Here is a 72,089-nt window from a genome sequence, read left to right as displayed (position 1 = left end):
ATCACTTCGGTATTTGTAGAAAAGAGCATTTTTACGGTTAATAGACCTCAGGAGAGATTTCGTAATCCATGGTTTCTTTGGAACCTTTTTACGGTTTGAACGAGTAAATGGCTTAACGGGTATAATGGAATTGAATGCGGATGATAATATTTGTGAAAAGTGTTCAAAAGCTAAATTTGCATCACTTTGGTTATTAACAATTGACCAATTAACGGATCCTAGTCTCTCCCTAAGTCTATTAAGATTAGTTTCTGACATTTCTCGAAAACCAGAATTGGGCGAATAAAAAGAGGCATTACTTATGTAAACATTGGGCAGAACAGCGAAAATCGGAAAATGATCGGATACATCAGACACTATTACACCAAACGTGATATTGGAAAGAGAACTATTAACAAAGATGTTGTCAATTAGAGTTGCTGTGACATCTGAAATTCGAGTGGGCTTCTTTATAAGAGGTGAAAAGGACTCGGATAACATCACATTGAGGAAATCTTGGCATGCGGAGTTGGTATGACAGTCTAAAAGGTTGAAATTGAAGTCACCCATGATGAAACAACTTTTATTCTCCAAATATTTATCAGCTAAAAGTACGGATAAAGATTCAATAAATTCAGTGGGGCTTGTATTTGGAGGTCTGTATATTTCACCGACAACAATACTTTTTCTATTTGGAACCCTAATTTCAATGAAAATACTCTCAATAACTTCAGACATTAAACTGAATTCGTCTAAGAGTTCATAATTCAAATTCTGAGTGACGTAAAGCCCAACTCCGCCGCCTTTTTTACCTGCCCTGTTTTTTGTCAAAAGTGTGAAGCCATCAATGGTAAATAGCGAAGAAGGTGATGTTTCATTTAACCAGGTTTCACTGATTCCGATAACCTGACTATCAAATTTAACTTGATTCACGAACATATTGAATTGATCAAAGTTTTTGTTTATACTCCTTATGTTAAAGTGCGAAATAAAAAATTGGTTTGGATTAGAATGAGATAATGAAATTATGTCGTCTTCAATGTGGTATTCTGTAGGTGGTGTTTGAGGACTGGTGTCGTTTACATCAGAATCAAGTATCAGTTCGTGAGCTTGTGAGTTCAAAAAACTAGTTATATCAGGGTTATTACCCTCTTCGCTATTTGTGGCATGTACGGGTACATCCTCTTTGTCTTGTGCATAAGCAGACATAACAACAATTCCATTATTCATATCATTCACTTTGTGCATGCACATTTTCTTTTCTCGCCAAAACTGATGGCGCGATGTGACCCTTGTCCGATAGTTGTACGTTTACGTTTATGAATAAATATGCAATTTATGATACTTTGTGAAAATGAATTAATGAGTGGTCTTCAGGTTTGGTTATAATTTTGCTCTTTTTAACGGTATGGTCAATACGAACAAATGCAATAAGCATATATAAATACGTAGGTAAGCCTATATCCCATTCAATTCAATTCAATTCAATTCAATTCAATTCAATTCATTTATTTTCATGCTCATTTTTCTTCCAACAAAACATAACACATATTGTATTATACATTTACATAGTAAGTTGAAGATAATCAAGCCAAAAAACAACAACCAAATAATAATGATTATATTACTTGTATGAACGCATGACCAACAGGTAATAGTAAGGGCAATAATAGGTATTACGCACTCTCGCTAGATAGTCATTATTTTATGTAATGATTTTCCGAGTGGAGTATACCGCCAAACTTACGCTTTAAATTGGTCGCAGGCATATACGAGAAGACTGCTTCGCCTATATCTCACCAGAGACTGATCTTATTCTTTTGTTAATCTTTAAATCACAAGTGATACATTTCTTTCTTTTCATTTTGATTATAGAATACTTCGCGAGTTTCTCCCCTCAGACATCAGATACGCTTTAGATTTACAGTTCATAGTGGACACATCCAAGAAAAAAGAAACGTAGTTTACTTCATTATACCTGAGGCGTATTGATATTTACACAGTGACAGAACGAACCCAGTCAGATTGCCGAAAACTGACCAGCCGGAAAGAGTAACTGACAGCCTGTATATGCCCCTTGCGAGCAATGGAGAGTTTCCGGTCCCACAAACCTATTACTCTGTACACTGTTTTAGGTAAATGTATGTGGTAAATTCAAAACAGGTGAAAACGTGCTTATTATCATCACCGGTTAAAAAAAAGGTCACTTATTTGAGAGGCGTGGCAAGCCGTAGAAGGAATTTGATAATCAATCGTCATTAATAAACGGATGAAATGGTATTGGTTGAGGTGATAGTTCCGCTTTTAACGTTTTACGAGATACTTAGAAACCACTCTATGAAATGTTAAAAGAGTACACGATTCCGAGAGTAATTGAAAGTTTATTTGATGAAAATTGGTTTTGAAATGAATGTGATATCCAAAAACAAGGTAAGACAAAGCCATCCAAGTGAAAGGTGGGTCTCACTTTTTTTTTCATAGGATCGCTTTGTTTCCGATTATTCGGCCATTTCAAATCTAATTTTAATCACATAAACTTTGAATTCCTCTTTGAACCACATGCTCCTTCGTATTTCATGAGAAGTTTCTCACTATGTCACAAAATAAGTTGGAAACTCGAAACTCCATCTCAACCAAGACTAGATTATTATTCCTTCAAAGAGGATATCACATCTAAAAAGTAATTAACTTCAAAAGAAAGAGAAAAATATTCAATACTGAACGATACAGAAATGATACAAAATGAATGAGAAATAAGGATAATATGACATGTTGAAATTTCATTTTTTTTTTGGAAAACATTGTGACGAGTCCTTTTTGATATTCAAAGAGCGAGTTGATGATGTCATACCATCAAAATTTTTCATGTATGTTATATATGAAATTCGGAAAATTGTTATTAAGTGAAAGCATGCAAATTATAATTTATAAGAGTTAACATTTGTTCTCTTTTGTTTTGCTTGGTTTTAAGGCATGTGTTATATTAACGTAGCTGAAATAATGAGATTTTTGTTATATCTGTATAGAAATGAATTAGAAATTTTGAGAGCATTATATCGTCAACTTGCTGATTTTATATTATTCATAAGTACTGGTCAAGAAATGATATCTTTTTCATATCTTTCTTATTTCTTATCCGATTTTTTTTCCTTTTTTGTGTCGTCCTATAGGAAATATTTTCTTCTTTCTTTCGAAGTTCATCTAATTTTGGGGTTGGATTTCCTCTTTCAGTGAAACCATCCTATTTGATAACCACTTGTGAAAAAAAAACCACATACGCACACAAAACACAAAACAATTAACAGATTGGGGGAATCGTTTCCGTATCGTAACTCGTTACGGGGTATGTGGTGCCATCATCAGATTTCCGACGATTAAAGTTGATTTTCGCATTCGTTATGGCGTTTGCAACTTTACTCTGATCCAGGGTGGGGAAAGATCGCTTGAACGCATCGAGCAGTTCATCGGGGGATGAAAATACGTGGTGCTCAATGACGCCTTCACCATTGCGCACAAAGTAGGAGTTGCTGCGCATAAAAGACACATAATTTTGACTCCCGCAGATGAGTGCAAACAAGCTGTTGGGAAGTATCCTCAGCGTCGGGCGTGGCAGAGCTCCAAACACGTACGACATTTGCTCGGCGAAGTAGTCCACATCGCGCGGGTTACATACGTCCAAATTTGTGTTCACCCGCCATGTCCCATGCCAGCTACAGTCCTTATACATTTCCTCATCCAGGCAATCTTTGACTGGAGCATGAAGACGGATGATTTTACCGTCCCGTGCTCTTTTGAATTTGTACGTCAGGTGTAAATCCGTGTAGATGGGACTCTCGTCGTCGAAGTCGAGGGGGATGACGTCGGGTCGCAAGCTCTCACTTCCACTAGGTACATTCTAGCTCTGGACGAGGCGTCGTACACGACGTTGCTCAGGTGATAACGATCGAAGCCCAAACACTGCCCGGCAATAAGAGTCACTCGGTAACCCAATGCATGTATCAGCCTGTATATACATGAAATGAATGATTTAGGTGGATGTAAACATGATGGTTAAACACCCCCGCCCCCCCCCCCCCCAAAAAAAAAAAAAAAACACCCAACAACAACAACAACAACAGACAAACAAAAACAAAAACAAAAACAAAAAACAAAAACAAACAAACAAACAGAAAAAAAACCACCTAAATTTGAGATTGGATTATGACTAGCACCCGGCTCTCACACATCGTCATCAGGGTATCGATGCTCGCTTCTTACCATCGAAAGCACCTCCCCCATCCCCATCTCCGGACTGTCAAAATTTCTGAGCCTCCCCCCCCCCCCCCCACCCCTTTGCAGTCTTTTCGCAGGCTATTTTTGCCTTGGATATTCCCCTAAAATGCGAAACACTGCTCAACGCACCCCTCCACCCTATTTCAAGGTAGACTACCCCACTTCATGTCAGGTATGAGGTAAATGACGAAAAAGTTTACCGAGAGATCCAACAAATCGTGATATACGTTATATTACGTTATATCCGAAGAAAAGGAAGATACAAAAGGCGTTATTTAAAAAGCCTATGGCAACATAATGCTCAAAAGAAATGTGGTATAGTATTAATCTTAATAATCGAGGAAGAACTGGGGTCACTATTCTTACTTTTCAACATATAATGATAATCCGGAATTAAGAGTGCGCTTTCAGAACTTGCATTAATTTCAGGAACTTGACTTGAGTCTTTATCAATGTTATCCGGTGTTTTATACCCCCTATTCCAATTTGTCGGGATGAAAAAGCAAATAATATACCCCTTCGGAAGCATTTGTTTGTTTTTATGTTTTTATTTCTTTTTGACTTAATCATCATTATCATCATTAGTGACCAGACAGAGTACATGTGCCTGTAAAAGATAATAAATCGGATCTGCACATTAATACTCTGAAGAACTTGCAGATTGAAATAAACCAACTGTCAGTAATCATCAACATAACCATCATATTTCAAAATTTGGAGGCACCATTCTCTTACCCATACTTTAATACAAGATATTTTTTCAACATGAAGTTGTCGATTCCCATAGGGCAATAAACTAAAAAAAAAAATACTTACAATGATTTACGGGGAAAACTCACCTGTTTACAAAAACGTTAAGTTCATAGCACACTCCCCCCTGCCTCGAGAACATTGATAGCTTTATCTCATCAAATGTCGGAATGTGTCTTTCGGATGGATGGATGCTATGGTAATTTGTGATAACCTGAAAAGGCTGGACGTAGTGGGTCTTTTCGACGATCTCCTGAAGTAAGCCGAGCCTATCGCGGCGTGTTCGAGAACGAGCCGAAGCGATGCCGAGAACATGGCCGAGGTAGTCCATGGCTTCATTGTAAGAAAGTTCAAACGAGTCCAAAATAGGGGTGACGGAGGTACAGAAGGTAGCCAAGTTCGGCAATGATTTTACGGTGAGCCTTGTTGTGCGTAGATTTGCCCTCAATTGAACGGCGAGGTCGTTATTGGGGCGGGAAGGAAGCCTCAAATTTGCAAGTATTCCACGAAACATGGCTGAACCAAGCTTAGTTGATCACCAATTAATGCTATGCTGACTTTATAAGACTTGTTAGTTATACTTCAAGCCCATGGTAGGTGTTACAAAAAAGAATAAGGAAACACATTAATTGCTTTCACTTTTTATAAAATGAGTTCAAGATTGTAGCCAATCACAAACTCTGAAATGAGTCACTTGTGCGCTCTTTTCGCTATTAAAGCATGCACCGTACGTAGTACAACGCACGGGAAAACTGCACTGCGTGTTACCTGTGACAGATTATCGGTAGCTTTGTACAGTTGTGGATGCGACGCGAACCCAAGCACGGCCTATTGAAGAGCGCCGAATTTTATAAAAGTTTACCACCCGATATTGATATCATAGTTCATGATATTTTACTAAATAAAAGATAATGCACAGGTTTACGTTCGTGATGTTAGTGGAGAGCCTACACAATCTCGGGTGGTTTCTTTTCAATTCAATGTAATCTCAGTTTCAATTGAGAGTTGAGTCTGCCACTTAGGGCCTATCTTTTTTTTAACAAAATGCAGTTTACCATCGAAAATACAAAATTTCAGTGAATTCAGTTGAATCAGAATTTATTCAACTTAAAGAAACTATTTCACCTTTTATGCGTAAAATTTACCAACATGAAATGTATGTTAAAGAACATTTGAGCGTATTCAGGGATTGTAAAAACTTTACGATCAAAGCACATATAGGACAATTGTTGTTTACTTTTTTTCTAACGAGAGGGGCTTTCCACGTAATATCCCCCAATTCTGAAGACCAAAATGCATTATTCCAAAGGATTTCCTTTTTGATATGTTTTCAACTTTCACCAGCAATGATCCCATTCTGTCGTTCTGCGTTTTGTCAGCCACACTAAAATCTATTAAAGAATTTTATTGGCCCCGAGATATTGGGTTTGACTATGAAGATGACCTTAATCGGGAAATGACAACTTATTTGCCTTGAGAACATAGCAATATAAACACCCAGAAGGATGTGGTATGTTCCTGTTCAGCAAGGTGCAACAACGAACCCCTCTTTAAAAATTGACCTTTCCTCGTTTTGTTTTCATTATGCATCATGCGTTGATGCTGTTTTCATTCAAGAATGCATCCACCTTGGCGCCTCCTCTTTGTACTGACTTGTAGTCTGAGAAAGCTCAGAGGAGGGCGATGGGAATGATTTGCGCCAGAGGCGGCAAGAAATGTCATAATGAGGAGAGGTTGCAAGTGCTAAAATGATACACTCTTGAATCGAGGAGGTCTTTTGATGTCATTTTTGGTAAAGACGCTGTGTAATTTCATTCACTGTAAATCTATGCAATGTAACATGTTACTTCGTGAAAGATGTAGAGAGCGAACAAAACATACAAAACAAACGAACTTACGACGAGCCGTCCATAACTTTGCCTCCGTGAATCGATGCGGCATGACTGTGAGTCAAGTCTTGCTCTGACAGCAATCAAAGCATACGCCCTCTCTCGGAAGTAGTTGGAGAGCGGAGAGAGACTGACTCGGGCTGGCTGAACAAAATAATGAATTCGGATGAATCGACTGGAAATTGATGTGAAATGCGATTCGAATATAGACAGAGTTCACCGTTGAAGGAAGTGACAAGAAAACGTGTACACAGCGGGAAGACACTTACGAGGATGACTACGGCACCCTAGAGAAGTTGATTTCCATAAACCTGTTCATATTTGAAGTCTTTTTAGTCATAAGCAGCAAATACCTGCTGTAAAAATGATAAGAATAACTGATTTTTTTTTTTTTTTTTTTTTTTTTTTTTGGTTGGGAAGGGAGGGGTCTATATTGCAGATTAATTTCATATCTATCACGATGAATCGAGATTCAACGACTGGAAATAACAATTATAGCTACATTAAAACAAGAATAATGAATAATGATGACCACCAAGGCAATGGTGGCAATAACAACTGTAATGGATTAATAATATGTTTTGCTGACAGTTACACTACCATAATACGACAGATAATGTCTGATTTATCATTACACTTTATCTCAAATAGACATCAAAGATGTTGATGCTTTGTTTGCAAACCGTGCATGTCTTCATGGTTGTCTTTCATTTATATCTGTCAGGCAAAATGCCAAAATAAATACAAACAAACCACTAGAAAAGTAACGATAACTTAACAGTTGACCCTTGCTCATGTTTACGAAGATGTCAAAGATTAATACTATGCCACATTTCTTCGGAGCATTTGTTGCCATAGGCTTTTTAAATGACGCCTTTTATATGTTGTTGTATTTTTTATTTATTTTTCTATTTTTTTTTACCGAGGCATCCTAACAACAGTGGGACTGGCTAATATTTGACATTCAATTCGTGTCTTATTCTGCCATGACAGAACTAAATGAAACGATCTGAATTGAATTCAGTTAATCATGACAAACAGTGCAGAAGCTCTAGTTTGAGTGACCTTTGTGGCTCTGATAATTATCTTTCAGTAGTCTGTGGGGCACTTCTCGATTCGCCTTTTACATCTTTATTACGGAGGCATTTTTAAAAATCAGTTTAACCATTTCTCTACCAATGAGTCAAATGTGCACAAATTACACAAACACGTGTCACCTCTGAACAGGAAATGAACGCAACATAAATTAGATGGTTAAATATTGCCCGTTGAAGATTAGATAAAATCATGCCACTCTGCTGTACCACCTGTTTTCAATCTTGCATGATAGAGTTATAGCCGTGCAAAAACAAAAAGAAACAAAACAAAATAAAGCAAAAGAAAAATAGCAAATGCCTTTGATAATATGGATAGTGAAATCAAATCAGTATTGGAGTGGCTTTTTAATTAAAACTAAACCGAAATGATAATTGTAATGTCATGGAATTTTGATATTTGAAAGTTTATGCGAAGCACAGATATTAGTAACAATGATGTTGCAAAATGCTAATTGCATAAAGCGATGATTATCATGACCATTTAAACAGTTCTTCAGTCTGAACTTATTATTTGTTCTTTTTGTTTTGTCATTATGGAGCTGTAACTCTGTCTAGACCCAATTAGTCAAGGGAAATATTCAGCTGAAAGAAATCAATATTCTTGGATGAATACTCTCAAATCTGACAAGACTCATACTACAATTTTTGTATGACACAATGTTAAAAAAAACCCACCGGTCCAACGTTGTACCTTTTTTTTCCACTCTGAAAGCACGCTTAAAGTTGCATCTTTGCACCTTTCAGCTTTAAAAAGGTCCAAATTTGCACCTATTAATGCACTAAGTTGTCTGCATGGTTCAAAGTTACACCCGTTAAGGTGCTTCCAGTGTGATGCTGGTAAAGGTGCAAAGTTAAGTATTTTTTTCTTGGAGTGTACCTGGCAGACGTACCATAGGTCACTTTATCTACTTGCTTTCAACTCGAACGAAGAAGAAATACTGTTTTGACTGCTTGAAGTTAAAGAGATGGTATGGTTTTGGTTGAACAGGAAATTCAGATTTTAACTTTTTTGCAGGATAATTAGAACGACTTTCAATGCATAAAATTTGAAAGAGCATACAATTGCAAGAGGTATTGAGGGGTTTATTTGATAAAGATTGATTTTGAAATGGGTTAGATATCCTAAAACTAAGAAAGATATGAGAGGTTGGGTCCAAACTTTTATCAGGACAACTTTGTTTTGGGGATATCTCAGCAATTTCAAAACCGATTTTCATCAAATAAATTCTGACTGCGATCCTTTTAAAGCTCTATGTGTTTTCTGTTTAATACTAGAATATTATATCAACTTTGATATTTGACAATATCTAAGTGGATTCTGATTAAATCGCAAAAAAAAAAAACCACGAAAACCTAAATCTCCCTTAATTAGAAATATATCGTCCATTTAACCTTATCAATCAAAAGTGACACGAATGTTGATCCTTGATATGAACTTCGGTTTGAAAAAATGGGGCTGTGTTGTTGGTGTATCATGCTGGTTGAAAACTAGGACTACCTAAGGTCTGACGAAGGGCATCAGCAATGATTAAAGTCTCGATGCAAGGTCAATATGTTACCTGAGATTGATACACACGAGGGAAGAGAGAAAGAGAAAAAGATCACATCACACGGTTCCTCGTGACATCGTCCTGCATGGTGCAGACATCTGACTTAGATCAAAGTCCAAGAAGTCGTTAAACAAGGCTTAAAGATAACGTGATTTCAGTCTGAATCCTTTTTTTTTCTGTCACAGAGAGATCAATCGATCGATCGATCGATCAATCAATCAATCAATCAATCAATCAATCAATCAATCAATCATAGTTTATTTCCAATCAACAAAATCAAGACACAATACAAAGTATGCATGTCATTATGTAGTATAGGAAATAAATTGTATACAACAGCATAATGTACAATAATTACGAGGAACAATGCATGTATACTTCGTGAGCGTTCGGAAAATAACCTCAATTATGGAAAATAGCGATCCACTAAAAAGCAAAGCTTGTGGGACGTGGATCGCTAGATAAATAATAAGTAAACAATATATCATTCAAGGTGGTTTTTTTCTACAGCTGTTGTATTAAATGTAAATTACTTAAGTCATTTGTAAAAATATAGTTATTTTGAGATACGCTGGCTTCGGCAGTAATAAGAAATAAGAATAGAGTATCAATATAGTTATGACCTTAAAAAGATAAACAAAACAAAGTACAAAAACAAACAAAGAAAAAAATATTCCCCCTCCCACAAAAGAGAAGAAAACGCTATAGCGTCTAGATGGCTTCACAGCCATACACAGATCTATGATATCTAACAGTACACATCGAAGCAACACCGAACACCATGATCAATACTAATCGAATTTAAGCATTTGATTTTATAAAAGACAGCTGAATTCGACGATTCACTTTAATCAATAAAATTGCAAATCGTTGCTGTTGAGTTGGTAACGTACATGTATGCCTGAGGATCTAGTACACACCAGCATTTGCTCACTAATTGATATGCACGATGCCGTCTACCGCTTCTTGCTAAAGCGCGTTCGGAAAGATCAAACAAGGACAACCTGACTTATTATCAATCTCTTCTTTATCTCCTCATCATTTCGGTTAATCAGTAGTGAGCCTAATGAACTAACTTTACCAAAGTACAAGATGTTTGATCCCCAAACGCGTTGAGATTATCACAATGAACGAGTATCACACATCACCGTGAAGTTGCTAGTTGATGGGCGTTGATTCTGCTTCTCTCGGACTATACAGGGGCGATTCTAGCAGACGCGTAGTGGCTCTTCTTTTCAGGTTCGTTTCCAATATGAGTATCATCCTTCTTATTTTTTTTTTTTATTTTCATGACATACCATGACCTAGAGTAACAGTTATTGACTCCACCAGCTTGGTTTGTTAAACATTCTACGGTGGTCAAATTGTCTTCTATTTATATGAGACAAGATGCCTGTGCCTCGCAGGTTAGCCGTATGTACCACAAAGTGATTGCATTCGTCATTGTTCATGCTGCGATCCTGCGAAATAGGTTTATGTCTCACTGTACTTATGTGTCTCAAGGGGGTGGTACTGGAGAAGGTATGGAAGTTGGTTGTGTGATGTCGACCCGCGAGAGAATGATGCGATCCATAATTATTATCCCTGTATTCCTCCTGAGTGTTTATTTCCAAATCCTTCTGCTTGTCTAAGAAACTAACTTGTCTGCATCCATTCAATGCATCCATTCGTGGAAAATCCACGAAATAATAGCATTAAATGCACTGTCATGCATGCAACATCAATGCTTCTCATGCTTATGTCTGTTTGTGTCTCTCTGTCTTTCTTCCTTTACCGTCTATTCTTTCCTCTTGAAATAAAATGAATTGAATTGAATTGAATTGAATTGAATTGAATTGAACTGAATTGAATTGAATTGTATGCCTGTATGTGTCTGTGTGTGTGTGTGTGGGGGGGGGGGTGTGGTGGCATGAACCTATAGAGATATCCATCTGACAGTGATTACGTATTGAGGCAATACATTCATTTCTTTTTTATTCTTTCGTATCAAGCAAATCACACAACATGAATTGAAATCTTACTACCAAACCACTCTTTACCCAGATTATTTCACGGACAAAACCCTCGAAGTCAGCTCAATTTAATAACATTTGTTTTCATAAAGCGTGCATAATATAATCATTTATCAACAGATTGTAAATACTTGGAGTTCTAATGGTAATTTTCATTCAGTTTCCATTTATTCAAAATCAAACAATTATGTGTTTTTATGGTCATTTGAATTTGCAGTTTTCTTTCATATACATTTGCAGTGCTGAGACACCTTGCCCGATTTCCAGCACAATACGCTAAAATACGCCCTTGACGTCCGCCGGTGACCATGGGATCGTTAAAGGATATTGGGACTCACGCCATAGAGTGCTACAACGTCAGCAAACACTATGGACGGGGGAATTCCAAGTTACAGGTCTTGCAGAACCTTGAAATGACTGTACCTAAGGGCAAAATGTGAGCAAGAACGAATACTAAAAACACGACAAACTGGCAGAAAGTCAGCTGTACCCTCGAAAGCTTTAAATGAATTGTATAGTATTGGTGGAGATGATAATTGGTCTTTTATCTTTGTGTGAGATACCAAGGAACAACTTATGAAATAAATATTGAGCATACCATTTTAAGAGGAATTGAAAGTTTATTAGATGAAAATCGGTTCTGGAATTGCTGAGACATCCAAGAACAAAGTAAAACAAAGCGGTCCTAATAAAAGGTGGGTCCCGCTTTTCATTAGGAATGCTTTTTTTTAATATCTCAGCCATTCTAAAGCCGAATTTCATCAAATAAAAGTGGAATCCCTCTCGGAATTACATGCTCTCTCATATTCAATGATGTTTCTTATTATCTTACCAATATAATTAGAAACCTGGAGTTAGGTCTCAACCATAACTATACCCTCGCTTTAACCTCCCTACAGGAAAAGAAAATAGGTCTGTTGAAATTATGATATACGCTTTAAAACATTAGTGGTAATAGTTAGTACGTGTTGTACTGTGATGTCATGCATTATTTTTCAACATAATATGATATGGACTTTACAATGGTAACAGCAATAACATCGATAATGCTGTTATTGTCGTCATGACGGCAATGATTGCTATTGTTATTTCTAATACTGTCTCCATCATAATCATCATAATGAGAATTATATTATCTATTGAGAAAACGGATGCATAATGCATTCTAGTATGCCTTCTTATGTAAAAATGACACAATAATGAAAAGAACCATACCTACAGACCTACATAACGAAGAAGAGGAAAAGTATAAAAGCATTGTAGTTATAGCCCACAGAATAGTTTGTAAACGCATCGGATGATGATATCATAGAATCATTCATGCACTATCATGGCGCACTGAAGGAAAGCTTGCCCTCATTATTCTCTGCCTATCCAGCTATGGACTCCTCGGCCCCAGTGGCTGTGGGAAGACAACACTACTACGATGCTGCTTGGGCCAGCTCAATCTAGACGAAGGGCTGGTTCTGACATGCGGGAGGCCCCCGCTCACTAGGGGACACGGGATCCCGGGCAGTCGTGTCGGCTATATGCCCCAGGTTCGATTCAAATCTGTTACTCTGTTTTCATTATCGCAATATTCAGTTTCCCCAAAAGACATCAGGCACGAGAAACGTGACACTCCACCCATGCCATTGATTCCTACATAAACATTGATGTTATTCAATTGTAAATGACACAATTCCTATGCACCATCTTTCCCCCCGAACGAGGCCTCCTATTTGTTGTGTCAGCTATAAAATTCTGTAACTGAAGAGTTTGTTTGCAAAAACCGATAAGTCCATTTTTGAAGATTTTGAAGTACGGTCTCTGTCATAAAGTACAAAATAATACCTTTTAAATGACATATTGGTCACTTCATATAAAGGTACATTTTTGAAGTTATGGTCAAAAGAAGCAACAATTTTCTTATTATTCTCTTTATTTTTCTCGACCTTTAATCGCGAATATCTCTATTTGACAATTTTGGACGATTTTTGCGAACAAACTCTTCAACTATTCTCAGATTTGAATACAAACTCTTGCATTGATTACAATAATATCTACAAAAATGACATAGTCGTTGTTCGAAAACAATAACACATGCATTTAAACTTAGCTAGAAATGACTTGTAGAACATACTGATAACAAAACAAAAAGACATTCTGATTTGGAGCTATTCAGGATAGAGGAATACACATTGGTCTGACTGAATTATGATAGAATGTATTGGTGGGATTGGAAGGCAGAATGTAGTCGTTTGAGAAGCAAAATGATTAGGATAACAGCCCGAAGAAAAGATGAAAATAAGAAAATATTTCAAGCGTTCATCGCATGCTGAATCTTAAGTGTATTTCTTACCCTGTTAAAGTTTATAATGTGTGTAATTCATTGCATAATATTCGCTCTGCCTTTAAGATTACATATCCAATATTATTTGTATAATACCAGGCGCATTTTCTTTGCACTCTGTTTTAGCACGCAAAACGGTATTACTAATATTCCTACGAACTGCAAATCTATCTACTGATATGTACAGATAGCTGAAAGCACACAGGCCTGAAGTAAAAAAAAAAGAGGTAGCAATGAACAATGAACTCCCTTCTTGATCTTGTCACTATTGCAGAGACGACTGCAAAGGGAAAACTTCCGTCTTACGAAAACTCCCGTATTATCAATTATTAATTTAAACAAATGCACTGCCGTCAGACAAACTGATAAGATGAGTGCGATACAGTGACCTTTGGTATAGTGTTTGTTTTAAGGGTCTGATTTTCACCGAAGGTAAAAATATCTGGGTCACAGCAATAAACAAGTGTATCGGCCTTTCTTTCGGCAGGATATCGCCCTCTACGGTGAGTTTACAATCAAGGAAATGCTGATCTACTTCGCCACGTTTCATAAGATGAGCAGACGACAGGCAAACGACCGGATTGACTTTCTTCTCGACTTGCTAAACCTCCCCTTTCGGAATCGCATGGTCGCCCATCTCAGGTACGCAAGATGGCATTCATTTGCATCATGGAAAACAAAATGTCATTGTATTATAACAATCCTTGTATAATCAAGTTATATCTGTGTCCCTGTCTTTGTGGACATAAAGTCGAAATATACTCATATAAAATCAAATGAAATCAGATTCACATCACATCAACTCACAATTATATATTTTTGTTGGAGGACAATTTAACAAGTGCATAACGGCCAAAAGTGTGTATGTGTGTTTTTTCTAATTGTTCCTTTGACAATGTTGCCTTTCGTTTTCTTTAGATTCATCCTCATCATTAGCATCAATATTTGCGTTTGTTCCCATTAAATTCAAACTTTGTTCTTCATTTTCTTTCTGTCTTTTTTAATCCTGTCTCTTAAACTTGACATCACGGTCAGTTGACTAAGATCAAACTTTGTTTGATTTATCAAGTTTTATTGAATTATTCAGGAAATTCTCCACTGTGCATTATTTTGTTTGTTTCTTAACACGCTCACTACTTAGCAACTGAAAAACGAATTTCAAAAATAAGTCACATTATATTTCTGGTACGGTTTTTCAATTCATATATTTTCATTCATTTTCCCCTTAACAAAACATACCACAAAATAAATCAAGGATTAAGCATATGCATATGCATTCGACTGTGCAAAGGATAAATGATACAAAAAAAAAAAAGATATTATATGCATACCGGCAAAAAAAAACAGAGTTATGCTTCAGCTGAGAAAAAAAAAAACCAAAAAAAAAAAAATCCATCCACCTATTTACCTAACCTACCTATCTATCTATCTACTTATCTATCTGTCTATCTATCTATCTATTTATCTATCTATCTATCTAATTATATGTACATGTAGTAATGATGTTTATATATATGTTTGTCTATTTATTGATTTATTAGCTTTCTATACAGCACAGCAGAAATGCAATCAATATAAAATCTGACAAACTGTCTTTGTTTGTAGCGGAGGTCAGAAAAGAAGAGTTTCCTTTGCGGTAGCTCTTATCCAGTCACCAGAGCTTCTTATCCTGGACGAGCCTACTGTAGGAGTAGATCCTCTGCTCAGAGAAAAGTAAGGTACCACACTTTGTAATAAGATATTAAAGCATTTTGATTATCTACAGGAAGATACATGACCGTAAAGTCAATTCAATTGTTATGTTTTTTGACAGAAAAAAAGAATAAAACATAATCACCTGCTTCATGTATAGGTGTAACAAAATAATGAAGTTTGGTTTATTGTAGGAGTACAGAGGTATTCTTGAATAAAGCATTCAATGCAAGTAATATTGTAACAAAGTCTGCAAATAGTATATACTATTTATTCAATATTTTAAACTAGCTACTTGCAATTTTTTTTTTTTATCAGGCAAATGCAAGAAGTAATCTAGTAACATTACAGTCAGTTCCAAATCTTGTGTGACGTTAGAATTAATTTACCGTCGGCCTATCTGAAATCTGTAGTGCACTAATGAGGTGACAAGAATTTCGGAGCACATTATAAATGCCTTAAAACAAACGTAAACCTTTTTCACTTAATTCAATTCGATTCAATTCAATTCATTTATTTTCATTCTTCTTTTCCAACAAAACATAACGCTGAATAAATCAAGAATTACATCAGAAACATAAACATTCGACTCTGCAAAAAATAAATGATACAGATAAAGATAAGAATGCATAGTGGCAAAAAAAAGTCCACGAAAAAGCAAGCTTGTATAAATTGTGAACCACTCAAACAGCCAATTTAGAGGTATATTGTCCAAATTTAAACCAAAAAAAAAAAAAAATCATACTGTGTGGTAAGTAACATACAGCAACAACTGAGAGGTATGACACTACAGTGTACGTATAATCTCCAATAGAGAAATATCTTCTGACTCCACTGTCAATTCATCTATAAAAAACGGCTTTAATATGTATAATCATGGCGTACATGTAGACGTTTGTTTGCATTGAAGAAGGGATCCACCCCACAAATGAATAACCTTTAAAATAAAGAGAAAACATTCCATACAGACAATACAAATATGAAAAAAAAAATCGGATGAGAAACAAGGAAAATATGACATTTTTTTAATCCTTCTGTAGGGAATATCTTCCTCTTTCTTTTGAAGTTTATCTGTTTTTATGGTGAACGATAGGAGTGAACGATAAAGTTTTGTCTAGTATAATCCTACAGTCACGGTAAACCTGGTAAACGAGGATGATATGTTAGAAGATTCATTCAATTCAATTCAATTCAATTTAATTTAATTCAATTCAATTCAAACTATATTTTTACTTTTTTTAAAAAACAATGTACAAAAAATTTGTGAAATTTGGCATGCGTTTTGTGGAATGGTACACAGCCGGGTAGCAAAGAATAACGTGTTCATGTCAGTAGTCATTACGGAATGAGGCATACTTCATGCAGGAATATTTCAAAATGCTGTGAAAATTGTATATATTCCATGGGGAAGTAAGCTTTTCTATTTCCTACCATACTTCTTTAGAATATGGGAGTACCTCCTGCAGTTTGCCCAAACTGGCAACACGACCATCATCTTGACTACACACTACATCGAAGAGGCGCGAAACGCAGACATAGTGAGGCTACATTACATTATGATATACTTGCCTATGTTTGAATAGTGCTACTGCTGCTGCTGCTGCTGCTGTTGTTGTTGTTGTTGTTGTTGTTGTTTTGCTTCTCCTTCTCGTTCCATTTTGTCTAGTTTTCTATTTGGAAGATCAAGTAATGGAACTCAAGGAAAAAAATGAAGATTTTGATCGAATAACGGGTTAAGTGCTATTTTCAAACATTTCAAAATTAGTTCAATATCAAACGCAGCAAAAAAAAAATAAAAAAAATTGCACCAATGATGCCACACTAATCATTGCATAAGAAAAAATATTCTTGTTGTAATCAAAATAGAAAAAAAAATCTGTATTATATTTTTATTTTGTTAGTTTTAGCAGCTTTCACGACATGGCAAGAATAGAACTAAATCAATTTGTGATCAAACGCCTCAAATGGTGAAGTGGTTAGACAAAAAGGAGCAGTGAATCGCTATTTTATTCAGTATGCTTTCTCTCATCCACCTTTTCTCTACTTGTGTATGTTGATTGTGAATATATTATTGAAAAGCCCCCTTTTTCTGCAGTTTTTCATTTCCTGATCATACATAATTATAGGCATCAAAGGTTTAGGCTATAACTCTAGTATTTTCACTTTTCTGTGCATATAAAAAGAGGCAATGCAAGCTTGGGGGATGTGTGGTTGGTAAAGAGTTCATTGAAATTCATCGCTGTGGTCCTCTTCATAAAGGATTGAATGAATAAGCAGAGTATCATGAAAAGAGAAAATGAAAAAAAAAATCATCAACCCATCAGTTAAATTTTGAATTCTCTCTAAAAGAATATCCCTCATTGATTTTGTGCCTTTTGTTCGTCATGAATTACGTCATGGTTATTAGCCTTCTCACTTTGTATTTTGTTGTCACTATGCGCACGATTCAACAGTATGAGACGCTTACAAATCTGAATAGGCAAATAACTCAAACTCAGGAGCAGTTGTGCGTGTTTGTGTGTTTTCGCTGCTTCTTACGAAACCAAGTATTCTTGCATTATGGTAACTGCTCATTCCTAGGTGGGGCTGATGAGGAACGGCAAGCTTCTGGCCGAGGAGAAACCTCTCACTCTCATGGCAGCTCACAATTTTCCGGTAAGATAACTCGCTTGTGTTCAGATCGAACATTCTTTACTTTTGCAAACTCGATATCTCTTGATAATTCCTCCACAGAAAATTTCTTCAGCATAACACAGTAATACGTTGTTTTATCTCGCAATGATTTCCTTATCTCGCATGTGCAAAGTTAGCCATGATTAGCGTCTAACGATAAATCCATGTGTATGTTTTCAAAAGTGATTTGTTGATTATTGTACAACGCAGATGCAATAAATGAAACAATGACTAGTTAAAAAGAACCCATTAACCATTCGTGTTTCATGTGTTTGGAGAACGTCGGATTATGACCTTCCTACGAATCATCAGAGGTCAGTTTAAATGATACTGAAAGGTTGTACGTGTATGTACGCACGCGTGTGTGCGCGCATATATTTGATTTTTAGTTTCTCAGTGAGGGAATTAACATCTTTACTGGCATATCTTATTCTTTTATTTCCTCAGACCCTTGAGCAGGTGTTCCTGAAGCTCTGTATGGCAGACAGGATAGAAAATGACGACAAGGTTAGAACAGTAACAATTATATCTGAAATATAATCATATCTGTAATCATAATTATGAGATATACGATACATATGTATTTCATTTACGTTTGTAGATTTCTTCCTACTCCCCATACTCTCTCGTGTAGATGTAATTCATAGCATAATATTCTTTACGTCTATTTACCCGTGTAGATAAGCCTTTTAATACTCACATTTCCATTCTATTATGAAACGTGCAATGCATGGTATAATTGTCTAAAGAGACCTGTTTCCAATATTCAGATCCAAATCGCATATAAAAAGGATCTTTCATTTGAAGACTCATCACTGATGCATTTAAGACGCCAAGAGACTGCAAGTTTAGACTATAGAAAGCTAATACATCTTTATTTGCAGTATAGACGTGAACAAAACTAGCGATTTTCCTTGTGAAACATACCTCTAGGAAGAAGCTTCCGTTGAGGTCCAGATGATTACAACAGCGCTAGATGCGGAGGAGGCATCTGAAAAGACTCACTTGTTATCTGGCTCTGAAGGGCGCAAGGTTTCCTACACCGACACCACGGAACCGCCTCCCCAGGCCTCCCCGGATGCCATTGCACAGAACGGAGGTACTTCGTCCAACGGGAGCGCCAAACCGAAACCTGTCCGGCAAAAGTCCTACACGCCGAATTACCAATACGGTAAATTTATCATCTCTCAAAGCCGGGAAGAGGAATAAGATTATCTCATTTGCTGTTAGAGTTACATATTTTGCCAATCGATTTCTCAGTATATATTTTAAGGCGTAGTTGTCGTCTTTATGATTGCGATTGTGTGACCAAAACTAGATGATAGCAATGTTTGATTTTTTTTTGAAATACGATGTAATCTCATCTAGTTGTTTTGTTATGACAATTAGAGGTTCTACCAATATCATTATTATCACCATTATTACCAAAGCGTAGAATAAATCAGCAGTTTTAAACTTCCAGGTAATTCTTAATGTAATAGGCGACCGACATGCATCTTTCTGGATCGACTGTAACAAGTCATACTGCACACATAGATAATTATGGAACATCCCATTTCCACCTAGTATGGCTACCATCAAATAAATTACCGCATTTCTCTTTGATCAATATCAGATATGCCTCCGCTCAAGTGCTCAAGCCTCTTTCCAAGTGTGATGAACATGTGGGCACTGCTCGTGAAAGACATCTTAAAACTCGTTAGAAATCCCGGGTAAGTCATGTCGAGCTTGCGGAGTGTAATTCATGTAAATGGACTTGTCACCCACCCCGTATTTTGGCGAAGGTTAGTGCAGGCATGCATTTTATCGCGCGAACATTGCTGAAATGTTTCAAAAGTTCTTTCAGCGAATTACGTTGGTACAGATCTTGAGATGGTCATTATTTTATGATTTGTTTTCCTCGAGAAGTGATCATCTACTCATTGAAAGGGATGTACTGTTCATTTTATTATTACTCGAGGAATGTAAACATGGGCATCTGGTACATCGAACTCTTTCGCATAAAACGCTTCATATAACTCCGCATTTCACTGAAAAAGCACAAACCAAAGAAAACGGACACTACAAGAGTAACCTGAAGCAATACCAAGTAAACATTGACGCACGCAGTCTATAGTGTGAAAACATTCTTAACGAATGAAAAAGAAACAAAAATAAGAATGACAATAGTCTGCATTGCATCCTTAATGACCCAGAGATAAATCTATCCCTATTCCTGTCTCGGATTTTATCCTAAAAAGCAAACTTCACTCTCCAAGGTAATATGAATCTTTCAATCCCTTATATGAGGTTCTCACCCATTAAACTATCACGGAACTGACGAATTTTGATCTTGATGCAATGCATTGCCTTCATGGTATCAGCACCGCCGCCAGCAAAGGATAGACATTTTTTGTAAGTAATATTTCACGTCGCCACACTGATGGTCACCTCGAAATTGAGACTTATTGTTCCATAACATTAGCCACTTTTGCACAATACCATGATATGTAAATACCGTGTCTGACCCTTGTACAAGCAGAAACACCTATCATGAATGAAATGATTTTACATCATCCTTCAAAAATGCCAACATTTTTGTGTGGCGGTTCTGAATTTCGATGGCAAATTTATCGAAAATATGAAACCTCAGGTGTGAGTTTGTTCAATTTGTCTCCCTCTACAAAGGAAATTTGTTAAGGTCGCAACTGCTGATCTGGAAATTAACTAACATGTCGGAAAAATGAGCCAGTGGGACTCGAACCTGTCATCTACTGCTTTCCGGGCAGCGACACTACTACCAGGCTATCCCTATATAGCTGCCGGCAGTGACACAATGAACTTGGAACAAATACCCAAGCTCCGAAGTTCCGACATTGTTACATTAAGTAACGTAAGGCGGACAAGGCATACCTTTTCCGACATGTGTGTAAATTCACAGATCAGCTGTTGAGATCTTATCAAATTTAATTTGTAGAGGGAGACAAATTCAATAAACTCACACCTCAATCTTTACCTCTCTGAATAAGATCTTGCTTCCATAAATATGAAACCTGTCGTTCTGTTCCAGCCTGACACTGTTCCAGTTCCTCTTGCCATTGCTAGAAGTCTGTCTCTTCTATCTGGCCATCGGTGGCACGCCGCAGAATCTGGACGTGGCCGTCGTGAACAACGAGGTCCCTCCTTATCTCAGCACATGGTTCCTTGACAATATCGATGACTCCATGATAACGCAGGTGAGCTGTCGTTACTCCACATTAACTATGTATAGCGTGACACTCTTCTAGAAGTTCCATATGAGAATGCTAGCGTGAACGTAGTACTGCAATAATGCATGTCCATTTTATCATTACAAATTTGTGTCGTCCTCGGCGTGATGTAGATGGTGTTCTTAGCAGTGTCTTACTGCCAACATCAATTCAAATCATTAAAGTAACATCAATTAAAGTCTTAAAAAGAAATCAAACTCTTCTCAATTTTGCGATATCTCACTATGCGAGGAAACATTATCCTCCGAATAAATGAATGACTTTACTGTACATTTAATACAAATGTGAGCAAAGGAAACGGTGATGGATAAGCTGCCTAATACCACGGACAGCGAAAAAGACGATCCATGTGTCTTCATTCTTCTGGAATAATAAAAGAACACTTTATAATCCTGGTGGTATTACATGTATTTCATCCCTGGCATTATCTCAGTAAGAATAAAAGCGAATCGATTTCATGGAGCTGTGGCTATATTTTCGCTATGTTGTTTCACTATACTGTGAAATCGACGTCATTAACAATGAATAAAGGTACAAGGATTTCACCGAACCATACAATGTCTTAACTATTTAGCGGACCGTTCAATTTTCCTCAAACTGATTTAATTATCCCGACATTCAGTAAGTCTATATCTTATCCAACCTGATCTAAGATGCATTCATTTCTTTATGTGTACTTCATAACATAAAAACCCTGTTTAGATAGGGAAGGCACAGCATTTTTAAAAAAATCAAAATCAATCATATATTTCAACGCAGCATCCTGTTGAAAATTTCACCACGGCCATAGACAAACTGGAACATGGCGAATATTGGGGTGTGATCAACATACCAAGTGACTATTCGAAGAACCTTGTGAAAAGGTAAATTGACAATTTCTGTTGTGCAGTAAATTTCAGGAATGTTAATTTTTCTATTCATACATAAAGCATGGTTAAGAAACATTTTATTCCCCTTCTTCATCCAATGAAAGTTCTAAGGCAGGAATGTACTTAGCATTTCTTTGGTGTTGCATCCAGCAAGCTTTGTGGTTGTTAACGTATTTATCTGTTAACAAATCATAAACTGAATTTGAATGCAATGCAAAAACGGTCAATGGCGCATTAGTATTCATCGCAGCTTTGCAAATCCACAGAACAAATTTTCATGTTACGCCAGATTTTATCAAGACCTCTGCTTTCATTATTGACATTTCAATTCACAAGTTTCAATGAGATCACGTCGTCTTCATTGACATTTAACTTGCAATAAAACGGCTCTACAGGAAGGACTAAAGCTTATCACAAAATAATGTGAATAACCTATATTATCTCGTTATTTCATTGTGTGGTAACACAACATGTACGTACTTCTGATTTTTTTTTTCAAGTGTTGTCGTCATTACACAGAAACTGGTGTGTGTGTGTGTGTGTGTGTGTGTGTGTGTGTGTGTGTGTGTGATGGTGTGCAAATGTATGCATGCATTATATGCGGTGATAAAATCCATTACATTCGTCCTTTTTGTTTTGTAGAGTCCAGATGGGTGCTGGCGTGGACAACGCAACACTAATCGGCAGCACAATCAACGTGACTTTAGATGCGACAAGTAGGCCTACTCTCACAGACTTGATATATCATTGACGATAGAAAAAAATATAAAAAGAAATATAATGGTATCAAACAAATCTCTGTCACTATTAAACGTTAATCTAATAGCATAACAAGAAGATCGGTGCACTTTTTTATCAGACTTTTGTTTTCTCTCACTAAATGGGAGTCCCATATTCTGCATGAATATAGAGCTTGCCTGTATGGCTGTAGATAATTACTGCTACGTTATAAATTTATCTAACTATTCTTTCGTCTAGTTTAAGTCTGAGAAAAAATGAAATAGTTGAGAATGTGACAAAAATAAACAGTGTTTAAATGTGACCCTGTACCTCAAAACAAACAAAAAGTCGCCAAACATGAATTTTCAGTTAAGACCCTATTCTGAAAGAGCAGACTTTAAGCTTTAAAATGATGTATAACTCAAATCAAATGGACTCTCCTAACCTATCTAAATATTGGAAAGAAAGCACAAACTCAGGAAAATTGTGAACTGAGAAAAGAGGCTCTGAAGTACAGTGTCTATTTAAGCGCTTAATCTTTACCAAACCGTGCTGGCTGTGCGAGGAATAGGACAAAAACAGGAAGTAAACCACCAGAGTAACAACAATGAAGGGATTATAAGATTAAACTGAAATTAAGCATGCCTCATTAACACATTCTGTCCATAATTAATGCTAACCTTCAAAGCAGTAGCAATATCCTTTCAAAAGTTTATATTAGAGTTGAAAGTGAAGAGTGTGGACAAGGTTTTTTCAGAAATGAAAAAGGGATTCTAAAGACACACCTAATCACACTATTCTACCAAAAATGTTCGAGATAAATTGCTAAAAAAAAAAACACACTTTCCTGCCCGTGTATGATACCAAATTTTAGCATAATGTAAAAGAAGACCCGCTCTTTCAAAAAATATGAAAACGTCAAGTTCGGCTAGGTTGACCCATTTACTTATTTTCAGTCCTCACGCAAAATCAGTGTGTGCGACTTTATGTTCGTTTTGAGGTGCACGGTCACAAATATAAAACCTGTTAAAAAACCCCGATATATTTGAAATGTATTACATCCGTCGAACAAGAGTTGTATATGATGCACACTATGAGTATGATGTCATACATTTTATTTTGCAGATCAGCAGATAGCTGTGAGCCTGCAGACCAGTCTTCTGGGTGCTTATCAGGTATTGAACGACAATGTCTTAATATTTCACTTTAACTTACCGATGAAGGGAGAAATAGTACACAATGAACATTAAAAAAAAAAGAACAGAAAAAACAAATCAGATACCCCTCCAAACTCTCCTTCTCCGGCCGAAACAAAAAGGGGTGTGAATAAATACATTTATACATGTAATAATTGTGAAAATACTTACTTTGAATAACTTTTACGAGATTAGCGTCAGAATTTATCAATTCTATTGTTCATATACGTATGGCGGTGTTTGCTATGCGTATAATATCAACGGTAAAAAAGTACGTCATGAAAATCAATCCATTCAAAACATTCTTGAAGTTGTGATATCATATTAACCAGAAAATATGAATGTGAAGAAATTCGATTAACTTTCATGTATCTGGTTGTGTCAGTGACATGCCATAAAGAAGGGCTTATTTGCAATGTATGTCAATCTCACTTTGTTAATGCTTTTTCATGTCCTGTTTTGCAGCTTTTCGTCACCGATATTCTTATCAACATATCCGTCAACCCGGCTATAGGACAGATCCCTCTCTCAGTACGTATACTTTCGCCATCAAATATTTTTCTTGTACTCGTAATGACATTATAAGAAAAGAAGAGTGTAATACAATAATCTCCTGTTTGAAAATAAAATGTGACGTAAGATAACAGGAGATATATGACATGTGCAGCTGACAATTTATTAACGTTTGCAGCATCTATTATCAATCAGACTTTAGTATTAAGAAAAAGAAGATAAAATAATGAATCAAGCTGGAGGTAGAACATACCGGGAAATGGCATTTGAATGAGAGAAGTTTAATTCATCCACAGCATGCGTTTCAAATCTATTGTTTGTGCTAATTTGTGCTTTACATCACAATAAACAGAGGGAAAGGAAGATCGATCTAATGATTACTTTTCATCAATTCCTGCGAAAAGTCTTTGAATATCATAGACAAAAAATATTAATTAAATTCTTATGCTACACAAAAGTGGATGACGCGATTTTCAAAGAATATTACTTGCGCGTGAACATTCTCAAATATCACTGCATTGAAATAATATACATTGAATTCTGTTACAGTTTGTTGAACCTGTTTATGGGGAACTGGATGCACCGTTCACTCACTTCATGGCTCCTGGTGTCATGATTACGTAAGCAAAGCATCTTTCAATTTTCTGTTGTTCTATATTCGTCTCTGAAAATGGCTACAACGATACGAACATTATTGTATTTTGTGTGTCTGTTCGTGGAAAGAGCTGTTTATTATTTCAGAGATGAGAATATCGTTTTTCACCGTTCACCATTGGCTGATGGCTGAACGTCATGTTATTGTGATTTTCTGATACGACTTCACAATTCAAAATATAGCAAACAAAAGTAGATGATTTTTTTGCTCTTCAATCAACTTTGCAAACTCTGTTTAACCGTCAATGCCATTGCATTCTTTCTAAATTGGACGGACATTTCAGAGTTGCTACGGTACTATCAATATGGAGCTTGCTATAATTATCATAAATGAAATCGGCTGGAAAATATATTTTGCATACCAATCTGTACCGGACATTTTTCATGCAATAGGCTTATCATGTCTTTGCACAACACCCTACTACTTTTTCAGCGTTGAACACTTTCTTTTAGTATTTTCATGCAATTTGAAATCAGCTTATATCAAATCGATGCTATTTATTGATAAAGCGAAAGAAAAGAATTGTTTCCCTCTTTCATTTGTGGGAATAGCGTCTCATAACTTCAGAAGCTGCATTAAAACCGTTAGCGTTGGTTAGAATATGAAATTTCAATTTGACGTCATTTTCTGTTTCATTATCTCCCGCAGTGTAATCTTCTTTCATGCCGTGGCTTTAACATCTATGTCCTTTGTTGTTGAGCGAAAAGACGGTCTCCTAGACAGGATATGGGTTTCAGGTAACAATACAGAGGGCCCTCTGATTCAGTAGCGGCAACAAGATGAAGAAGATGCCGTTGACAAAAACGATCATAATCATTGCCTTGTTATTATTATTATTATTATTATTATTATTATTATCATTTTAATTGTTATTGCTATTCTTATTATCATTATTATTATCATCATCATCATTATCATTATCTCCATCATCATTATATTTGTCAGAGAGATTGGCAACAATGATGTCTGAGCAAAGAGAGAGAGACATAAACAATCTTTTTAAAACATTCTACTTTCAAAAAATATTTTGTAGAATTAGTGAAAGGGGAATTAACACCAAATGTTGATTTGGATTCTCAGTGAAAGTTTGAGGAAAATTGGACAATCCGTTGAAATAGTAATGATAGTTATTTGGTTACTAGTATCGCTGGATCAAAAGACTACTACAGATCATGTCGACACATATGTACCACGATCTAAAGAAAAAAAATACAAGAAAAATTCCACAAAATATCATTTCATTTGAAACGTACACATTGCCTAGACTTGTCATTGACATGATATCTCAAAACTACTAAAAGAAGTACTATAGTCCTCTTTCATTATTATAGTAGAAAGGTTATCTTTTTATGCTAAGCCAAATGTGATGTCTCTTCCTTCAAGGTGTTTTCTGTAGGCACTCTAATACTCCAATATCTTCTTTTTCCTTTTGCTGACAGGAGTGAGCTCAGGCGAGGTGAGCATTGCCCACATCCTGACTCAGCTTCTGGTCATCTCGGTACAGATTACCATGGTGCTCGTCTTCTTATTTGCTGTCTTCAAGGTTAGTACGGATTCTAGCCAGGCCTCAAGGGCTATTCTGTGATAGGAAACTCGATAGGTTGAAGACATTATCTAACAAGCTAAAAGTAATAGAGGAATTGTCCTCAAGAAACTAATTTGGAAATGCAATGGATAATACGTATAGACAAATAGAACAGAAGGGAGATGAATAAACACATGATTGGATACATAAGCGGAGTAATGATTGACTTATGTTTTGATAGATGATTACAAGATAAATAGACAGGTGAGAAAATAACCGCATCATTGCCTATTTAATTAAACTAGGTGAAACTATTTATTTCCACCGAATTCTTTTCATTCTCTATAACTTTCAACATTGCTGCAATGAGTCAGTTTAACATAACACAGTGTCTGAATATGCATGTTTAATTCGTATTACAAACATATTCATACACTATATAAACCTTATATTTTGTAAATTCCATTTTTTGTGTTTTTCTTTTGGCAGTTGAAAATTGGAGTAATGTAATATGGCGAAAATATTGTTAATGAAAGTTAATATTTTCAGGCTAATCTGCTAATTTCTGTTTGTGTTTGTCAACAGTTTTTCATCAAATATGCAGTTAAGTTTGTATCGTATATGGAAAATTTCTAATAATTATCACCTCTCATTCCCTTGACTCCATTAGCTACCAAACGAAGGAAGTCTGTTCCTGATCATTCTTATGATGCTGATACAAGGTCTATGTGGCATGGCCCTCGGCCTTCTCATTTCGGCAGTCTGTGACTCGGAAACCGAGGCTATCCAACTCGCCCTCGGGTCTTTCTATCCACTCTTGCTGCTCAGCGGTATGGGAAAATTTGAAATCAATTTAAGATTGTTTATTTATATCTTATTTTCCGTTTAATTGGACTTGTAATATATGTATTCCGTTATAAAATGCGAAAGGTGGATGTCCCTGATGTAGGGCATGCATGTATTTCTGTCTCATTTCCTGATGGGAACTTTACTCTACCAAAGTTAACACTATCAAAAAGAAAAGAAAATGGATTCTTCAAATTTCTAATAGAACTTTACTCTACCAAAGTTAACACTATCAAAAAGAAAAGAAAAAGTATTCATCAAATTTCTAATAGAATGGGTATTTTATTGTTTTAATCAGGCATAAACGTGCGCGAAGATATCAAAATGTATGTTGGTGTACCTGATATCCAAAAGTATATTTAATTGTTGCATCTGTTAATTTTAATAATCCGTTATGATTCGACTGTATGGAGCCGATGTGAGAAGACTATTTACCCAATGAAAGATATCTCGAAACTAGTTTATTTAAAAACAAGTACTTGTCACCGGGTTGACAATGTTTCTAATTGTGAAAAAAAAAGCGAGCTGCATGTGCCTACACTTAATTTATCTTCGATATCATGCAATTAGTATGGAGTTGTTCTAAATACGAACCCCAAATGCTTCAAAACATTGAACATCTGAATATAATGAGGTTTCACATTCTGAATATAGTTGCCACAGATAACAGTGCCTGAAGACACTATCAGTAAACGGTTTATTAGCTTGATGATATCTATTGAAAGGTCCCTTCATGTTGTCAGCATACTGATTGTTTTTTTTTTAATCGCAAGGCTTTTGAATCAAGAAATGAGTCAGGAGTCACCAGGATATGAAATTGTGGCTTAAAATGTCCTCTGTGATTATATTTTCATGCAGGCGTTGTATGGCCAATCGAAGCGATGCCGATCCCTCTGTACTACATCGCCTTATGCCTGCCCCAGACCCTGCCCGCAGAGAGTCTAAGGGCCATACTTGGTCGAGGTAAGGTCTTTGTCACCCAGTAGGTAATGTACTATCAATATTTGAGAGATAAAACCGATTCACCTCCTCGAATGAGGTGGATGTGCTGGTAGTGAGCTGGTGCGGCTGTGAAATCAACATCTTTTTAAGAGCTTTAATCCTCTCACTGCCAGGGACTTTTGGACAGAGGGTAACAAGAGAACTGGTTTTTCTTTGTGAATCTACTTGTAGCCGAATATCTGCTAAGACGTGTTTGAGGTCGCCTGCTTCTTTCTTAAAAGGCTGATGGCCATTCTATAAAATAGTTTGGTTTGATGTCGATTTTCGTTGGTTCCTATTTATTCTGCTTCTCAATTCAAATTCAAATAAATAACATGGTTGTGAAAAAAATGAATAAATATATTAAAGCAAGTGACAAAGAAGCAACGCAAAAATATAATATATTCTACACGTATAACAAAATCATTCTAAAACATTCATGGTTGCATATGAATGCAAAAAAGCAGTATATTTGATTCATTTTCTTTTTTTTTCAACAAGGAAGCACGAGACCGTCATTGTTTGACTAGGCTGATGGCCTCATTGGGAATGTAGTTCATTTGATTCATTCAACGATTTGAGTTTTCTCTTTAATGGAAACCTTTATCAATTACATCAATTTTTCATCGTTGACATTGTATTTACAATACGTCGGGCGGCCAGTTTGGAAAAGGAAAAGGTCCGCCTCCTTCATTTTTCTGTAGAGAAAATTTTTCCTTTTAACCACAAAAAATAGTTGCAGATATGGGTGAAAACCGAATGATGTCATTTTCGTCAAGGAAAGAAGTAATGTAATTTTCATTGCGAATGCGGTTGCTGTTATCTTCACTTTTACTCGCTCCATCATTATTGTCATTTTTTTTTAACTTCAACTTTTAAAGTCATTGGAACATTTTTTGTTGATTTTTTAGACGATTTTTTTTTCAAGAGAATCATATACCTTATGAATTATCTATAATCTATAAACACTGCTGTATTGTTCACCTCACATGGAACACTATGTCCAAAGCATTTCATTGCGTCTTCTTACGTCCCATCACATCTTATCACTTCACAATAAGTAATGTAGTCGCCGATTCTCCTGATTTCAGGTAGCTAGTAATGCCATTGACTGTAACTTTATATATATATTTTTTCGTATGTTAAAGGATGGAATATGGCATACTTTGATGTATGGATTGGCTACGTGACTGTGACGGGATGGTGGATCGTTCTTCTTGTCTCGGCCACTATCGTCCTTCGAGTCAGACGATAGACATTTGATTTCGCGTGACCACAACCCTTGCTTCTTCGAACTGGTTGAATTACCTATAGCAACAAGTGGCGTCCTTCACAGCTCCATCATATTGTTTTTATATCCCCTTTCAGTCCTCCCTTACTTACTGATATCATGATTGACGCTTTAATACGTAATACACAATGCATATGGCGAGAGAAAACGGATCGAAGAAGCAATGCAATCTCAGTTTTAACGCAGGACTTTGATGTCATTAATTTTTCTCTTAGTATCCCTTATAGAAATTTCATGTTTGCACATTAAACTATTCTGACGTGGAGTCCCCTATCATGATGCAATTTCTTAAAGGCTTTTCCTGGCAATGGGATTACGAAGTAAGAAAAAAATCTAATATTAGTGACAATAGAGGTGCTTAGTATTATGCTTGCTTTTTTTTTAATTTACGTTCATTCTGTTGTTCAATCTTATCAAACTTGCTGTACAATGTCCCTTTCTGTCACATGAAAGAGGAAAAAAAGCAAGAAAATTTAATCATTAAAGAAATTGACTTAATTGACGATTAAACTTCAAGGTGCTCTATATGTAATTGCTTGTCATGTATTCTTAACGCTATAGATGGAATTCATAATGCCCTAGTAACCAATGACCATATTCACTCATACCCTACCCGTCGTTAACATGATTTTCATTTAAGTAATCCAAGCTTTTAGTTGCTCAAAAGTCGATCAGACATCACGGTCCGGATACATGGAACACTCTTCCTGACGAGTTAAAACAGTGTGCCTCCTTGTTTTCATTCAAAGCACACTTAAAGAAGCACATTTTATTACAGTATACTTCAAATGCGAACTAAAAACAAATAATTTATATGATTAATGTTGGTCTCCCGATAGCAACATCGCATATCGTTCCCTCTTCCAGCAAACCAATTCTATTATTCTAAATTCAAGCCTATCTGCCCTTGTGCACTTTCACGTACTTGCACGCACATTCACTACCATCGCACGTCAGACTTTATTTTCCCCTGCTATCTTCGCAGCAGAATTTATATTGTTACGAATCTAGTACGTCCCTACCTTTTCCTCGGGCCAGCCATCTTTTTAAGCGATGCTTACAATGGCGGCCCTCTGCATAATCGTTTCTCAACTACAATTGTTATTGTAATCCCTGCTGCATAGACATGCGTACTGTATATTATATATTATTGATTTCCTATTATATTGTTGTTTATGCAAGTCAAACGACTCTGTTTTAAATTTACTTTGTATATTTCCCACATGTTCATGATTATGTAACTTATGTATATTGATTTGCAGATCTATCAAAAAAAAATCATTCCAACATGTCCAAGATGGAGCAAAATAAGTCGTAGTAATCCATTTCTCTGTTTATATTTATTTCTATCGAGATATCATTGTCTATCATGAAAATTATGTAATTAGCTGAAGCATATTCCCTGTTTGTCACTGTACTCCTAACTGTACATAATTCAATTCAGATTCAATTGCGTCCACGAAACGTTTTAGTTAGACCCATAAATTATCTTATAAAAGCTCTGATGTTGCCACACTGTGGTTCATGGGACTTTCTCATTTCGTACTTTTGTAAAAAGTTATTTGCTTTATAATTTGTATGACATTATGACATCGTACTTTAAAGTCTACTTTCGCGTCTTAATTTGTATGTTTTTTAAGGTTTTATAAGGTACAACCTCCAGTTGGACAGTAATTACAGTGTTTGTCTGTAGAAAAACAAAACGAAACAAAACAAGACCCACTGAATGGCTACTTTTCAGACATGAGAGATGATAATTTTTATTGACCAGGAACGTGGAAATGACAATGTAGATTCACACTCATTCACTATCACAACGATTTCTGTCTTTTGCTGTCCAAAAAGTTATTCACGGTTAGAAAAGGATATGATATGCTACACTTTTGTGGAATTCCATGTAAAATCATTAATAACTTGTGTACTGTATATGCCTTCGATCGTAAATATGGAGAAAACTCATGAATAACTAAAACCAGTGAGAGTAATTCAAGTATTTTTTGTGTCTTTCCTTGATCTCAAATGCGTTCAACTGCAATTGAAAAGCAAAAAGGCAACTACCCTGCTATTGGTCTACTTTCAGTAAAAAAAAAGATATATATATATATATATATATATACACACATATATCGAGTTGGTTACAAAGAATATTCTTATTTTAACTTTTCTCTCTCAGAAGAGTTTTTTTTTTCTAGTTTCATCACACCCAATTTTAAAAAGAAGGCCTCTCAGCAGTTTACTAGTATTTAAAATAATAAACATGTTTCCTTTTATCTTTCAAAATGCCAATGCACAGCACACTGAGCTTTGTGACGGATAATTTGTATGGTTTTGTTTTCCTTGAATAGGACAATTTGTATGAAATTTGAGAAGAAGAAAAAAGAAGAATATCAGTAAATTGTAAAAATGAGAATTCTACTTATCCAATATTGTATAAAAGACAAGCCTTTACCTGATACAAAAGGACACTGAATTTAAGAACACCCTATCACTTGAATTTTGGGATCACAGAAGAATCTAAGGGACAGCATAGATTGCCTTGATTTCCCTGTTATCGATTAAAATGAATATTTTTTTTTGTCATTCCCCTTTTCAATAACATATTTTACCACTTTATATGTTGATGAAAGGTGCAATAAATTTTTTGAAATTACACCTGCGTCTGTGCTATGACTATTATTTTTCATTTCTGACTCCATCAATTAACAATGTTATTTGATTATGAAACGTGCTTGTATCTTACAGACCCAGCAAGACATAAAGGAAGCCCTGCATTCGAAATATAGCTTTAGGTCATGATGAACCTGATGTATCCGTTGTGTACAATCGATATCGGTGCATGTGAAGAGTTTGTTCGCAAAAACCGATAAGTCCACATTTACTAAATGGAGATATTAAAGATTAAAGATTAAAGGCCAAGAAAAATAAAGAGAATGATAAGAAAAAGTTTGCTTCTTTTTACCATAACTTCAAAAATGTACCTTTATATGTAATGACCAACATATCATTTAAAATGTATTATTTTTTACTTTATGACAGAGACCGTACTTCAAAATCTTCAAAAAATGGACTTATCGGTTTTTGCGAACAAACTCTTCATGTGGTCATAGGAAATTAAGAAGTGATGATAACATATAACCTGATTGTGAGGAAAGTAGAACAAGTAAACCAGATTATGTACAGACGCCCCCCCCCCCCCGCCCCCCCCCCCCGTGGGCCTAGCCATGTGCCCACAACGTGCCTGTGAATGAATAGTGAATGGTTCATAAGTAATAAATGGCAAATACATGTATAATGTTGATGGTTATGATTATTTTGATATCCCTCTATTCCCTAAATTGAAAATTTGACTGGTAGCCAGTGGCCCTTATACAAACATTGTAGCATAGTTTGCTGCTGAACATTAATTAGTGCAATACATATTTAGGTCCTACATCTTGTTTCACAAGTATTATTTGAAATAACCACTGATGTACAAATTTCACCAAGTTTTTCTCCAAAACCCGAATATTATGATACGAACATGTTATTCACCTTGCATTCAACTTATATATTGTATTTAATTCATGAATTCAAGGGTCTCCTAGAAATCTGTACTTTGAAATAAAATGCCAATGAAATATACCAGCCAAAACGTATACATAAGCAGTGACTCTCTTGGCCTATGCCTCAGTCGGTAGCGCACCTGCCTCTAGATTCAATGGACTTGGGTTCGACTCCCAAGTCTACCTGAGCAACGTTCTGTGTAATCATACAGTCCTCTCCTGTAAAAAGCAATACACTCTGTAACTCGGATAGAATACTAAACAGAGGTTCCGTGTGTGAGAGAGCCACAGTTCATGCACGTAAAAGATCCCATATCATAATGCACCCATTTGTAACAGGCACGATTTTGTGAAAAAGTGGGAACTAAACTGTTTTAAAAATGGAAAGTCCTATAACCTTCCTTTTGCCAGTACGATTTGTATGAAAGTTTGCATTCAAACAGAATTTTGATACCAAAAGTGGAACTGACCTTTAAGCTCCATCCCTTCCACTTCCTACCTTGCGCAAACTTCCCTCCGGCCACCAACGTCATGACTTGTTTTCAGGTTAGTTTTTTATTTTTATTTTTTTGGTACAAGTTTATGTGTATTTTTGCAGGAATAATGATCAGCACAACATCCGTTTCTAGGTACCTGTGTCAGCACGTTGTCATAACATGCATGATTTAACTGTTAACGTTGAGGATATTGGGGTTCTTTTCTGCTTTGCTGCTTTATTGCTTTTTTATTGCTTCTCTTGTTGTAGATGTATTGCAGCTTTCGCTGCTGACAACCTTCGACTAGGTCTCCTAGCGTTGTTTCCTTGTAAAGATGAGAGTTGAGAAAAAATCAGTCTCTTTCGCCTCCATTTTCACAAGAAGACATTACACCTAAGTGAGAATAGCTAAGTATTACCGAAATCAATGGCTGTCAATACAGCGAGTACATGATGTGGTAGATGAATATAACTACAGTATATATGATTGTACATGAATGCTTAAAATGTGTCAGATAAATTGAGTTATCAGTAACTACTATCTACTGAATTCTTCCTCATAATTTTTCTTTTTATTTCCTGAATATCTCTAAACGTCTGTCTGCATGCAACCACTATTTTTTTTAAACGATTGCCATCATGACTTTTCTTAGAATTGTGTCAAAAGTATTTTAAGTATTTATCAAATTCAGCGAAGAACATAACTTATAGACACATACGAATAGATTTTAGGTTTTGTATAGGTAAAATCATGTGCAAAGGCAGAATTACATATACGTGCGTGTGTGTGGGTGGGTGGAATCGAGGGTTTATTGTCCTTGACCATGCACGATTTAAATAAAATGTACCGGATGCTCTCCCGAGTCATATTGCTCATTTGGCTTGTGAGAGAAATAGCTCGACAGAAACGCATGTGCACAAAATTAATGATGCAAGTAAAATATTGTTACAGGAAATGCGGAAAACCCATACACATTCGAACTGCCAAACTGTGCCAGTAGTCACTTTCCCTGTCCGACGTTTGTGACTGTGTGTCGCGTTACCAGGTTATTGAAGCTCACTTTCAGAGAGCATTATACGGTAAGCATTCATTTTGCTGTATTCCAGTACAAAAACCAGAAGTTGACTTACCATACAGGAAGGTGCTAATAAATTTTTGAACTGACTAGTCATATTCTAATGAAAGACATCAAGTCAAGACTGGATTTAATTGTATTGATGTCGATGTCAATGGCGAATAGAATTTGCTATTTATCATTATTGCTGCCATTAGTTTACTTCATGATAAACATGACGGTATTTTTTCTAATCTTGCGGCTTCCTATACAATTGCGTTGAATTTTAGAATAATCTACAGTAAATAGATTATTATTATTATTATTATTATTATTATTATCATTATTATTATTAGTAGTAGTAGAAGAGTGGTAGTGGTGTAATTGTTATCTTTATTATTGTTATCATTGCAATTATTATTACAATGTATTATTATAATTGTAATCATCATTATGATGTTATGATGTTTTAATGCGTTTTACAACAGAAAAGTAACATACACGATTAATTACCCCATGTAGTATACTCTTAGATTCCTATTCTGTTGAAGTTTTGTTGCCTTTCTTTTACGGCAATATACTTACAATCTCAATAATGACATGAGATACTTCATACTTTGGAAAGTCCTGTAATTCAATTGCAATTTCAGTATCAAAATGATTCACCTATCTCCTTGGTATTGTTTGCCTGTTTGTTTGTTTGTTTGTATGTGTGTGCGTGTTTGTGTGTGTTTGTGTGTGTAATCACCACTCTTTAAGAGGGCCTTGGCAATTAACGTGCATAAATATTTTTTTTTTGTGTGTGTGTGTGTGTGTATTGGTATTATTGGCGCTTCATTAAATGGGATTAGACCATGCGGGTTGAGAGAGTAAACGGCTATTAGATGAAGTGGAAGTAGACCAAGTGGTATATCATCGTTGTATTTGTCTGCCATTGTAGGAATTCTGCCATAATGATGCTGCTTGTGGCTTCAGTGCTATTGTTTTCTGTCAGACTCTCAAAAGGTGAGTTATCCCACCACACCCTTATACCGCATAATGGCATTACCACTGGATGTAATTCCGACGAAATTCGACTGTGCGTTTAGGTCTATACTGATCGATTGATTGCCAAGAGTGTGTGTGGCTTATAAAGGATATCAACAGTCTTCATGAATTACTCCCATCATTGATTATGACATAGGAATCTGCAGCATATGAGAGTATAAAACTATCATGGCGGTGATGAATTCGTAGAATATTGTCAAACACAGACATATAAACAAAAATGATTGTAATATCTTTATCAAATCCAAATTTACAATAATGCTAGGCAAATTTAACATTAGGAATATCTTTTTACGCATAATTGTATTAAGAACCATATAATGCGACCCTTTATCACATAAACAACAACAACAAACCCCCACCCAGACATGGAGTAAATTTTGAATTTCTAAAAAGCAGACATTTTATTTCAAAATGATATACTCTACAATTCAAATCTCTCCTACAAGGTATCTAAATATTGGAAAGAACGCACAGATTTTGGAAAATTGCGACGCAGAAAAGAGGCTCTGCAATATCAATATTTATAAAGTCTATTCAAGAAATTAATATTGCCAAATCATTGTCTGGCTGTGTAATAAAATGGGACAGAAAATATGTAAAACTTTATGGTAACAGCGATAAATAAATTATGGGATTAAGCTGAAATTGAGCGTTATATATCAACACATACTATACTTTGTTAAAAACAGTTTCAAGCGGTTGTTAAAAGCAGTAGCATCATTCTTTGAAAGTTTGTTAGGGTTGAAAGTGAAGAGTGTATAAAGGCTTATGAAATCAAAATGGGATTCTAAGACACGCCTTATCACACTATCCTATAAGAAATTGTGCTAGAAGAAAACTACAAATGCAATTTCCCATTCGTTTTAAGATTATAGAGGTCACTTTCATTAATATGTTTCCTCAAAACAGTTGCATCGGCTGCAGTTACATAATACATTAACAAGAATTAAATGAGGTGTGAACATATTTTCGAAAAAAAGAAGAAATCACTAAGCTCTGATTTAGGATAAGAGTTTTAGGCTCATCTTGCATATTCGAAAATCCTCATGTATAGAGAGAAAAATAACAAGATGATATCATTTAAATATGCGTTAGTGGTATAGCAAGGTCAAGTCTGAAATATGGCTTGGGCAAACAGACTAACACATTATTTTCTCCCGGCCTCTTGGTTTTTCCTGTTGAATGTCTAGTTGATGGCATCAATTGTAATATGTGCATGGATATGGCGTCAACATCGCCGACGCTCGAATCCATCCTTTCTGGTGATGTGGAGGAAGATAGTGCCCCACCAGTGATGTCTTGCCAAACACCAATTACTATGACGTGTCCGGACAGGTGCCAGATGCAGCAGTTTACATTTACATTTACCAGCAATATGTGTAAGTACACCGTTTAAACGCTCTTTCTTATGATCCTTACCCCTCCCACAATCTCATATAACTAGTAGCTGCTGTTTTTATGAGATTGTTTAATGACTGATTTTGCAGGATTTTTTTTCGATGAAAATGCTTCGTTGATTTAAACTGGTTTGTCCTTTTATTTCTCTGATTTTGTCTTCATTTTCATGTTTTCTTTTTCTTTGGGGGGGGGGGAGGGAGGCAAACATGTAGGGGGTTAGATCTCGTGAAATGTACCGATGTTAATCATGGAACAGATCTTTTAATGGGAACGGATCGGTCCATGGCAAAACATAGCCATATAATTTCTTATAATGATAGGATAGGTCGTGCATTTTAGGCAAACACCAAACTTAGGAGCAGGCATGCATTACTAGATTTATAGATAATAGAAATATATTTTGTAGATTGGTTATATCATTTTATTTGATAGAACCTATACACCTCTGTGTCTTATAAGGTAATGGATGATACCAAATAAGTCAATCGATTTTGCTTGGTCAGTCGACGTACAACTGTTAGATGACAACATTAAACGTGATTTGAATAAAAACTATTGATATGTTTGAGTTACTAAAACGTAACTAATTTGAAAGTAGTTACATTTGGAAAGTAATAATTTATTGATATATATATACAACTGTTGTTGGTCCTGAGAGATTTTGATTTTGGTTTTGGACTATTTTTTTTTATTTACCCTCTAACACGAAAAATGAATAAAGATGAGGCTGGCAACAAACTGAGTGGATGATTTACATTACACAAAAAAACACAATTTTAAGTGTGTTTCAATACGAAGTGCAAACTATCCCTTTCTATTTTTATTTGCAAGTAACAAAAGTATATAAACCAATAAAATGACTGTGTATCATTCTGCTTAGATAATTCAATGATGCGGAAGAAGGTACGAAGGATTTGTTTTGTTTAATTTTGTTTTGTTTTCGTGTTTGATTTCCATGAATTTCTTTCTTTCCAAAGAAGAACAATTAATAATCATCTGCTTTATTTTTTCATTGCAGTTACCGTCCGTGTGATCATGTCGTAGTCATTATTTTCATCATGCTTTGCGTTTTATCGTTCATAATCATAATAACTACCTTGTATACTTTAAGAGATAGTATTGTTTTGGTTGAGATAGAGCTTCAGGTTTTCCCACTTTTTGGGATATCATTGGCTACCTCTTTTGAACATTTAATCCTTATGGGGCATGTAATCGTTCGAGGTATTCTAAGTTTATATGACGAACATTGATTTTTAATTGACTGATATCCACCTTGTTTTTTTATATCTCAGCCATTTCAAAACCGATTTCTATCAAATAAACTTTCAGAATTGTACGCTATAGTCTGTAACATTTCAGAAGTGGTTTCTTAGTATCTTGTAAAACGTTTAAAGCTCGATTTTTATCTCAACCAATACTATACCATCCCTTTAAAAGAGCTCGATTTAACTAGATATTCCACAGAGTTAGAAAAAAAGATTAGAGTAGTTGCACAATTCATACTCTCTAACTATATATCTCTCCGTCTGTCTATCTGTATTTATGTTTGTATGGGGTCTCTCTTTGTTGCCTTCCTGCCGACTTATGCACGCACATGCCACAGATGGTGACGGTACGTTGGCACAGACCCATCTTGGATGCACCGGTCGGGGCATCGACGGCATGCCTCTTGGGGCGGACAACTGTATCAGCCCAGAAATAGTAGCCGTAATCACGAACGCAGCTCTAGAGTCAATGGAGCAGGAAGGCACACTGCCACCTGACATCACCATCACCGACACCGTTGGCTCCTTTTGCGTGTGCGATACGGACAACTGCAACGTAGTCCCAGCTTCAGCTGCCAGTAAACCTACTGTCGCGACTACCATGATGGGTAATTTCACCGAAGCGCAGGTAGACGGTGGTGACTACCAGGAAGATGCGAAAGAGTCCACGATTGCAAGAGAAATGTACATCTTGATAAGCGCAGCTGTGCTGTTCGAGACAAATGACTGGATAGTAAAGACACTGATAGAATTTGTTGTTGCCTCCATTCGATGCATGACCAATCCAGCAGAAGAAAAGCAATCATGATTGAACAATCGTAATAGTTCCCAATGACTAATCGCTGCAAGTTAACTGGGAGAGTACATTTTGTTAAGTCGATTTATGGTACATTTACGTGCTTTGTTGATTTTTTTTATTCACGTTCGATATTCTACATTATTTTCATACAAGTGTCATATTCCATTTGATTTTGAAAAATAAATGTTTTTAACACAATGGTCAGTTTGAAACAAAATAGCACAAATGTATAAGGACGTATAATTGACGTGTAATATGAGGAACTCACTAAAAAGCAAAGCTTGTACGATGTGGGTTCCAAAATATAGAGGCTTTAGTACAGTTATCAATGTCAAAAATTTCTTATAAGTTACGTCCCTCGATGTTTCTTGTAGTTATTATGAAGAGTGTGTTGATATTTGAGCTAGCACATTAACTCATTTGAAATCTTTTGGACATGAAACCTTTTAGAGGTACCGTTATTTGTACACCTAGAATAACCACTATTGGTTGAATACATTAACTTTAATCACATTTGACGCACATCAAGTGTTAGTACTCATGAGCTAAGTCAGTTCGTAATTAGCTCATGTGCACGTTGGTACAAATGATATTTCTTTTTTTTTTTTCCGGTTGGTTAGACATTTCACTCGTAATCAACGCAACATAATACGTGCCTGTAAGATTGCTCGGCGTAACAATTTATGGAATTCGTGTAAAATCAAATCTCTTGCAGAGTGAGAACAACCCTATAGGGGTAAGCATTCATTTCTGTGTTTTGTATTACATGCATTAAAACATAGTTCTATTCGTATTGCCCAATACCAGGTTTGCTGTCAGGTATGTACTGGCAATTATCATTACGAGGATTGCATGAATAATCATTGTATGACAGATGCTTATCTCTTTGAATTTAAAAACTATCACGCGTATTGGTATGAATGACCTTTTTTGTGTGTTCATGCGCAAGTAGAACTACGAACTGGCTGATTGCGGAAAATTTCTTTTTATCATCATTCGATTATCTTCGTCCTTATTAATGGTTCTGTATTTTCAGGTTTTGAGCAGAATGGTAACCAAGTGCAAAATATTTCGATTGCCACATAGTGTGTTAAGCATTTCTTCTTTTTTTTTGGTTGCTTTTGCCTGTTAGTAAGCTGGTGGCATAATCTTTTATATATCGTTTGCAAAGTTATTTTGTAGATTGCCGTTTGCAGTCAGTTTTTTTTTTCGGGGAGGAACGTTATCAGGATGTCGTTTCTTGAATGATACAATTTAATCAATTATACGTGACTGTATGCTTCTAGATCTCTGAGTGGAGGAGAAGTGGAGGAAAACAGTAGCCTGTTATGAGATGTATTTACCATTACTTATTGTGCAATCATTCAGCACTTTGCTGTCGTGTCCGGGTCGTATCTCAAAATACAAAGTTTAAAACGATTTTAGACAATCGCCAATCTTCCTGTATTTAGATGTAGAAGACATTAATAAGAGATGGGCTCGCCGTTGCTGATTGTGTTTGATGTTTGGTAGCATATCTCTGGAACAATGGACTCCTAGTGTTCTAGTTCAGTTGCTGCTAATATTTTCCGCATCTTCAAGTGATGTGACATGCTCCTTAAAGATTCATTGTGTACAGCCTGTTAGACATGCTTATGTTATAATCAAAGAATGCGATGCGACATTTATTCCAACAAGCAATCAAACAAAAACTATTATAAACACATCATTAATGTCGCCTATAAAAGGATGGGTACCATTGTAAAGTGTTGGTAGTATTGTGAGGGGTGTGTTGAGCTGGTAATGCTAATGTGTAGAAGTATGTATAATCTTATCTGGACTGAATTAAAATTTGTAAGCATTGTGTATATTAATATATAATCTAGGAAAAGAATTACAATATTCATTGCCATAAACTCAATGTATAGAATAATTGAAAACCATAACAGGAATTTATTAATGTTTCGGTTAAAAAAATATTAGAATATTAGCATATCGCTTAATTTGCTTTTGAGTTATTCAACGATGAATAGTGTTTTAGATTTAAAAGCAGCGAATTTCAGATATCTATTTTGGTCAATAATGTATCAACAATTTGGGGGCGATGAATAATCTATGATAAGGTGTTCAAAATGAATATCGGATCATTGACGCGTAGGGTAAGAATGAACGGAAGAGTTTACAACAAACAACCCGTCAAAATTATTTCGAAGACGATTACATGCATTAAAATATTGCAGTCTAAATCTTATGGATCCGATTAAATTCCACTACTTTTAATTGTTGAATTGAATAACCGCCAGGAAGTTAAATGAGGGGAATTACTGAGTATTCGGAAAACACGTTTCCGAAGAATTTGTTATATAATTATGGAAGAACCAAAGAGATATTGACATTCTAAAAAAACGAAGAATTTAAGTCAGTTCAGCTGTCTTGCATACTATTTTGATTTCTATGTAAGTCTACCTTCAATATTAAGGACTGTCCCTCACTTTCACAAATTTTTGTACAATGTAGATATCTCGGAGTGCAGAAGCATCTTACGGATATAAGAATTTAATTTCAATTAATTTTATAGACTCATACATTCAAATCAACTTCTTATATTATCTATCTACTGAGAAAAGAAATGAAAGGTCCACTCTGAGTATATAAGGAAAAATGTATGAATTACTTTGCTGCAAAAGTACAATATAAAGTGATTTAAAACAGGACAGACAGGACAGAAAAAACAAACACAAAACACAAACACAAAAGCACAGTAACATGGCATGACAGCAAATTGCAAATGTAAATGTAAAAATCTATACAGGCTCATGTTATCAATTGCGAAACGGATTTTAATAGCTGGTGATTCAGTGCAGCTATAAAATTGTGCTGAGAATGTAAAGTGTGCGTTTCATTTTCCGGGTTCGATGAAATATGAATTCGATATGGATCAGCTACAAACACTGCCGTGAAAACAAAGTCTAAATTTGTGTCCATGTCAATGTGTATGTTTTTGTGTTAATTTCTCGATGTACAAATAATGTCAAAATTTTATGCGCATGTCTATGAACGTTTTTGTGAACTAATAAGTTCCCTATGCACTACTGTAGAAGAAGCAAAGGGAAGTAATTAGACAGCCAGGATACTAATAATAAAGGACTAACTATTCCCCGGAAACATTTGCTGTAAAGTTTTTTCAAATATTGAAAAAAAAAACAAGGATAATGATCAAATCTGAACATTTCGTGAGACATAGACTTCATACATGGATATTATTTTTTATAATATATATTATAAAATAGCTCAAAGCACACATTCTGAGACCGAGATTAAAAAATCATTATTTGAATTAAAAAATAAGAAGTAACACAGATTCTTCCTGAACATATTGCATTACACTTTAACGTATTATTGTACATGAAAGAGAAAGCATAGTATTTGACAAGACAGAGTTTTGTGAAAAACGAAGTGACATGAATGTTTTCATGACACTGTTGATTGCCTTATTTCTGGGGATATCATCAATAAACCAAGTTCGATATTCTTTCCATGTCATGAATTCCATCCAAGTCTGTGGTCAAGATCATTCCTTTTTTCCCTTTCATGGCTCGTCAAATGCAGTAAATATACGCATATTCATAATGAAATGAATTGAAACGAAATGAAGTGCAATGTGTAAATCTTATATACGTCGCCGTACACACACACACACACACACACACACACACATATATATATATATATATACACACACACACACGTAAACCGACAGAGAGAGAACAAGACAAGTTTCAGAGAGGAAAACGGATTAAATCCAATTAAAGACATTTAATTTCAGTAAAACACTGTTGTGCATTTCGTAGCATTGAGTTGAATTACCAAAGATATATGAGAAAAAAAAATTTCTAAGGATTATTTGCGGTATTAAGAGAAATTAGTTTCGCACAATAGACCCCCTTTCATTGAAGATGATTTACTAGGAAAATTTAAAAAAAAATCTCAAAGCAACAAAATAAATGCAATTTATTAGATAACACAAGGAATTCCGTGAGTGCACCAGTTTGGATTGCCAGTTTGTGAAACTGTCGTCAGTCCTGTGGCTATATAAAGATGGATAAATTTGTTAAAAAGTCAGCAGAGCGGTATGCATCATTCCAGTCTGAAGTGCGAAGTCCTGCCATCCGAATACGAGCACCATTGATTTGGTTATGCTACGTGTGGGCAACTACGGTAATGTGCCATTGTCAACAACTTTATGGTAGCGACATTTCCATAAGAACTCTTCAAAGATAAGTATGGGCCAAATCTTAACAAATTTAAGTTGATGGTATACATTCATGTATGTTATTGCATAATCATCTGCAATTTCCTTGTTGACTTTTGAGGAGGAGAAAAATTATGCAGATAACAATGTATAGTTTACCACACCTAACGCTGTCGTAATTCATGCTATTCTATACGTCTTTACATCACCATTCTAAAAATCGCGAGAAAACATGGCTGACATGCATTTTATCTTCGTGGCCCTAGTTGTTTCACTGCTGTCACTTAGATTCTGTAGGTAGAGAGCTCTTAGGAAAATTATGAAACTTTTTAAAAGTTCCGTTTAACGTGCTACGTGATTTATATAAAACAACACACCATTAATAGGTTAAATCTGGACGAATGGAGCCGCATAAAGTTTATTATCAGGCTGTGATCTCTAACAGATAATAGTATTACCGCTATTGATTGTAAAATCTTTGGTATATGGAGAAGGAAAGTCTTTAGTCTGTTTCAGTTTATATTCGCATTATAACATTCACATACTATAGGTTTTCCCGGCCAATTTCGCACTTTTTTCGGTCCAATTCCTAATTGCTGCATTCAATTTAGCACAATTTAGCCTAGATGGCATGTTCGGTATTTCAATTCTATAATATTTTCATTCAAATTCATTTTGGAGCATTCAAATTAGCTTTAACATCATTCGAATCAGCACTTTTTCATTTCAAATTCGTAAGACAAGCACCATTTCGAAAATCGTTCATTCAATTTAGCATGATATAGTCACGTGATCACGTATACGCTGCGCTCGTTCATTCGAATCCGTTCTTGGGCATCCAATTTCGCATTTACTGCAGTCAATTTAGCAGAAACGCTTAGACTTTTATTCTTTTTGTTTCATTTTCATTCATAATAGGTATTGTTTGCAAGCATCACAACATTTCATATTTTTGTATTCATTCTTTATTCTGATATCATCTTTGCAACAGTACTTTCAAATTATGTGTATGTTTTTATAATGTTCGATAGCATTATTTCATTCACAGATACATTGATCTTAAGTTTGTTTTGACATTGATTGGGAGAAGGAGGTTTCAATTTACATCGTGATTATTTCTTTCATCTACAGATTTCATTTTTTTTTCATTTGGTAGGTGCTATATTGCGTTAATCATCATTGGAATAAAGTTCTTGGATCAGATCTAGCCATCACTTTGTCAAGGTTATTACCCTCAAATGCTTGTATGATTCTTTCCCTGTCTTCTTGAGAGATACGCCAATATACTCGTGCTGCCATGACTGGACATAAGAAAGTGAAGTTAATCTATGGTTCTGGTGCATGTATAGTTCTGACAACATGTATATAGAAAGAAGAGGGGCGTTAAAGAACAACAAACGAGTTATTTATGATCGAAGTTACCTTTAATACTTAACAGTGTGTGGATGAAACAAAAAGTCACATTTAAATACGTTTAAGTCACGGTTCTCACCTTTTTAAAACAGACAGAACATTACGCCAATTTGAATGAACATGTTTAGAATTTGACTGCCCATACGCGAAATTGAATGACTGAAAAACCATTTTCCGCCAGTGCTGGCGAATTTGAATGACTGAAGAGCACGTGCCAATTTGAATGCCCCCGTTTTACGAATTCGAAAGACACGTGTGCGAATTTCATTGATCGAAATGCTAAATTGAACGAACAAGTTGCAATTTTGAATGACAGAATGTGCAGTGACGAGGATTTGTGCTAAATTGAATGAACCTTTTATCAAATGGACTGACAAAAGTACGAAATTGGCCAAAACCTATATTAGCACTTGAACATTCATGTCGTAGAAACATGTGCATCCAATGTATATCCCTTACAAAATTGAATGAGGTTTATATAAATGACATATTGTGACGGAAATAACTAAAACACTTGCTGAAAGTGACAGGGAAGGAAGAAGACGGAGTAACAGCATAGGAGGTGACTGATAGTACCGATAGATTATAGCATTGCACATGAATTCACACAGATGATGATGGGAATACCTTCAATGAAGGCAAACAAGCTGATAAGTTCATCAGTTGCAAAAATCGGTGTAAAACATTGCATAGATGACTTCTGCACTAAACCTTCTTCTAAAGAAAGTTATGAAGAATATAGGATATTCAGAAGACAGTGCAAATTTGAAATTATCGAATGGTAAGACAATTGGTTACTGAAGTAAATAACAACTGCATCTTTGTAAACAACAACAACAACAACCCAAGAGAAAACGACAAAATATGCCAGGTATGACGAAGCTTTTGAATAGTTCTCCTCATCTGTTAGATTCACTTTTTTTGCTTTGTTAGTCTAATCTTCTGCTCAATTCTTTTATATCTTTTGTTTTGTTTTTTACAGCTGATACGGATAGGGTCGTGACAGAGCAAAACATGGATATTATCGTTGGAACATCTGCATATATTCCATGTAAATACGGGAACAGGGTATTTGCCGTCTACTGGCTGAAGGGCAAACAAGGCGCTTAAACAGGAGATGAGTACGTGGTGACTTTGGACGAACGAGCTAACTCAGGCAAAAGGCTTTACGACATGGACCGCTTCAATATCACCAGTGATTACGCGTTGACAATTGAAGACGTAGAATTTCAGGACGAAGGAAGACACTTTTGTATTGTTTCTGACTACGCTACTGGAACTCTTATTACCGGTTACACTGACGTCGTGGTAGAAAGTAAGTTTATAGTGCTCTGCCTATACGATGTTTTAGATTTAAGACCTTCAGCAACAGATCATCGCGATGAAAATAAGGGAATATGCCATTAGAAGGTTGTCCCTAAAAGAGGAATAAAGTCTTTAAGGGTTTGGGGAAGTGTGAGGGCATTGTCCAGAATGAAGTAAACGATTCCAGAATGTATCGAAATATTGCTTCATATGTGACTCCATAATACTAACACATATGACATATTGCAATTCATAGTTTGGAGAAAATTATACTCATCTGATTTAAAAGAACTCCGATTGCTTCGAAAAAGAGCCATCCAGTCTATTGGCCTAACGTATTCTGAGCACTAATCAACCCACACTCCTTTTATTCAAGGAAAACTAAGTCTTTCCATTCCGGGAACCAATTAGATCGAACATCTTAAAGGTACTGTTTACCATTGGGTGCAGTGACTTAAAAAAAAAAAATCGAGATATCACTTTTAATGCATATGAGTAGGTCAGTTATATCACAAAACATCCTACCATATAGAAATTTCGCAATAAATCCTAGAATAAAAAGGAGATATCGCTATTTTTTTTCTTTGGCCAAACCGTTGTTTTGTTCACATTTTGTATATGTGACCCTGCATCTCAAAACAAACAAAAAATCGCCAGACATGACATTTTAGTTAAGACCATATTCTGAAAGAGCAGACTTTAAGTTTTAAAATGATGCATAACTCAAATCAAATGGACTCTCCTAACCTATCTAAATATTGGAAAGAAAGCACAATTTCAGGAATATTGTGAACTGAGAAAAGAGGCTCTGAAGTACAGTGTCTATTCAAGCGCTTAATCTTTACAAAACCGTGCTGGCTGGGCGATGAATGGGACAAAAAACAGGAAGTAAACCACCAGAGTAACAACAATGAAAGGATTATCAGATTAAACTGAAATTAAACGTGCCTCATTCACACATACTGTCCTTAATTAATGCTAACTTTCAAAGCAGTAGCACTATCCTTTCAAAAGTTATTAGAGTTGAAAGTGAAGAGTGTGGACAAGGTTTTTCAGAAATGAAAAAGGGATTCTAAAGACACATCTAATCACACTATTCTGCCAAAAATGTTCGAGATAAACTGCTAAAAAACACACTTTCCTGCCCGTTTTATGATACTAAATTTCAGCATAACGTAAAAGAAGATCCGCTCTTTCAGAAAATATGAAAAAGTCAAGTTCTGCTAGGTTGACCCATTTCACTTATTTTCAGTCCTTACGCTAAATCAGTGTGTGCGACTTTATGTTCGTTTTGAGGTGCACGATTATGTAACAACACTTAACCCATTCCATACTGAATTCTGAAATGCCCATTGACTTAAAACGCAGGCCACCAGGTTCCAGTACGAACGGGCTAACATTGATTATACTGATTAAAACTTTGACAGTGGTTGTTTCTATCCCTGACTCACATTAATTTCTAGAACTGTTTTGAAGCACTTAGGCTGAGTTTTTGTTTCATCTGCAAATGGTAAATAATGCCTTGTATCTATGTATTCACTTGTCAGATATTCAATGCTCCTTAAAATAACACATGCTATGATTAAGTGCAATTCTTCTATACTCATTATACTAGTTAGAAAATCTTCACAATCATAAAATACATACAACCTGCCCATCAAAATTATTTTGCAACGTATGAATAAACATATGCAATGATTTACATGAAAATACAAGAAATAAAAGTCAGTCTTTCTTTGTTTATGCGTTTTATGTTCTGTTTTGCAGCTTTTCGTCACCGATATTCTTATCAACATATCCGTCAACCCGACTATAGGGCAGATCCCTCTCTCAGTAAATATACTTTCGCCATCAAATACTTTTCTTGTGCTCGTAATGACATTATAAGAAAAGAAGACCGTAATGCAATAATCTCCAGTCTGATAATATGTGACCTAAGATAACAGGAGACATATGGCATGTGCAGTTGATAATGTCTTGACATTTGCATCATCTATTATCAATCAGACTTTAGTAAGAAAGAGAAGAGAACATAATGAATCAAGCTGGAGGTAGAACATACCCGAAAACGACATTTGAATTAGAGTAATTTCATTCATCCACATCATGCGTTTCAAATCTAGTGTTTTCACCTGCTCATTTGTGCCTTACATCACAATAAACCGAGGGAAAGGAAGATCGATCTATAATGGCTACTTTTCATCAAGTGCTGCGGAACATCTTTGAATTTCAGAAACTGAAATATCCATTGAGTTCTTATACTACACAAAAGTGGATGAAGTGGCTTTCAAAGAATATTACTTGCGCGTGGACGTTTTAAAACATCACTGGTTTAAAATAACATACATTGAACTCTGCTACAGTGTGTTGAACCTGTTTATGGGGAACTGGATGTACCGTTCACTCTCTTCATGGCTCCTGATGTTATGTCAAAACATCTTTGAATTTTCTGTTATGCTATATGCGTCTCTGAAAATGGTTAAATGATACGAACATTATTCTTCTTTGTTCGTCTGTTCGTGGGAGGAGCTGTTTATCATTTCAGAGCTGAGAATGTCGTTTTTCACAATTCAACATTGGCTGATGGCTGAACGTCATGTTATTGTGATTTTCGGATATGGTTTCACAAATCAAAATACAGCAGGCAAAAGTAAATAATTTTTGGTTCTTAAATCAACTTTGCGATCTCTTTTTAATCATCATTGTCATTGCTTTCTTTCAAAATTACGGACATTTTAGAGTTGCTATCGAACTATGAATATTGAGCTTGCTAAAATTATCACAAATGGAATCGGCTGGAAAATGTTTCTAGCATACCAATCTTGTACCGGACATTGTTTTATGCAATAGTCTTGTTATGTCTTTGCACACCATGCTATTCTTTTTTTTTTTCAGCGATGAACCCTTTCTTTTTGCATTTTCATGCAATTTGAAATCAACTTATATAAGATTGACGCTAGATTGATAAACCGAATAAAAAGAAGAACATGCATTATTTTTTGTTTCCCTCTTTCATTTGTGGGAATAGCGCCTCATAGATTCAAAAGCTGAGTTAAAACCGTAAACGTTGGTTGAAATATGAAATTTCAATTTGACGTCATTTTCTGTATTCTTTATCTCCCGCAGTGTAATCTTCTTTCATGCCGTGGCTTTAACGTCTATGTCCTTTGTCGTAGAGCGAAAAGACGGTCTCTTAGACACGATTTGGGTTTCAGGTTACAATACAGAAGGCCCTCCGATTCAGTAGGGGCAACAATGAAGAAGCTGCAGTTGACAAAAAGACCATTTATTATCATTATTATTATTATTATTATTATTGTTATTATTATTATCATTATTATTGTTATTATTATCGTCATCATCATATCATCGTCAACAACATCTCTATATTTGTCAGAGAAATTGGTAACAATGATGTGCAAGCAGTGAGAGAATATGTTAACATTCTCTTCAAACATTCTATACTCTTAAAGATATCTTGTAAAATTAGTCAAAACCCCAAATGTATAATTGTGACCGTGCACCTCAAAACGAACATAAAGTCGCACACACTGATTTTGTGTGAGGACTGAAAATAAGTGAAATGGGTCAACCTAGCCGAACTTGACTTTTTCATATTTTCTGAAAGAGCGGGTAAAACGGGCAGGAAAGTGTGTTTTTTAGCAGTTTATCTCGAACATTTTTGGTAGAATAGTGTGATTAGGTGTGTCTTTAGAATCCCTTTTTCATTTCTAAAAAACCTTGTTCACACTCGAAACTTTCCACTCTAATAACTTTTGAAAGGATGGTACTACTGCTTTGAAAGCGGGCATTAATTATGGACAGAATGTGTTAATGAGGCATGCTTAATTTCAGTTTAATCTAATAATCCCTTCATTGTTGTTACTCTGGTGATTTACTTCCTGTTTTTTGTCCCATTCAGCGCACAGCCAGCACGGTTTGGTATAAAGATTAAACGCTTGAATAGACACTGTACTTCAGAGCCTCTTTTCTCAGTTCACACTTTTCCTGAGTTTGTGCTATCTTTCCAGTATTTAGATAGGTTAGGAGAGTCCATTTGATTTGAGTTATACATCATTTTAAAGCTTAAAGTCTGCTCTTTCAGAAATTGGTCTTAAGTAAAAATTCATGTGTGGCGACTTTTTGTTTGTTTTGAGGTGCAGGGTCACATATGTGGATTCTCAGTGAAAGTTTGTGGAAAATTGGATTATCGGTTCAAAAGTTATGAATTTAATAAACTGGTTAGATTACCGCTGGATCAAAAGACTACTACAGAGCATGTCATCACATATGTACTACGATATAAAGAAAATACAAAGAAAATTCCCCAAAATATCATTTCATATGAAAACGTACACATTTCCTGGGAGTGTTTTATCAATTTAGTCAGCGCTGACAAGTTGTCAGTCTCTGACAATCACCATAGTAACAGTCAGTGACCAGAGCATCTTAGCCAATCAAAACCAAGGATTTTGCTGAAATTGTCAGCGCTGACTAAATTGATGAAACACCCCCTGGACTCATCTCTTGGACAAATATTCTTCCCTCTGCTTTTTGAAAGAAGCAAGTCTAGTGCTCTGTCATTATAATGGTGGAAAATTGAAAAAAAATAACGTTTAATTTCCTCTTTCTTTTTATTGTAATGCAAATGTAATGTCTTTTCCTTCAAGTTGTTTTCTGTCGGCTCTCTAATGCTCTGTCCTATTCTTTCCGTCTCTCTTGCTGACAGGAGTGAGCTCAGGTGAGGTGAGCATCGCCCACATCCTGACCCAGCTCCTGGTCATCTCGATACAGATTACTATGGTGCTCGTCTTCTTTTTCGCTGTCTTCAAGATTAGTACGGATTCTATCCAGGCCCTAAGGGGGTATTATGTTATAACAAGCTGAAGTAATTGAGGAATTGTCCTCAAGAAACTCATTCGGAAGTATGAAAGATACTTAAATTGGTGGAGAGACAAATAGAAATAGAAAGGGTAGGAGATGAATAAATAAATGACTGAATACTAAGCAGAGTGATAATTGCTTGATATTTTGATAGATGATTACTAGATAAATAGACAGGTGAATGAATAAATAAAATCATCCCCTTTTATGAAACTAGGTGAAACGATTTATTTCAACCGAATTCTTTTCATCCTTAATTACTCTCAATATTGTTGCAATGAGTCAGTTGAACACAAAACAATGTTTGAGTACGCATGTTACAAGTCATATTACAAACATATTCATACAATATATAAACCTTACATTTTGAAAATCCCATTTTTATGTTTTTCTTTTGTAGCGGCAGCTGAAAATTGGAGTAGCCTGTGAGCAGTATCTTTGATACACTAAAGTAATATGGCGAAAAATATTGTTAATGGAAGTGAATATTTTCAAGTCAATCTGAAAATATCTCCTTGGTGTATGCTCAATAGTTCTATATCAAATGGCACGTGCACTCAGCAGTAAATGTTTGTATACATTAAGAATTTCTAATACTTGTCATCACTCATTACCTTGACACAATTAGCTACCAAACGAAGGAAGTCTGTTCCTGATAATTATCATGATGCTGATACAAGGTCTCTGCGGCATGGCCCTCGGCTTTCTCATTTCGGCATCAGTCTGTGACTTGGAAACCGAGGCTATTCAACTTGCCCTCGGGTCCTTCTATCCACTCTTGCTGCTCAGCGGTATGGGAACACTTCAAATCAATTGAAGATTTGTTTGTATCGAATTTTCTGTTTAATTGTGCTTATCATATATGTATTCAGTTACAGAATGTGAAAGGCGGATGTAAATGATATAGGACGTGCGCGTATTTCTGTCTTATTGCCTGATGGGAACTTCACTCTACCAAAGTTGACCCTCTCAAAAAAGAAAAGAAAAGAGATTCATCACATTTCTGACAGAATGGGTATGTAATTGTTTTAATGAGGTATATCCGCGAGGATATCAAATGTATGCGGGTGTACCTGCTTTCCCAAGGTATGCTTAATTATTGCATCTGTTAATGATTTGACTGTATGAAGCCAATGTGAGAAGATTATTTGACTAATCAAAGATACCTCGAAAGCAGTTTATTATAAAAAAGGGACTGGTCACCTGGTTGGCAATGTTTCCAATTGAAAAAAAAAAACAACAACAAACAAACAACAAGCTGCATGGGCCTTTGCATTATTAGATAGTCTTCGATATTGTATAAATTGTATGAAGTCGTTAAGATAATTCGTTTTGAATATAAACCCGGCATACTTTTAGAAATTACACATCTAAACATGACAAGATTTCACGTTCTGGATAGTTGTTACGGACATTAGTGTCTGAATACACTATCCCGTAAACACTTTATTAGCTTGGTGATATCTGTTCAAAGATCTCGTCATGGTGAGAGCATAATGGGGTGTGCTTGCATCACACGGATATTAAATTAAAAAAAATCGGCAAGGAGTCACTAGGATGTCAAATGGTGGCTTATATGTCCTATGTGATTGTATTTTCATGCAGGCGTAGTATGGCCAATCGAAGCAATGCCGACCCCTCTGTACTACATCGCCTTATGCCTGCCCCAGACCCTGCCCGCGGAGAGTCTAAGGGCCTTACTTGGCCGAGGGTCTATCACCCGGTCAGTAATGTGCAATCATTATTCGAGACGTTAAACCGATGCGTTGTAGCTGCTGAAAGTGAGCTGGTTCGATCCTATAGTGCAGCCGTGAAATCAACATCTTTTTAAGTGCTTTATTCCTCTCAGTGCCAAGGACTTTTGGACAGTCAATTCCTAGGAGATTAAAAGAATACAATGTTGTAGATATATCTATATTTACCTGATTTTGTCCTTTTTCTTTAAATGGAAAGAATACCCGTAAAAAAATACGATTTCCCCCCAAATTTTTATCATTATTAATATCATACTTTATGTCGAGGGGTGGGGGGGGGGGGGTGAGGAAAAGTTCGAATTTTCAAGAAAGGCCGCGCTAAAAACTTCACTTTTGTAGACACCCGTATCAGCTTTTACATTTGTGAGTCCCATTACGAAAACATAGAGAGCTGGCGACCATCTTCGAATATAGTTAGATCTGATTTTGATTTGATGTGATTTGATTTGATCTGATTTTTCTCTTTACTGCATCTTTTACAATTATATCAATTTTCAGCAATTTCGTTAAATTTGTTATTTACAATATAGTGTTCTTAAAAATGTGTCAAGTGAGCATTTTAGAAAAAAGGTCAACATTCTTCCTTTTTCAGTAGAAGAATTTTTGAAACACACACACACACACGCACACACACAAAGTAGACATGGGAGAAAACTGCATGCTATCATTGTCATTACGGAAAGAATATTGTAATTTTCATTACAAATAATATTATGGTTGCTGTTATTATCACTTTTACCCGTTCCACTGTCACATACTTTTACTTCAGTTTTTAAGAGCATTCGAAACATTTTTCTGTTTAACCGTTTTAGACGATATTGATAAATAGGATTGGTGTCAACATCTCTCAGTGACAAGCCGAGGAAGTGTTTACGTTTCATAGCAAAGAAAAGAAGATTACTGTATGAGATTCTTGTTCAATTTTCACTTGATATCTTGTTCTTCGTTGACATTGTAAACTCTTGCAGGGTTCTCATTTCGAAAGGGAGCATCATGAAATACGAAGTCTAAATCTGATATTATTATATTTTGTTCAGTTTTTCCTTGATTTTTTTTTTCAGATCTATTTCACATTAAACCAATATGTCAACATGTAAAGTAGTTTGTAGGAAGTAAAAAATAAATAAATCACGGCTTGGTGCAATAGGTTATGAATAAAGATAATCCATTGTTTTCCATTTTGGAAACGAGGGAGCCTATCTAAAACCCCATCACATCGCACACAAGTCTTTTTAGAGGAAATTGATTGCCTGATGAATTATATTTATCTATAACCGCTGTATTGATTACCATTATTTACACAGCATACCACTGCATCGTCTTACAAAACATCAAATCAAATCACTTCACTAAGATTTCATAATAAACGATAAAATTACCAATTCTCATGATTTCAGGTATAATAAGTGATACCACTGATTGATAACTTTTCTCGTATGTTTAAGGATGGAATATGGCATACTTTGATGTATGGATTGGCTACGTGACTCTGACGGGATGGTGGATTGTTCTTCTCGTCTCGGCCACTATCGTCCTTCGCGTCAAACGATAGACAATTGATTTCGCGTGATCACACCCTTGCCTCTTCGAACCGGTTGAATTATCCGTCGCAACAAGTAGCGTCCTTCACAGCTTCACCTATTCTATCTGTCCCCTTTCAGCCTTCCTGTTTTTACTGATATCATGATTGTCGCTTTGATATATAATACATATAATCATACATACATATGATTAAGGGCGGTGAGTTGGCTCAGTCGGCAGCGCGTCTGCCTCACGATCCTAAGGGCCCTGGTTCGAACTGAGCAATGTTGTGTGTAAACATACCGTCCCCTCTAGCAAGAGGCAAAACACTCTGTCCCTCGGATAGGACATAAAATGGAGGTCCCGTGTATGAGAGAGTCACAACTTTTGCACGTAAAAGATCCCGCTTCATTCATTCATCGCAAAGAGCAGGGTGTTTAACCCGGTGAAGTTGTCCCACCTCACATCCAACTGGACCCCATGGAAGACCAGCTTAGTGTAGCTGAATATGGGCTATCCAGCCATCTTCACATGGAAAATGAACAATAAAAAAACATGGTGAGAGAAAACGGAGCGAAGAAACAATGAAATCTACAGTTCTAACGCAAAGCTTAGATGTCATTTCCTCTATTAGTATCCTTAAAGATATTTTGTGTTTGCTTATTAAACTATTCTGACGTGGCGCATCCAATTTTGATGCGATTACTTAAGGCCTTTCCCTGACATTGGGGTTACGTTGTGCGAAATAATATATACTGAAGTTGAAAATCTAGTAGGTTTGATTACTGCAAAAATTCAAAGATAAGTTAGAATAGAGGTGTATACAATTACATGCTTGCTTCTTTGATTTACGTTCATTCTTTTGCTCAAACTTATCATACTAGTCTTGCTGTCCAATGTCCGTTCCTGTCGCATGAAAGAGGAAAAAAAGAAGAAGAAGAAAACGTAATCATTAAAGCAATTGGCTATACCGGCGCTTAAACTCCAGTATACCCTATATGTAATTGTTGTCATGTATTGATACGCTTCAGAGGGAACCCGTTCCAAGGCGGAGCAAAATCGTAATAATCCATCCCTCTGTTTATATTTACAAACTTGTACTTCTATCAAGATATATTATGTATCATGAAAATTATGTAATAGCATGTATCATATTCCCTCTATGCCACTGTACTCTTAACTGTAAATAATTTTATTCAGGTTCAATTGCGTCCTAGAAACGTTATGGCTAGATCCATAAATTATCATATATAAGCTCCGATGTTGCCACGTTCTTTATTCTCTTGTTGTACGTGTGTAAAGGTTATTTAATTGATAAACGTGTATGACATATGACTTCGTACCATTGATTTTACTCTCGCGTATTAATTTGTATGTTTTTTGTTTTTGTTTTTGATTTTACAGAGAACAAGCTCCAGTTATGTCTTAAGCGCTATATAGATTTTCCATATCGTTGTCATTATTATGCAGAAACGATATTTGTTTTCCTTTTTGTAGAAAAGACCCACTATAAATACCTTGTTTTTAGAAATCAGAAACAATTATATTTTATGGAGCCAGAATCGAGAAATGACAATGTAAATAATATTGTCATCTACTATCCCAATGACTTCTATCTTAATGTTATAAAACAAAAGTCCATCATGGTGAGGGAAGAATGCTTTAATATTACTTTTGTGAACATCATGGGATTCCATATGAAAGCATGAATGATGCGAGCACTATGTTTTCCAATGTAAAACATAGACAAAGCTCAAGGAAAGAAAACAACTTTAGTTTAATAGTACAAACAACGTTCGCCAATCATCTATGTTTTCTTTCCTTTAACTTAATGCTTTTAACGGAAATGGAATGGACGTTTTGAACCTGCTATGGTTAAAAACAATAGCAAGTAGAAAATGTGATTTTTTAATTATTTTTTCTTACCTTTTTATCTCTCTGAACCTTTATTGTGGGTGTCATCACTTGTAATATGAAAATGTATTCCTTCAGCAGTTTACTTAAAATAATGTACCCCTTTTCTTTTATCTCTCATTTCGGAATAATATTACGAATAATTTGTAGAGTTTTGGTATGCTTAATGTGGACAGTTTGTATGAAATTTGAGAGGAATTAATGCAAAAATCATTCAATAAGAAATGAGAGAAAATCGCAATATTGAGAATTGTTTTAAAAAGCAAGCATGTTTCCAAAACTTTACCTGATAAAAAAGGATATTGATTCTAAAGATCATTTACCAATCGAATTTCTTTTGATTAAAAAAAAATCAGAGGAAAGACTTTATTGAAATCCCGTTATCCATTCACATGTACTTGTATTCATTATTCAATGTCCATTTTAATAGTGTATTTTATGACTTTACATGTAGATGAAAAGTGCAATAAATTTTGCAAAATTAATTCTGAATCTGTTCAATGACTATGAGGATGACTATTTTGATTTAATATATAATAATACAGGTAGGCCCTATTTTGATATATACAACATGCGGAATATTGTATGGAATATTCCCATGGATCACCAAGCCCATCCCTGCCTTCCTCCCCCCCCCCCCCCCCCCCCCCCCCCGGGCCTAGCATGTGCCTATGATGTGTCTGTAATGTGCCTGTAAACGAGTAGTACGTGTTTCATCGTTATTAATGGAAAATGCTGGTGTTTGTAGTGGTTATTGTAATTATCGGTCATACATGTACTAGGTGTCTGGCAGCCGTTTGTGTTTGCCCAAAAACTGATTATAATGATACCTATTATATTAGTCACACTGCATCATTTGGGGAGGGTACCTCCCTAGTATGTATTTTCTCTCGGTCTCTCTCTCGCTAGCCCGCCTCACCGCTGATATTGGTTGACACACCCATACTATTTTTAGATCAACGCTGGTGTGAATTCTTTAAACACGTGCTCATACACTCTGAAGGCGTTTGTATTGCCACAGTAGCGCCACTATATTCCACATACACACGTAAGCATACAGGCAAAAGTATACACACAGACAAACAAACCACTACCACTATACAACCACCACACATGCACAGTTTCTACATATTGTATTATTATACTCCAAACACACACACATACACACACACAAACACAAAAAATCATACACATTACATATCATGCAGCTCACAATACACACACACACACACACACACTTTTTATTTTATAATATTCTTTATTTGAGCTTCATTCAATGTGAAATCCATACTAACAATAAAATTAATACATCCACCAACAAAAAAGAAAGCAGCTGTATTCTTCTTTCTTGTGCTGCTAAATCATTTTTCAAACATTCAGTACGATATATTTGATTCTTTTAACCAAATCATACCCTGTTTTTATGAGAGAAATGACATAAAAATCTGCATAATTCTCAGAAAAAGCTATTTTGATCAGCCTAATCAAGCCAATCCGAATGTGCCTTATCACTCACACACCGAATAAGAAATGTGTGCTACTCAATCACTTTTTTACTTAACTTCCTTCTTTTTTCTTTTTCTTTTTTTGGCAGAGCACACGCTATATACATAAATATATCAGATAAAGTATAACTCTTAAAAGGGGAAAAAAAAACAATTCTTGATCAACTTGATCAGATTGCTCAATATCCACTTCATTACATAAATTCTCTTACACTCTCTTGAGAATACAGCATTTCCTGAAACATATCATAAAAAAGCATTCTTTACTTAACCGAACAAAACTCATCATTTTTTTTCTATCTAACCTATCAACCACCCCTCCCCCCCTACATCACAAAATAACCATATGTGTATATCATCAAAACAAACCATATTCCTGCCTAACCCCTTAACCATTATTCTACTATTGCCTAACTACATCTACCTAACCCTATCCATCCCCACCTATTTCCCCACTAACCATTACTCTACTCTTACCTAACTACATCTACCTATAACCCTAACCATCCCCACCTATTTCCCCACTAACATCCCCCCCCCCCGTAGCCTTCCCTCAACACACACACCCATATAATTATACTGATTCATGATTTTAAAGTGTCTCACAGGTCTGTACTTTGAAATAAATTGTGAGTGACTTCGTAGTCAGGCCTATTGGTACACATAAACACTGGCTCTCCTGGCCTTTGCTAAAGTTATTGTTGGCAGCCTTTTTCTTTCCATACCGAACATACTGTATTGCCAACGTATGATTTTAATGTCTGAATTCATTCGGGGACAGAAGCATGACCAAAGAAGATTTGAGTACACAGGAAATCCAGTAACACCTTCACCCCGTGCAATATGAGCAGTTTAATGAAAAACAAACAAACAAATAAACAACCAAACGCGTGAAGCTATCAAAGTATGATGTAAAGTTGATCGGCGTTAAGGGTCTAATGTAAACTCAAAAGTAGAGGCTACATTTATAGTGCTTTCCCCAAAATGGAACATTGGACGCGGTAAAACCATGGTACTCTTAAAATTCAATTTTTCACAAAGTGATAACCAAGAGATCCATGTTCGGTTAACACGAAGTATCAATTATCTTACGCAAAATAAAAATAATCCTGTTTAGCTATTAGAAAAACAAGCAAATACGGAACACAGGCCAATGGAAGAAATGCACGGCGATGATATCATCATCACTTTAAAATTGCTTATGCTGCTACCAGTGTAGGTTTTTGTTTTAGAGTGTGTTGAAAGTGAAATCGAAAATCCCATAACTTTCCTATTTTGTTTGCTTCATTTCCATCAGAGAAGATGGCTGGATTGCCCATATTCAGCTGCAATAGCTGGTTTTCCATGGGGTCCAAATGGATGTTAAGGCCGTGTCATACCCTTCAGGGCAAGCCTTGCGTGCAACTTGCGAAGAACAATTTTTACTACCCGGAGGTCCCCGCAGATGACCCGCACAGACAGTACCTAGCACGTATCTCACCCGCAACTATGTTTAGGCCCTTTCACACCTTTCTGGACAAGCTACGCGGGCTTGTTGGGTGTGGGGATTTTCTAGCATACCGGACAGTTTCTGAGGGCGGACAAGGATTTGGGCGAGTTTTGCATGTGTCTTGCTTGCTGGACGCTGTCTACTTAAGTTCTGCTTGCGGATATTCTGTGTGACCTGCGTGCTGACAACTCAGTGAAGGAATTCCTCTGAAGGAATGGCAGAAGTCTCACAGAATGTCATTATCTTGGCCGCATACGGGGACTGCAAAGTACCTGACATGCGTGGGAGTTGCCTGCAAGGTCCTGCCGCTAAGGGCTGCGGGTAAATCGGACTTGCGTGCGCACCTCCGGGCAACTACGGGCGAGATACGCGCTAGTACTGTCAGGTGCGGACCAACTGCGTAGAACTCCGAGAAGCAAATTTGTTTCCCCGCAAGTCAACCCGCAAAACTTCCCCAGATACGGTATGACAAGACCTTGAGCATGCTCAAAATTTGTTCCGAGTGAGTCGCGGGGGTTTGCCCGCAGAGGTACACGTAGAAAACCAGATGGAGACCCTTACCGGCAGCACCTCGCTGGCAACTCCAACGCAGGTACTTCGCAGTACCCGTAAGTCACTCGTAACAGAAAACGGATCGGTTTCAAAGCTCTCACGCAAGTCACACGTAATACACGCAAGTAGATGGTAAGTAGCACGCGTCTAGCAGGTAAGACACAAGTGCGAAACTCGTAAACATTCTTGTCCGCCCGCAGAAAATTATCCTACGTGGTGGAAAATCCCTACTCGCAACAAGCCCTCGTAGCTTGCCCGGAAAGGGGGATCACTTCACCGGGTTAAATACCCAGCTCTTAGCGATGAATAAATGAAGCGGGATCTTTGACGTTCATGAGTCGTGGCTCTCTCACACACACGGTACCTCCATTTTATGTCCTATCCGAGGGAGAGAGTATTTTGCCTCTTACTAGAGGGGACGGTATAATTACACACAACATTGCTCAGTGGGACTCGGGTGTCGAACCCGGGTCCTTTGGATTGCCTGTAGGCCTCCCATTTTATTAAATTTTGTATGTCTCGAGGCTCGGTCACAAATACCATAAAGAACTGCTACGAACGCCGTACGAACGATTTGTAGACAATTTCGTAAGATCTTCTTAAGAAGGTCGTACGAAACCAGCGTTCGTAGACCGTTCGTAGACCGTTCGTAAGTTCGTAGCCTGGTCGATGGTCTTGTCCAAGATTTTTTTTTTAACTTCTTACGAAACCCTCTCTTCGTAAGGCGTCGTACAAACATCGTAACAACTACGCAAGATTTTGCAGGGTCGAGAGACAACTCTTGAAGCCTTAAATTCTTACGATGATTGTAATAACGCCTTAAGTTGTTCATAGAGGACTCTTACGTCTTTTGTAAGAATGCCTTACGAACAGAGATTCGTACGGCGTTCTTACGAACAACTCTTCGAGTTTGTAAGGCATTCGTAAGGGACTCGTAAGGCGTAGGTACACAATTTGTTCTTTCGAATTAAACAGCGTTCGTACGAAATTCGTAAGAAGGCCGTAAGAATCAGCATTCTGTGCCCCATCTACGAATCTCTACGATCTCCAGACTTCGTACGAACAGTGACATTCGTACGAACCTTTGTGACCGTAGCTTAAGCTCCATCCCCTCCGCTCTCCGCTTTGTGCGTACTTCCCTTTAACCATCCATGTCATGGTTTGTTTTTAGATTTTGTTTCTCTCTATTTGTCTGTCTCTGTAGTTTCTGTTATTGCTTTGTCATGGGCAACACCAAATCATCAACACAACGTCCTGCCCCTTGCACTGGTATCAGCATGTTGTCGTAACACACATGATTCAACCACAATCAGGGAAAATGTAGGGAAATTGGGGTTGTTGTTGTTGTTGTTGCTTTATTTTTTCCCTTGTTGTTAATGTATTGTCTGTTTGGTGCTGGCAACCTTCGATATCCTAACATTGCTTTCTTCTAAGGAAGAGAGTCTCGATACATAAGAGTGAGAATAGTTAAAACATTTCATTTCGTTCCATTTTCATCTATTTCATTACCAGAAAGTCTGTACGATACGACGGTGGATGTGGTGGGTACTTTTAGGTACGGTGGATACATGGTACAGTAGATGAATACGACTTGTACATACGTTGTCACATGTTGTTAAGAGAGTAAAACTGTTTCAGACACATTGTCAGAGTACTCACTTATTAGTATGTAGTGACTTCTTCCTTATTTTGTCTTTGTCTGCCTTTTATCTCCAAACGTCTGTCAATCGCCACTCCCGTCTATAACATTTTGCCATCCTAACTCTGTAGATACTTGTGTCAAAAGTATTTTAAGTAAGCCTTCGGACTAAATCATTCATAGCTTTCAAACTGCTGTTAAAATTACCAGTGAGCACCGCAGATTTAATTCATCGAAAACATAAACGCGTTTGAATAGACATCTGGTATATACAGGTAGAATCATGTTGGAAGCATAATAACCAATTACATGCATGTCTCGGTGGAAGGGTACCTTGTTTTTCGATATGCACAATCAAAATAAATGACCCGGATGTCCTCCTGAGATATTATTGCTCGTGTGGTTCATAAGATGACTTGCCCAACAGACGCATAATAAACGCCTGTGCACAAGAATAATGATATAAGTATTGTTTCAGGATATGCGGAAAATCCATTCACTTTCGAACTTCCAAGTGTGCCAGTCACAGTTTTCTTGCCCGACCTGTCTGACTGTGTGTCTCGTTACCTGGGTTGTTGAAGATCACTTTCTTGGAATAGCACGTTGTACGGTAAGCGTTCGTAATGCTCGACTACAGTAGCAATGAAGCAGTAACTCACAAACCATACAAAATAGAGCTTTGAAAGTTTTAGATTTGAATGATCACATTCTGATGAAGAAATATCAAGTTGATTTGATGTAGATGTCAATTAATGGCAAATACAACTTGCCCATTTATCGTTACTGTTGCCACTAGTTTCCTTATGCCGAACATGGCGGTATTTTCTTTAATCTTGTTGCTTTCTACGTTTGCGTTGATTTTTTTTTTCACATGATCTTCGGCATCTTTATTAAGTGCTTTTATAGTAGAAAGTGAAGCATTCTGAATGTATTTGCCTTTCCTTGTTTTCCCTTTATTCTACACTAGATAATGAGTGTACACGTGTCATCTGAAATAATCTTAATCATTTAAGATTAATTAATTAAAATAAATGCACTGTTGTACGGCTTGTTCTTGTTTGTTTTTTTATGGAAATATGCTCACATTCCCAGTCATCATGTAATGTACTCGGGTACTATACATACTGTAGAAAGTCCTTTTATACAGTTGTAATTTCAGTATGAAAATACTCTGACACTCTACATTTTTAGTAAGGTGTGTTTCCTCCAGATACGTGAAATTGCAATCATCCAATGAAACCGACCATTTGCTTAAATAATGTCCTATTTCAACCCTAAATTCCTGTTTATTAAAATTGTTCATTTCCGTTGAGACGCAGAGCCACAGCAGAACACTCAGTTTGTGCCAGTTTAAAAAGGGCAGACTGGTGAAGTGTTTTCAACTCGGATGATGTATATATACATATACATATATATATATATATATATACACTCAGCAAAAAAAAAGAAAGAAAGTAAACACTTTTTCAAGTTTATCTTTCACATAGACTATCAATTAGCTATCAACCTAGTAGGTCTATGAAAATGTTAACTTTACGCATGATTGAACACATTCGTTTTTCTCTTCCAAGGCACAGAAGTAAAAATTGGAAAATGGACATGTAGTTATTCATGCGTATTTGCTCTTCCATTTAATAATGAGAACAAAAGACAAATTCAACACTATAGAAATGCAAATTAATTTGCAAAAATCAATCTATGATCTCAATAATGTCTCTGTAACCCTCTAAAGATAAATAAAGGCAAGAAATAATGAAGGAAAATGAAGAAATCTCTGTCAAATCCGCAGTCAAAAGACATTTAAGAGAAAAATCATGGTAACAAAGAAAGTGAAATTTGAAACGTTATTCCAAATTAAAACAAATTGAAATAACATTTGGTTCTTTAATTGGTCTTGTGCATTCTTAAATTCTTTAATCAAACAGTAAAAATTGAAGAAATTCTGTCAACTTCATCACCTTTACGGCTTACTCCCTATGTCATTTATAGTTTGAATTGATGGAAAATGCTTATGTTCCAATTCAGTTTCCCCCTATGTTTTTGTTTTGAATATAAAGAAAAACAACGGAACGGAAACTTATCTCTGCTGTTTCATTCATGTCTCTCATTGCGTTAAATTGGTCTTTTGTTATCATTGCCATCTTGGAGGGCATTTGCAAATGAATTTTAATATGTTCAATTCTGCAATTTTTACTTTTCTGCCTTGGAGAACAAAAACGAATGTGTTCACTCATGTGTAAAATGTCCCTTTGTATTAACCTACCAGATTGATAGCCAATTAAATAATCTTTGATATGGTATATGACACATTGATTTTTATCAAAATCTATGAAAAATATTAACTACAAAAAGTGTCTACTTTCTTTTTTTGCTTAGTGTATATAATATCGTTTTAACAAATATTTCAATGTGCGAAATCTTAAGCAAATGTTAAAAAATAATTATTAAACAATTATAAAACAGTTCTAGGAATCTACTCTTCGTTCAGCTAATACATAAAAGACTATTTTATAACTTTAAGCTGTAAAAGAGAATCCCAAACTAAAAATGTGTCTTATATTATTCTAACTAAGATCAGTCGATTTGAGAAAAAAAAAATCCATTCAAAGAGAACAATATAAACATGGTGTTAAAAACATCGAATATAACTTGAACAAATCAAACACTACTTATATAAAATCTTACAAGACATAACTGAATGTCACATCGATGTAGTTAGTATTTCAAATCGCATTTCTCGTCAGTTGAGGAAAGTTCTGCTAAGAATGATATCCAGCAGTCTCATTGGAAATCTAGAATTAGAAATTTTAGGGCAACCACATAATAATTCTGTTGGGCATTTTTTCGCGTCTTCGATTATGAAATAACAAATATTGTTACTGCTATGAATAACAACAAAGTGCAGGCCACAATGACATGAATTAAAATTTTCCATTCTGTCACTATATACAGCAATATGTACAAATATTAGATGAAAATTTTCTTTGCTGAAAAAAAATCAGTTGAAAATTACCAACGTTATTCCCTCATCCAAAAAGCCTTTAATTATGATATTAGTAATTGCCCACCCATTTCTCGAATTTTTGACCAGACCGACAAATTACCCCTAGAAATTTCCCCTAAATAGGCCAAAATGAATTTCTTCTTTTCTACATAACTTTCAAAACAGCAAGCTATAAGCTTTAAAACGATTCATAACATGTTGAAACTGAACAATCCTAAAACAATCAAAAGGTCATTGAAATAAGAGCAGGTTAGTATGGGCTGTTTCATAGACAAGGGAGAAAAGAAGATTTAAAGATTAGGGTTTCTCAGGCGAGCTGTGCAGATGGATCAATGGAAATGTATTCCGTCTCCCAGTGAGATTGCAGCGCCTGTCAGAAACAAAAATAATGGTCCAGAAAAAGTACTAGTATCTCGATTTTGTGTTTTTTTTTATTAATGATTCGAGTTGGTCAACATAACTGGCAAATTTTGGGTAAATGCTAGAGAATCGTAATCTGGGACTTCGTGAAGGTTTTGAGGTGAGCAAGTCCTTCAAAAATTGATGTCAAAAAGGAAAATATATCTTCTTAATTTGAATACCGTTTCATTTATTCCCAATTCGGATTTTCAGAGAAACACAGCACCAATTTCGCTCTGTTGTAATTCGTTGAAAAGTTCGTACACACTATAGATTATCACTCACTTCTTATCGATATCTTCTTGGACTTTTCGAAAGCCTTTGCCGCTATCAGTCATGAAAATTTGCTTCATAAGCTGGCTCATTATATCATACGTGGCATGGCCCTGGAATGTTCCAGGAATTACCTTATCAAAACAGGAAACAAAGCGTTTCCTTTGATATGTCTTTGAAGGAATATAATTAAAGCATTGTAGACATGTAAGATATTACTTGTGGAGTTCCAATATGTAGTCTAGTAGGCCTTTTGTAGTTCATTATCTTTCGAAACGACTTTGTCAGATCTTCTAGTATGCATTAATTTAAACCATTTGCAGATGACTCAAACGTTTTCTTTTTGCACTAAGATCCAATCACTCTCGCGCGCACTGTAGATTTCAATTTGAAAAAAAAAATATTCAAAAAAGGATAAGAGCAAATATATTGTCCCTAAATCTGAATATATATGTGACCGTGCACCTCAAAACGAACATAAAGTTGCACACACTGATTTTGCGTGAGGACTGAAAATAAGTGAAATGGGTCAACCTAGCCGAACTTGACTTTTTCATATTTTCTGAAAGAACGGGTCTTCTTTTAAATTATGCTAAAATTTGGTATCATAAAACGGGCAGGAAAGTGTATTTTTTTTAGCAGTTTATCTCGAACATTTTTGGTAGAATAGTGTGATTAGGTGTGTCTTTAGAATCCCTTTATCATTTCTGAAAAACCTTGTCCACACTCTTCACTTTCAACTCTAATAACTTTTGAAAGGATAGTGCTACTGCTTTGAAAGTTGGTATTAATTATGGACAGAATGTGTTAATGAGGCATACTTAATTTCAGTTTAATCTAATAATCCCTTCATTGTTGTTACTCTGGTGGTTTACTTCCTGTTTTTTGTCCCATTCATCGCACAGCCAGCACGGTTTGGTAAAGATTAAGCGCTTGAATAGACACTGTACTCCAGAGCCTCTTTTCTCAGTTCACACTTTTCCTGAGTTTGTGCTTTCTTTCCAATATTTAGATAGGTTAGGAGAGTCCATTTGATTTGAGTTATACATCATTTTAAAGCTTAAAGTCTGCTCTTTCAGAATATGGTCTTAACTGAAAATTCATGTGTGGCGACTTTTTGTTTGTTTTGAGGTGCAGGGTCACACACACACACACACACACACAATATGAAAAACATTAGTATTATTATCAGACTAAAGCTGCACATTCCATCCTCCTCTTTGCTGAATTTAAACTGCATACATATTGCGAAACTTTACCATGGGGAACCACCGTCAAAATTTGTGAGATAAACTGTTATTATTACAAGTATTACAGGTTTTTATAATAAGTTATATATATATATATATATATATATATATATATATATATGTAATTACATCGTAAATAGGTTTTTATATAATCATATCTAAATTGTATTTTCTGATTTTCTAAACATTTAGTGTTTTTTTTCTATAATCAAGCGTTATTGTCCATGCGCATTCACACACAGCACGATGTACCTAGCACAATTGCAGACCAAAAATTTTCCACTTCTTTCCTCTCTCTTCACTGTCATAGTCTCAGACCATTATCAAGCACAGGCTTAAAATGTGAGGTGTGCTGCATTTTTCTCTTCATGAATATCCCTTTTATTTGACACTGATAATTCGTCGTCGATAACGAATATGAAATTTGTGTTTGTATTTCATATTTTGTTGCCAGCAATGTTGAAAATAATTTCAATGAGGTTTTCTTTGTAATGTAATTTTGAAAAATGCAGAAATGCCCCCCCCCCCAAAAAAAAAAAGAATGCGCTACGATTATCATTACCATTTTTTTTTACTAGATCCACTATTGTTTAAAACAAAATTCTGCTATCATTAACGTGTTGTTGCAGCTGTAACAATTTATGTTTAATTATGATACTAGATAAATTTATCACTCCCACGACCAGTTCGTATACTCGACTCGTCATGTTTCTGAGAAACGAATCATTTTATACTTATCCATTATTGTGGCATTCTCTAGATTGTACTGTTTTAAGTGCAAGTTGAAACTTTTTCTAACTGAGTCCTAACGAAGCAGTGTTTCTAACTGATCGATATTAGATTAAGATATCATCATCCACACAAATTTAAATGCATAATTCATTTTATCAGCACTGCTTTACACCTAGCCCGGATAGCTGCGCTGATTCACCAGCTAATACGAACCACTTTCTTTATCATCTTTATTCTTATTCTTTATAAACAGCTTGTAGGCATTTACATCAATATACAGTTATGGTATGCTGTTGTACTTTTTTTCCTCGTTATTTCTTTTGTGTGTGCCGTCTGGTAATGTCTGCCCTGTTTTCAAATACTTTATGTTTTACTTTCGTGATTAAGAAAGTCTAAGTTCTCGAGTCGATTGTAAGAGTTGTCCACTGTTAACTAACAGCGCGTTTTAATAGTGGACAGATTATTTTTTTTTTCTTCTCATAACACATGTAATGTGTGACAAGTTTGGTTTGAAACTTTGTATAAATACTTTCAATCCGTTAGTTACTTCTGATTTTTATTTTGCCGTCAACCAATATGTGCTCGTGATCAAAATGTTATTTCTGACAAATGTTCTGTAGAAGGAAAACTGGATACAAGTTGAACTGAATTGAATGGAATTCATATTTTTATGGGATTTTTAGAAAAATGCTCTAAAAAATGTTCTAGCGACATTAATGAGAACAGTTCTCTTACACTTAATGTGAATATTAATGAGCTGAATCAGAAAAATTCGGATCCCAAGCGAAATTCATCGATCTTGTCATTACACACCTAATTCGCAAATTAATGAAACAAAATGACTGCCAAACACGAGACATTTGCAATATCAGAAGCACATTTTCTAGTAAATTTGTAATGTCAAGCTGAATAAATTGATCTGAATGGAATGGAATTCACAGATTAATGAATCAACATTCCTCAGGTTGTAAAAAGTTCACATCGTGAAATAGGTGAAACGGGTCAACCAGATCAATCTGGAATATTTCATATTTCCTGAAAGAGCTGTACTTCTTCTACATTCGTCTTGAGTTTGGGATCATAAAGCGAAGGGAAAAGTGTTTTGAGCAGTTTTTCTACAACCCTTTTCTGTAGAGTGTTGTGATTAGGTATGCCCTAGAAGCGCATTTACTTTTGTCAGAAATCCTTTGCACACTTTTCACTTTCAACTCTAATTACTTTTTACAGAATAATGTTACTGCTTTGAAAGTTGCTATTAATCATGGACAGAATGTGTTAATAAAGGACACTTATTTTCCGCCTAATCTGATTATCCCCTTATTGTTGTTGCTGTGATGGTTTACATCCTGCTTTATGTCCTATTCATTGCACAGTTAGCATGCCTACCACGGATTGGTAAAGAGTAAGCGCTTGAATAGACCATGTACTTCAGAGGCTCTTTTCTCAGATCACACTTTTCCAGAGTGTGTGCTTTCTTTCCAATATTCAGGATAGTTCATTTGAATTGAGTTATAGATCATTTCAAAGTTTAGAGTCTGCTTTTTGCAGAATCTGCCCTTAACTAAAAATCCATGTCTGGCGACTTTGTGTTGGTTTTGTGATGCAGGGCCACATATACATTTGGTTTTGTTTTGTTTTCTGCCAGCCAAATATAACAGACAACGTCATATCTATCATCTTTTTCAGCTTTGAAATATTGTCATTTATTCTGCTTGGATAAAAAATAGGAATTTTCGGTATGTGTGCAAAAAAAGTGCAGACTTTTGTGAGTTCCAGGCGTGTCTGCAATTCAGTCATTGAAACACGAGTGTATGTAATACGTGAATTTATTTTGAAAGTTTGTTTAAAGTATTATGCATTTCAATTGTGTATGTATGTATGTGTATGTGTGTGTGTGTGTGTGTGTGTGTGTGGCGGGGGGGGGGGGGGTATGCATGCCACCCCCTGAAATTGTTCGGGTGCCTAACCTATCCCCATCGTAACCCTTTTTTTCTCCCCCATCTGCACCCTCTAACCTCACACTTATCAGCATTTGAACATGATCATTTGAACAGACTTACAAAATATTCTGGTAAGATACGGTTATTTTTTGACAAAGGATGTGCTTTAATCCCCCTTTTGAAACGCACATACATACACAAACACCCACACACACAAACATAAACATATACTGAAACTTTACTGACGAACTGTAAAACAAACCATGCTATCATAGTTGTAAGTGAAGTGTTTTCTTCTCTTTCGGATGTTCCTTCGGATGTTCCTCATCTTTCTTCCCCCTCTTCTCTTGCTCCTCTCTCTGCCTCCTCCTCCTTATCATCATCACAATGGACCATGCATAACGTAGTGATGATTATGACAGGACACCCAAGGGTAAAAAAAAACAATAACAAAAAACCACATTGATGAACCTATAGCGAAAAGAAAACAACCCAACAACACGGATGCCAAGTTTTCAGGCAAACGTCACAGACTAGTGTGGTATCACAGTTCATGCCCTGCCATCAAGTTTCGTTTATAAAGTGGTTTCATGTAAGTGCATTTCCAGCCATTTCTTTCATTCTAACTGGCATCCTTGCAATAAACATCTAGAAGTGGAACCCTTGAACAGCAGACCTCATCTGTTATGTTTCTTTTATCGAACCTTATCTCATAGTCGGAGCAGCAAACCTTATTCTTTTTTCTGATTAACGAACTCCATTTCGTTTTCAGATGTGCAAACCGTGAATCGTTTCATCTTCAGACGAACAAATTATTTCATTTTCCAGGGGGAAAAAGAAACAAGAATTTTCGAGAAGAATAACTTTCGGAATAACAAATCTTAGGAATAACGAATGTTTGGATTTGAGAAACAAAGCCCCATTTATTTTCGGACTAGCAAACTCCTTGGAATAAGGTTTGTGAACTCGCTACAACAAGCTTTCGGAAAAACCGTCGTAATGACGAACATTCGGAATAAAGCCAATCAACCGACATTGAAATATATGATATGATTTGCTAATTAAAATCGATCTTATCAGACAGACTAACTTAAGCAACGGCTACCGACCAATGGATGGCAGGAAGACCCCCCCCCCACACACACACACACACCATTTGTGACCGTGCACCTCAAAACGAACATAAAGTCGCACACACTGATTTTGCGTGAGGACTGAAAATAAGTGAAATGGGTCAACCTAGTCGAACTTGACTTTTTCATATTTTCTGAAAGAGCGGGTCTTCGTTTACATTATGCTAAAATTTGGTATCATAAAACGGGCAGGAAAGTGCGTTTTTTAGCAGTTTATCTTGAACATTTTTGGTAGAATAGTGTGATTAGGTGTGTTTTTAGAATCCCTTTTTCATTTCTGAAAAACCTTGTCCACACTCTTCACTTTCAACTCTAATAACTTTTGAAAGGATAATGCTACTGCTTGAAAGTTGGCATCAATTATGAACAGAATGTGTTAATGAGGCATGCTTAATTTCAATTTAATCTGATAATCCCTTCATTGTTGTTACTCTGGTGGTTTACTTCCTGTTTTTTTGTCCCATTCATCGCACAGCCAGCACGGTTTGGTAAAGATTAAGCGCCTAAATAGACAATGTACTTCAGAGCCTCTTTTCTCGGTTCACACTTTTCCTGAGTATGTGTATTCTTTCCAATATTTAGATAGGTTAGGAGAGTCCATTTGATTTGAGTTATACATCATTTTAAAGCTTAAAGTCTGCTCTTTCAGAATATGGTCATAACTAAAAATTCATGTCTGGCGACTTTTTGTTTGTTTTGAGGTGCAGAGTCACATTTTTGCTATTAAAGCTACGTCCCTAAAAAAAGAAAAAAAAATCAACTTTTTGCTTTTGTGGTGTCATCAGCATTCAAGTCATAATTGAAATAAATATTACAGTGACTAATATCATGCACATTATCTCCACATGCATGAAGACACAGAAGCAAGACAGGTCTCATAATCTATACAACCTTAGATAGTACGGCAGTGTGATATCCGTTGTTATATGCAACATGTTTTACGATCAGTCGATAGTACAGCATTACTAAATGGTATCGATTTTTTTTCTTTGATATTGTGAGATAGTTCACATGGTTATGGCTATCTGCGTACAATCAGGTATCATGATGGTTGTTTTATCTGACTTTGCTGTTGATGTCATGTATTGGTGGGTCGATCTTCTATTTTGTCCCCAAGATAGGTGAGTGGCGTAAAAATCTGATTTGCATAAATATAAGGTCGTTTTGATAAACCTCGTGGAGCCATGTTGACTTTATATACTTGTTTGTTTCTTTATTATGAGGGGGGGGGGGTAGGCAATCTCAAAGGCGTGATCTTGTACGGATACCATGTCCATTTTCCTCTGAGTCACCCTATTCATCGGATAGGATTTTTTTTCTTTTATTTCCTCGTCCCCGGATGGGTGACAAGGCTCCTCCTGCCGGTCTGTTGAATCTTAAATTCAAAGTATTGAAGTGGAAAATTGTAGAAATCATAACACGGAACTTGGGAATGGGTGTGAAAATGAGGCCCTGCACTACTGGAGCATCGGATCTC

The 72,089-nt window shown here is 36.0% G+C and overlaps 2 protein-coding genes across 2 annotated transcripts; both read left to right on the top strand.

Annotated features, from left to right (window-relative positions):
* Positions 1–11,857: 11,857 nt before the first annotated feature.
* LOC139709281 (ABC transporter G family member 20-like) lies at positions 11,858–30,054 on the top strand. Its single transcript, XM_071621233.1, has 20 exons — positions 11,858–11,985; positions 12,928–13,087; positions 14,369–14,523; positions 15,487–15,594; positions 17,018–17,111; positions 18,154–18,228; positions 18,694–18,753; positions 19,180–19,417; positions 19,862–19,958; positions 21,296–21,461; positions 22,254–22,357; positions 23,006–23,079; positions 24,209–24,258; positions 24,745–24,810; positions 25,342–25,412; positions 26,096–26,184; positions 26,887–26,990; positions 27,643–27,802; positions 28,677–28,781; positions 29,948–30,054. The coding sequence occupies exons 1-20, from the start codon at positions 11,858–11,860 to the stop codon at positions 30,052–30,054; spliced, it is 2,211 nt and encodes a 736-aa protein (XP_071477334.1).
* Positions 30,055–46,491: 16,437 nt separating this feature from the next.
* LOC139709280 (ABC transporter G family member 20-like) lies at positions 46,492–54,813 on the top strand. Its single transcript, XM_071621232.1, has 5 exons — positions 46,492–46,633; positions 51,353–51,457; positions 52,137–52,298; positions 53,113–53,215; positions 54,705–54,813. Exons 1-5 carry the CDS (start codon positions 46,492–46,494, stop codon positions 54,811–54,813), a joined length of 621 nt encoding a protein of 206 aa, XP_071477333.1.
* The last annotated feature ends 17,276 nt before the right edge of the window (positions 54,814–72,089 follow it).

This window comes from Diadema antillarum, unplaced genomic scaffold (genome assembly GCF_040938485.1).
Source record: "Diadema antillarum isolate AM-2024a unplaced genomic scaffold, OU_Dant_1.0 seq00001425_RagTag, whole genome shotgun sequence".
Taxonomy (NCBI): Eukaryota; Metazoa; Echinodermata; class Echinoidea; order Diadematoida; family Diadematidae; genus Diadema; species Diadema antillarum.
This window is presented reverse-complemented; position numbering and strand designations above follow the sequence as displayed.

Excerpts from the sequence above, each read along its gene's own strand:
- LOC139709281 (XM_071621233.1), top strand. The coding sequence starts at position 11,858 with ATGGGATCGTTAAAGGATATTGGGACTCACGCCATAGAGTGCTACAAC. Across the intron at positions 11,986-12,927 it reads ACTGTACCTAAGGGCAAAAT|CTATGGACTCCTCGGCCCCA; the intron begins GTGAGCAAGAAC and ends CTGCCTATCCAG. Across the intron at positions 23,080-24,208 it reads CGTGACTTTAGATGCGACAA|ATCAGCAGATAGCTGTGAGC; the intron begins GTAGGCCTACTC and ends TTTATTTTGCAG.
- LOC139709280 (XM_071621232.1), top strand. The coding sequence starts at position 46,492 with ATGGACCGCTTCAATATCACCAGTGATTACGCGTTGACAATTGAAGAC. Across the intron at positions 51,458-52,136 it reads CTTTTTCGCTGTCTTCAAGA|TACCAAACGAAGGAAGTCTG; the intron begins TTAGTACGGATT and ends GACACAATTAGC. Across the intron at positions 52,299-53,112 it reads TCCACTCTTGCTGCTCAGCG|GCGTAGTATGGCCAATCGAA; the intron begins GTATGGGAACAC and ends ATTTTCATGCAG.